The sequence below is a fragment of the Quercus robur genome, chromosome 9 (genome assembly GCF_932294415.1).
Source record: "Quercus robur chromosome 9, dhQueRobu3.1, whole genome shotgun sequence".
In the NCBI taxonomy this organism is placed as follows: Eukaryota; Viridiplantae; Streptophyta; class Magnoliopsida; order Fagales; family Fagaceae; genus Quercus; species Quercus robur.
The window spans coordinates 30,139,274-30,211,362 of NC_065542.1; the positions used below are offsets into that span (position 1 = coordinate 30,139,274).

At 37.7% G+C, this 72,089-nt stretch overlaps 3 protein-coding genes and 1 long non-coding RNA gene across 4 annotated transcripts in view; 2 read left to right on the plus strand and 2 right to left on the minus strand.

The window, feature by feature from the left end:
* LOC126699559 (2-oxoglutarate-dependent dioxygenase 19-like) overlaps positions 1-2,819 on the minus strand; it is a 6,657-nt gene extending 3,838 nt beyond the window's left edge. The window contains exons 1-2 of the mRNA XM_050397458.1: positions 2,551-2,819; positions 1,873-2,093 (exon numbers count right to left, since the gene is read on the minus strand). Of these exons, the coding sequence (XP_050253415.1) occupies positions 1,873-2,093; positions 2,551-2,775 (446 nt within the window). The 5' untranslated portion in view covers positions 2,776-2,819. The remainder of the gene's footprint in view (positions 1-1,872; positions 2,094-2,550) is intronic.
* A 6,409-nt stretch (positions 2,820-9,228) lies between these two features.
* On the plus strand, positions 9,229-18,570 carry LOC126700950 (uncharacterized). Its single transcript, XM_050399112.1, has 4 exons — positions 9,229-10,121; positions 10,180-10,234; positions 10,516-11,363; positions 18,450-18,570. Exons 1-4 carry the CDS (start codon positions 9,229-9,231, stop codon positions 18,568-18,570), a joined length of 1,917 nt encoding a protein of 638 aa, XP_050255069.1.
* Positions 18,571-27,349: 8,779 nt separating this feature from the next.
* On the plus strand, positions 27,350-35,595 carry LOC126700501 (TOM1-like protein 4). The gene is made up of 10 exons (XM_050398676.1): positions 27,350-27,530; positions 28,114-28,256; positions 29,584-29,662; positions 30,006-30,104; positions 30,241-30,348; positions 32,476-32,621; positions 33,693-33,774; positions 34,225-34,310; positions 34,388-34,579; positions 34,700-35,595. The coding sequence occupies exons 2-10, from the start codon at positions 28,144-28,146 to the stop codon at positions 35,340-35,342; spliced, it is 1,548 nt and encodes a 515-aa protein (XP_050254633.1). The 5' UTR covers positions 27,350-27,530; positions 28,114-28,143; the 3' UTR covers positions 35,343-35,595.
* A 30,317-nt stretch (positions 35,596-65,912) lies between these two features.
* On the minus strand, positions 65,913-67,050 carry LOC126700503 (uncharacterized). Its single transcript, XR_007647199.1, has 2 exons — positions 66,802-67,050; positions 65,913-66,153 (listed from the first exon to the last, which is right to left on the minus strand). It is a non-coding gene; the product is annotated as an uncharacterized LOC126700503 (long non-coding RNA).
* Between the last annotated feature and the right edge of the window lie 5,039 nt (positions 67,051-72,089).

A 72,089-nucleotide genomic window follows, 5' to 3' on the forward strand; every position in this document is an offset into this window, starting at 1 on the left:
AGAAACACAACAAAATATCACAACATTTTCACAATATCTTTTTTTTCCAGCTGTGGTAGGTCTCGGTCTGGTATTTTATTTTTTTACGTCCACAATATTTTCAAAACAAATCTTAAATGATAAATTGCTATTGGTTTTAAATTGGAACCACCACTTTAAATTGTGTATTAAAAACAAAAATAAAAAGACAGCACAAGAAAATTATGCATGAAATAATGAATTTTGACTCGCCCAATTTAACTAAAATAAAAAAGAATTCTAGGAACACAAAAAAAAAAAATCATAATATTTGATATTTTATTATTTTATTTTAGAAAAATGTTACCTCCATAACATTTTTACAACAATTTTTTGTTGAAAAAATGTTACTAGTTTTAAACTGTGCCCATTACTGATATCATTTTTTTATCAATCAATAATATCTTGCCACTTAGGAATTATTGTAAAAATGTTGTGAACTTTGTATTTCTTTTTATTTTATTTTATTTTGATCTATAAGGAACTGAATTCTCAGCAATTATGAAAATATTGTGACAACAACAAGATATTATAACATTTTCACAATACATATATTTTCAATTGTAGTTGGTCCCAATCTCTTGTTTTATTATTTTATTGTAAAAATATTGTATTAGTGAGAAAATATTGTAAGAATATTTTGAGTCAATACAAAAATATTGTGTTGGCACATATAAATATTTAAGAGAAAAAAAAAAAAAAAAACAAAAAGAGCATAAACCATAAGACTGGCATACTGTTGAAAAAAAAAATTAAAAAATAACCAACTCAAGCAAAACAGTCAGTTTTACCTCACTAAGTTGAATAAACCAAAGACTACTATAGATGGAGTCATTGGCTTTTTTTATATAGTTAGTAGATATATATTGAATCTTTTTACATTATATATATGGTTATAAATTATAATTTAAAGTTAAGTTTTCAAAATTTAAATCTAATTCCTTCTAAAAAATTAAGTTGGTCTTAAGTGATTAAAAAAAATGAAAGTAGGCAACTCACCCCATCTATAGCCGCTTCTTTTAAAATAAATAAATAAATACTTCAACTCAAGTTATGCTACCAAATTGAATGAATCAAACACCTCAAAAAGTATGGCCAACTTGCGCTCAATCCACCAGTACCTCAATGTTACCATTGCTACCTACAGTATCAATTGGGACAAAGTCTCTCTCTCTCTCTCAAAAAGGAAAAATACTGATCTTATTAAAATTCTGAGACTATAAAATACTTTGGGATTAGAATGTTAAAAGTGTTCTTTTTTTTCCCCCAGTTAAATTACTAATTTAAGTTTTTTTTTTTTTTTTTTTTTTTTTTTTTTTTTTTTTTGTGATAGGAGATATACTAATTTAAGTTATAAAAATATAATGTTAAAAGTAAATAAAATATAGGCTAATTATATCTATATGTTTGCTTGCTTATACAACTAAGATAATGGAGAACAAATCTGATAAATCATCTCTTTCTCTCTAATACTGAGTAATTTCAATAAAGTTGAATTGAAATTTGAAAGTGCTATTTTTTGTCAAAACTTTTGGTTTTTATATGTTCTTAGAAATTTATTTATCATTGCTAGCTACCATCATCAATTCTTCAAAAAACATTTCTCAAACCTTTTTATTTATTTATGGCAATATTATTTTGTTTGTGTAGAAGAATATAGGGTAGACTCTAAACTCTGAAGTCAAGGTAAATTACTCTGCAATCATCTTCACTCCTTGCTAAACGAAACACTGAACTAGTGTTTTTAGCTGAATATTGCTTAATGCTTTCTGTCTCTTTTTTTCTTTTTTCGAAGTAAAGACAAAGAAAGAGAAATATGGAAGAGGAAAGCGGGGTGTGGTTTAAGAAGATTACGTTAAACCCGTAGGTTTGGTAGGGCAATGAAAGGTAGGATGTACGGCCATCTTGATGAACTCTGAGCTGACTAAGTCATTGTCCCGTTTGCCCCAGCGGATCCTATCCATTGGATCATTTGACTCATACTCTTTCTTCTCCTCCTCATTCAGATCAAAGAATTTGGCTAATGCTTCGTACACTCTACTTATCAAGCTATCCGACATTCCATGATTAATCACCTGCCCAAATATCAAGTTGACTAGTCATGCTCATGCAAAAAAAGAACGTGAAGTAATAATATTGGAGCTTTGTCGATCCCATCTATAAAGATAATATAATAAACTGTTATGAAGTCTAGAATTACAAGAAGTTAACCTACACAACATTCATCACATAAGGTTGACATATTACAGAAAAAGGTAATACAAATTTATGTGACAATAAATGTAATTAGTATTACTTCAATTAGATGATAACTTTGTGTTTTGATTTTTTTTCTTTTTTTGTAATCGGTGATATATTAGTTTATAAGATTTAAGTAATAGAATTTGTAATATTCTTAATATCACTTAAATAGAAATGATGTTACTCTAATGATAAACTTAAATGAACTTTAATCATGTTTGTCCAACAACAATTATTAAAAAAATTATGAAAAATATTGTATCTCTAATCTTACACGTTTATTTTTCATACCATAAAAGAACCGTACTCTAGGCACGCATTTTGGAGGTCTTGCACGGTTTTAGACCGTTGATTATGGTCATCAGATGTGAGCATTGAGTAGTCTATGATGGGAATGGGATCATCTACTCCTGAGAATGAGCCATCAGCGTTTATGGAGGAGCCATTTGAGTCAACCTGTGGTGTGTAATATGGATGAATTTTTGTCTGATTGACTGCTGCATTTGTTTCGGCCATTGAGAGAGTGAGAGTTGGCGCAAATAGGCTTTAAAAGTATAGAACTAGGTGAGATAGTGTAAAAATAGAGCCGTATGAGACACAATTTATAGGCACTTATCATGCTCAGCAGCTTTGTAATTCATGAATTTTGAGTTCAAAACTTCTTATCCACATTTTGGGGCAGATTCATCACCGATTTTAGCAATAGTACTTTGTCTTAAAATATTTTGCATATGTTATAGGTCGTGTTTCACATTCAAATTGTGAAGAAAACTTATAACGTGGAAATCTTTAAAGTTTTCTTGTGTGAAGAAAACGTATAATTATACGTTTTATAGCTAGAAACTAAAATTCAAAAGCTCCCACGTGAAGAAAATGTATAATTAGACGTTTTCTTCACGTGGGAGCTTTTGAATTTTAGTAAGGAAAGAGTTTCTTTCCTGGACGTTTCTCCTTCCATGCTTTCAATATTTTCTACTGGTAGGTTATGGGGTTTAAGGCATTGTCCTTCTTTTGTCTCCTTTGTGTAGTATAGGTTTGTCCTTTATGTTTTCTTTTTTTTGATACAGTCCTTTATGTTTTCTATATTCCAACAATTACTGTTTGAAAGTTTAGAGGGAGATGAGAGTAGAGGAGAATGGTTATCTTCCACTTTATTTGGATGTTTTTAAAATTAGTAAGGGAGAAGGGAATAATTAGCCCATTCCTCTTGTTTGGATGTTTTAAAAATTAGGAGGGAGAAGAGAGGAAATAATTTAAATAGACAAATTTATCCTTATTTGAAAATGGACTTACAACATTGGTCTATGATTAATTTGTTAGATTAAATAATTATAATTATAGCATGCAATATATTTTTTTGATAATTTTTTTTTTCTAATGTGAATTAAATAATCAACATTGGTCTATGAAATATTTTTTCTGCTTTTTCATTATACTAAAAAAAACCATCATAATTGATAATAATTAAAATAAGAAAAAAATGTTTGGTTTGTTTGTTTACTAAAAAAATCGACAAAATATTGAATTTTGAGTGTTTCTTTCATTTATTATTATTATTTTTAATATTTTTTATTTCGCTTAGTACGTGAATTTAATTTTTTGAGGATTCAGAGAAGAATTGAGACCAAAAAAGTTAGGGAGAGTGATTCTATAAATTAACTCAAAAAATAAGATCCTACTATGTAATTTAAATTTAAGTGTTTGCCCACTTACTATTCAGAAAAGAAAGTAACTCAAAATTTTCAAGAGAATATCCCTACTAAATACTGAGCAATAGCACACAAATTTCAACCAAAACAAATGACAATAATTTCTCAAAAAAAAGCAGAATTTCACACATTGAAACATTTTTTTTCATGACCATATTTATCCATTTAGGAACCAATGCCACTTTGAATCATGACATGAGATACTGGAATATGCCAAACATAGAGCCCATTGAGAAAGCCTTGTCCATCTAATTAATAAAGCAATTTTTTTTTTTTTTTTAAATAGAACAGGGTCTAAAACTTTCAATAAAAAATATCAAAATTCAAGTGGTCCAACAACTAAGGCAAGTCCAGACCATGCCAAAAAAGAGAGCCTAAGCATTTACAAACAAGATTAAACCAGGGGCTGAAATTCCTGCACAATAACTAGACAATTTAAACTAGCACCTATACCAATAAATAGTATTTAGATTCCCACTGTCACAGTGAATGAAGTTTATTAAAATTATACTAAAAAAACTGGAATTGCTATGTTAGTGCTGCTCTAACACAATATAGAGGAATGATTCATTTTGCATACTAAAGAGGAAAGTCTCACACAAACCTCACAAGAAGAAACACATTCTCAAGTCACAATCAAAACTCATTCAATAGTTTATCCCAAGCAAATTAAATGTATCATATACAAAAAGATAAATCCATAAAAAGAAAATTAAATAATAAAACAATTCTAATGAGAATCAGCCCATTAAAACAAAGACATAGTTCTAAATCCACTAGAAGCATTTGTCTACAATTATTAAATTTAGAATAACATCAAGTTGGGTTGGATGTATAATCCCTCCACATATCAATTGCTATTGAGTTTCTTAAAATCTCTCCTTGGGTAGCATCATCATTATTTCTCTCTCTTTGCGCACCAAGTTGTTCATGGGGTTTAGGATTGTTTAAAATTTCTCCGTCCACCTCATGAAAAATTCTATCATCTGAATCTGCACTAATCAAGTAATTGTGCAAAATGCAACATGCTAAAATTATTTTTTTTTCTGGGTTAGAACTTTATAAGACGGCTCATTTGAGCTTGCTGTCAGATTGTGACCACATTATGAGTAACTCTTTAAAACTTTAAAATTCTAATCCACATGACTTGGAGAAGAAAGAATCTCATGGAAATTAATGTATATTTGGAAATAAAACCTAAGCTAGGAATGGAAGTTTTAACACTGAGGTTGTTCAGAATTTGAAACATTTCCTAGACATTTGAGATGTTTCAAACTACAAAACGAAACAGCAACAGGAAACAATGCAATGAAAGGATACTTAGAAATTTTAAACATTTTGAAAAGTAAATAACAAAAATTGGTAGTAATGTAGTCTTAAACATTTCCTGGAAGCTGAAGACATTTTGGACCACAAAACAAAACAAAAAGAAAAGTGATTGAATGGAACCATATACAGAGTATTGGCAGTTACCTTAATGCCCTTACGGCAGTGACCCAGCTACCCTCACTTGTTGGAATGAGACCATGAAAAACATGATCAGCAACACCCTGCATGCAGAAAATCAAAAGGAGTCAATCAGAGCAGTCCATCTTCTTGTACATTAATGCATGTTTTCATGATAAACTTTTCATTTTGGACTAGTGTAAAATATCAGCCACTGCAACACATGCTTTCGCAAAAATAGGACAATAAAACAGCAGCCTAGGATATCAAACTACAAAGTAGACCCATAAAGCAGTGCACAAGTACTACCACTCTTAAGTTGCATCGACATTTTCAAAAGCAAAATGTACACATCCCAAAAAATCGATTAAACCTATTCATATCAACCCAATTGGAATCACAACTTTAGTTACCACCAACATAGCATGACCAAAATTATAGGATCTCCATACCATTACAAACAGAACCACCCTATACTCCAATACACGCTATCACAGCACATCGAAACATATAAACCTTAAACCATTGTCTTCTGGGTAAAAAGAAGACAATCATCTATAATACTACTGTTCAAACAGGATTGAGCTATTTTCTTTTAATATTACTTCAGCAATTAAAAATTCCAACAAAATATAAACAACCCAGAAAATCTTTAATAGATTCAAAGCCTCTTAGCTACTTAAACCAACTTTTTCAATTGGTTTACTTAAGCTGATTTCAAATCAAATATTTTCAAAAAAACGATATAATAATATCCAAACAGGAAAAAATCATCAGATTCAAGCTAAACCAGCATATGGGTAAGCATAATAACATCATATAAACAAAAAGCAAACAAAAAAAATTCTCCTTTATCATTTTCTCAGCAACCAAACAAGGAAAAATGAAAGCAAACACGATTTCAAGCTAAAAGCTAACAGTTTTCTCAAAACCTAAATGCCAAAAACATAAATCAGATCCATTTTCCAGTTCAAACTTGAACATCACAAAGCTGAGAGAGTACATTTTGGTTGGGGCTTAGGAGGAGCCAAATCAAAAACCCATTCACAAAAAAACAAGAAATTACCCAAATCAAAAACCCATTCACAAAAAACAAGAAATTACCTAATAAAAATAAACAAGAAACACAGATCCGTATATAGCTATAATATACAAATTTATGCAAGTTTACAACCTAGACTCACTTAAGCACTTTATCAAACATGTTATGAGCAATACTTTGAAACTTTAAAATTTAAGGGAAAAAAAAAAAAGCAATCAGATCCAAAACTCACCCACAAATAACATGTTATTACCCCATAAAATCACAATTAATAAGAAATTACCAAATAAAATCACAATTTTAAGAACATGGTTATTTGATCCAACTCAAAAGAAACCTATGAAACAAAAAGAAAAACAAAGTTTACCTTTAAAAGAAAAACTCTGAAAGAAAAACCCAGGCGTGAGAGACAATTAATTGTGAAGAAGTTGTGTGAGAGAGAGACAACATGAAGTGTGGAAGAAATCGTGTAAGAGAGAGGCAGAGGAGTCTTCAAGGCTGAAAGAGTTGAGAGAAATTTGAGACTAAAGAGAGAAATAACATGAATAATAACGTGAATTTATTTTATATAATCAGTTTGTAATTTTGTTAATTTGGAAATGATAAATTGGGGAATTCATTTGGTCAATAATTTATCTACTCTACTCTCCCTCCAAATCTCTCCAATTTGAGAGAATTAAAAATGAGGGGTTAGAGGTAGTTGAAACCCCTCCAAATCCCTCCAAACCCCTCTCCCTCCTTCCTTAAAAAACTTCCAAATAAGGTAATTAAACTACTCTCCCTCCCTCTACTCTACTCCTCCTCCTTTTTTAAACATCCAAACAGGCCATAAAAGTAGCAAAAAGAGTAGATTTCTCTAGTTTTTGGTTATTTGTGTGGAAGATCTTTTGGTGTATTTAGATTTTGAGTTTTTGAGTGAGTATTATTTGGGAAAATTAAAGGGAACAATGGAAGAAGAAGAATCAGAGAAGACTTAAGAGGCATAATGAATCTTTTTTTTTTATATACGTGATATTTTCTCCAGCTCAAAGAATTTGATGAAGGGTAACAAGCAAATTGCCCCTAAGATACAATCAAATATAGATTCTGTAGATAGCAATTTTAGAACTCTATTTTTTCTTCCTTTAAATGAGTGCAATATTTTATAATCTTTTTCTTTAAATATCGTAAAATCCTGAATATAAATTTAACAAAATATGTTTTTTTTTTTTTTTGTCTCAATACAAAATTTGATAATTATGATAATTATTAATTGACATTTAATATGATTTTTTTGTGGGGGGGGGGGGGGGGGGGTGGGGAGAAAGGCATAGATTATATTAAGAAAGAATTGCAGGTGAGTTTGTTCCCATCTTTGCTAGAGCGTCCGCACAGCGACTAGCTTCTCTATAGCAGTGCTATATTTTCTACTAGGGTTTGAACCTCAGCAACTCCTTGCAAACATCAAATCAAAGATGGACAGGTCACCGTTGGTGGTGTTATCTCATAAGATTAACCACTAGAGAATTAGCGTCAACCTCTATCTCCACAACTAAGGACTAAGACCCATAGGTTTTTTTTTTAATGTGAAAATTCTTCGTTAAACTGAAATTAGAGTACAACAAAGATTGAAAGCAAATACACAGAGACTAGGTACAATCAAGATGGAGCAGGTGTTGGACCATCGGAGGAGCACACCCCTTCCAAGTTGGAGGAGGTGTTGGGCCATTACTTCTGGCATAATGAGCAAGTTCATGCTAAGGCCCATAATTTAGCTATAAGACTTTGATGGGCCAATTGACCCATGGAAAAGCCATTGATCCAGTCCCCAGTCCAATCCCTTATAACTCCACCACTCCCCGCAGCTTAGTGTTGAGATTCTCTATTTTTACTACTTAAAAAAAATATATGAAATGGCAAGATTTTAATAGAATGATTAAATATAAAATAGAATTTAAAATCAATTGAAAAATATTTATTAACTGTTAATGTATATTATATTATATTATGGGCTTTAGGCCCAATTACCTTTCTTGTATAGCACACTTGTACTTGTACTACACTTTACTTGTACCGCACACTTACGCCTCCTATATAAGGCTCTGATGTATATTCTCTCATTATGAAATACAATACAATCTTCCAGTATTTCTAACATGGTATCAGAGCCACTGCTCTGACCTTTTCTTAGCAGTCTTGTCTTCATTAGTGTGGCTTCCATTTAACAACGCTTCCGCCATCACACTGCCGCCGCAGCCTCTCGCCGTTGAACTTCCGACGTCATCCAGCCATCGTCCTTGGGTTCCGGACCTGCAGCCGCCGTCGTTAAGGAGTTTCACACTGCACAGACCACTGCTCCGCTGCAATTATTGCTCCGATTACGATTTTGAAGGTACCACTGAGATCGTCCAGCGCCGATCTACACATTCGTGGAAGCCTCGTCGCCATCGGAGACTGCACGCGCCCCCACGCGCCGTTCAAAGTTGTTGTTCCGCCGATCACGCGCCACACGCGCCACCACGCGCCATAGCTTCTTTTCACGCGCCTCCACAGCCTCGCTGACGTTATCGTTGGCGTTAGCCCTAACAGCTTGCTGACGTCACTGCTTGCGTCATCCGCTAACGTCACCTTCTGAATCTGGATTTGACCGTTGACTTCAGGTTGACCGTTGACTTTGACTGGCCGTTGACCGTTGACTTTTCCAAGGTTGACTTTTTCAGTCCAGGTTCTCCTTACCCAGTTTTTCGCGTAGATTTCATTTCTGCTGTCTGTTTTTGCATATTGTGTCTCTAAATGGATAAAAAGGATAATTTTGTTCCTCGCCCCATCAATACTGTATTGGAGGGGAATAAAAATTACTTATCTTGGTCTCAAGCTATGCGCAGTTTTCTTAAGGGTCGCATGCTCTGGCATTATTGTACTGGTGCAATGACTATTCCTGTCAAGGGAGCAAGTGAAGAAGATGCTGTTTTTCTTGGTCGCATGATTGAATGGGATAGTCATAACCACATAATCCTCACATGGATTCGGAACACTTCCATTCCCTCTATTTCCAATCTGTTGGGCAGCTTTGATGATGCAAAATCTGCATGGGATATGTTGGCCAAAAGGTACTCCACTACTCATGGATCCATGAAATATCAGTTAGTGGTTGAATTGCATCAACTCAGGCAAGAACCAGGGCAATCCATCAATGACTATTATGATCAGCTTCGCTACATTTGGGACCAAATTGACCTTTCTGATCCAACTTGGGCATGCTCAAAGGATGCTCAGCAATATGCTTCCATCAGAGATGAATTTCGCCTCTATGAATTCCTGATGTCACTTCACAAGGACTTTGAGCCCATTCGAGGTCAGCTTATAAATCGCAGTCCTGCTCCCTTTCTTGATACTGCTGTGAATGAGTTAGTTAGAGAAGAAGCTCGTCTTGCAACCCTTCAAGCCCAGAATAAGCTCAATGTTTTGGCTATTACTCCATCTACTCCACTCATAGAGCAACCTCAGCAATCAAGTGATTCCTCTGGCTCTCACAATCGTCGCAAGCAGTCCAACAAAAAAGTCTGCAACTATTGCAAGCATTCTGGCCACACCATTGAGACTTGTTTCCGTCGCAACAAATCTACTGCTGCTGTTGCTAATACTAAGCTTACTCCGCCAATGGCTTCCACCTCAGCTGAGTCCCAGTCTTCTGGATCCACTATCAACCTCTCCCCCACTGAACTACAGGAGATCATAGATCAGGCTGTTCGTATGGCTGGTAATGCATCTCTTTCCACTGCCCTATCTGTTCTACCCGGTAAGTCTCAAACTTGGCTTTTTGATTCTGCCTGCTGCAATCACATGACACCTCACTCATCCTTATTCTCCAAACTTGACCCTGCACCACATCCTCTAAATATTCATATAGCTGATGGTTCCACCATGCATGGAAATAGTTTAGGTTTTGTTTCAACCTCTAACCTTTCTGTTCCTGGAGTCTTCCATGTACCTGACCTATCCTATAATTTGTGCTCTGTGGGACAATTAGCTGAATTAGGTTATCGCCTTATTTTTTACTATTCTGGGTGTATTGTGCAGGATCCGAGGACGGGACAAGAGCTTGGGACCGGCCCTAGAGTTGGGCGTATGTTTCCCGTGGACAATCTTCATCTTCCACCTGTTGCTCCTGTTTCTGTTGCTGCTGCAGCTGCTGCAGTTTCTTCCTTACCATCTCTTGCACTTTGGCATTCTCGTCTTGGTCATGCATCATCTTCTCGGGTACAACAGTTAGCTTCTAGGGGTCTGTTGGGTTCTGTGTCCAAAGACAATTTTGATTGTACTTCATGTCAGTTAGGAAAACAACCAGCTTTGCCTTTTAATAACAGTGAATCCATTTTTAATAGTATTTTTGAGTTAATTCATTCTGATGTTTGGGGACCTTCTTCTGTTGCTAGTATTGGTGGATCTCGATATTTTGTTGTCTTTATTGATGATTATTCTCGTTATAGTTGGATATTTCCTATGAAATCTCGTTCTGAAATTTTACCAATATACAGCAACTTTGCCAAAATGGTTGAAACCCAATTCTCCAAACGTATCAAAACTTTTCGTTCTGATAATGCTCTTGAATATACTCAATATGCTTTTCAAGCTTTGTTACATTCCTATGGCACTGTGCATCATCTAACTTGTCCAGGTACCTCTCAGCAAAATGGTCGAGCCGAAAGAAAACTTCGTCATATTCTTGACACTGTTCGTGCTCTTCTTCTTTCTGCCCAAGTTCCTGCCCCATTTTGGGGTGAAGCTGCTCTTAATGCTGTTCATGCGATTAATCGCATTCCAAGTGCTGTCATCCATAATCAGACTCCGTATGAGCGTCTCTTTGGGTCACCTCCTGATTATCATCACCTTCGATCCTTTGGATCTGCTTGTTTCATTCTTCTTCAGCATCATGAGCACAACAAACTTGAGCCTCGATCTAGACTTTGTTGTTTCCTTGGTTATGGCGAAACTCAAAAGGGGTATAGGTGTTATGATCCTGTCTCTCATCGTCTTCGTGTTTCTCGTAATGTTGTCTTTTGGGAACACCGATTGTTTGTTGAGCTCTCTCACTTTCGTTCTTCCTTGACTAACTCCTCTGTTTTAGAAATCTTTCCAGACGAGTCTCTTGTTCCTTCTACAAATACTTTTGATCCTTCTTTGGACTTCTCTCCAGATATTTTTGATGCTTCTCCTAGACAGGTTAAAGATGAACAGGTTGATGACGAGCTACCCCACCTTGAGCCTGGGTCCCCTGCTCCTGCTCCGCCTGAAGATCCTCCACAAGACATTCCACATCGCCACTCAACCCGGGTAAGATCCATTCCTACACATTTACTTGACTATCATTGTTACACTGCCCTTGCTACACTTCACGAGCCTCAAACCTATCGTGAGGCCTCCACTGACCCTTTATGGCAGATTGCAATGAAAGAGAAACTTGATGCATTAACCAAAAACCATACCTGGGATCTGGTCACTCTCCCTCCTAGACAGTCTGTGGTTGGTTGTAAGTGGATCTATAAGATCAAGACTCGCTCTGATGGGTCCATTGAGCGCTACAAGGCTCGTCTTGTTGCAAAAGGTTTTACACAGGAGTATGGGATTGATTATGAAGAGACTTTTGCTCCAGTTGCTCGTATCTCATCTGTTCGTGCCCTCTTAGCTGTTGCTGCTGCTAGTAAATGGGATCTTTTTCAGATGGATGTTAAAAATGCTTTCCTTAATGGGGATTTGAGTGAAGCAGTCTATATGCAACCTCCTCCTGGTCTCTCTGTTGACTCAAACAAGGTTTGTCATCTTCGACGTGCACTTTATGGTCTTAAACAAGCTCCACGAGCTTGGTTTGCCAAGTTCAGCTCCACTATCTTTCGCTTGGGTTACACTGCCAGTCCGTATGATTCTGCCTTATTTCTTCGTCGTACTGATAAAGGCACCATTTTGCTTCTTCTATATGTGGATGATATGATCATAACTGGTGATGACCTCAGTGGCATTCAAGAACTCAAGGATTTTCTCAGTCAGCAATTTGAGATGAAAGATCTTGGACATCTCAGTTATTTCTTGGGTCTTGAAATTACTCATTCCACAGATGGTCTTTATATTACTCAAGCCAAGTATGCTTCTGACCTTTTATCTCGAGCTGGACTCACTGACAGCAAGACTGTTGACACTCCGGTTGAACTTAATGCGCATTTGACACCCTCGGGGGGGAAACCATTGTCTAATCCTTCTCTTTACAGACGATTGGTTGGCAGCCTAGTTTATCTCATAGTTACTCGTCCAGACATCTCCTATGCTGTTCATCAGGTGAGCCAGTATCTGTCTGCTCCACGATCTACTCACTATGCTGCTGTTCTGCGCATTCTTCGATATCTGAAGGGCACTCTCTTCTATGGCCTTTTCTACTCAGCTCAGTCTCCTCTTGTACTTCGTGCATTTTCTGATGCTGATTGGGCAGGGGATCCCACTGATCGCAGGTCCACTACAGGTTATTGCTTTCTCCTTGGTTCTTCTTTGATTTCTTGGCGAAGTAAGAAACAAACTTTTGTGGCCCGCTCTAGTACTGAAGCAGAATATCGTGCCCTTGCTGATACCACATCTGAGCTCCTTTGGCTACGATGGCTTCTTAAGGATTTGGGTGTGTCCACCTCCTCTGCTACTCCCCTTTATTGTGACAACCAGAGTGCCATTCATATTGCTCACAATGATGTCTTTCATAAACGGACTAAACACATCGAGATTGATTGTCATTTTATCCGTTATCATCTTGTCCATGGTGCTCTTAAGCTCTTCTCCGTCTCCTCCAAAGATCAACTTGCAGATATCTTCACCAAGTCACTTCCTAAGAGACGCACTCGTGATTTAGTTGACAACCTCAAGTTGGTCTCACATCCACCTTGAGTTTGAGGGGGGCTGTTAATGTATATTATATTATATTATGGGTTTTAGGCCCAATTACCTTTCTTGTATAGCACACTTGTACTTGTACTACACTTTACTTGTACCGCACACTTACGCCTCCTATATAAGGCTCTGATGTATATTCTCTCATTATGAAATACAATACAATCTTCCAGTATTTCTAACATTAACTAGTATTATATCCATACGATGCATGGCTTAATAAAAAATTATATATAATTTTTATAAAAAAATTGATAATATAATTAAATTTAATAACAAATAAAATAGTAAAAATATTTTAAAAATTATGGCAAGTTTTAAATTTCTAAAATCACTTGGTAGTAAAATTGTAAGTTTTATATTATGGCAAGTTTTATATATGGCACTTAAAAATCTTTCCATTATACTTGCTAACATGTAGAGTAGTAGAAGTGCCAACCATATATAAATTTCTTGCATATATAACCAAAAACAAATTCCATAAATTACAAAAATATAAGTATTTAGAGTTTCTAAACTGCAATATAAATATAAAAGTTTACCTTTAAGTTATTTTAATGCTACCATAAGTGAGAAAATAATCAGCATAATCAATTTAGAACACCAAATCAAAGATGAATTCATCTCATCTCAAAAAAAGATGAATTACATTATCTAAAATTTTTTATAAAAAAATCATAGAATTTAAGCTATAACTGAACTACGTTAGTATCTAGACCTTCTAGGGTACCACACTCAAATATTGTATTGCAATGTAAATGTAAAAGTTTAAATATGTAAATACATACTTGTAAGGTTGTAGGTAGAAGAAGAGAAGAATAGAGGTTGTAGGCAGAAAAATAGAGAAAAAGAATTGTATTGTAGGTATTCATTACGGATTATTTGAGATATATATACAGTTCACATTGAAGAAGTTGATATAAACAAAAAGTCTAATGTTAGTCTATTGTTAGTTTAATAGAATTTTATAAAAGACCTTTTCCAAGTGTACTATGTTGCTGTTAGGTTGCTGTTTTCTTTTTACATGTAGTATTATATGTTTTTTTTTTAATTTTCTATTTTCTTTTTACGTGTGGTAATATAATTATAGAAGAAGAAGATAAGAAACAAAAATTATACCTATTTAAAAAAAAAAAAAAAAAAAAAAATCTAAAACGTGTAGTTGTGTACTACTTCTCAAAAAAAAAAAACATGTTTTAAAAATCTGTTAGATTTTTAATATATAAGAATATATATACTAATATATTAATCATTAATTATCATTCGAAATCTATTAAAATTTCTGCAATTGTAACTATTTTTTAAATAATCTAAATCTAAAACTTGTAAGATAAACGTGTAAGATTTTTTTGTTGCTGTTTTTTTTTTCATTAATTTTTTTTCAACTTATATATTATAATTAGAAAAGGATTAAATGAAGAATTTGGATTGTAATAAAATTGAGATTTTTATCAACTTAGAAATTATAAGAAGAAAAATTTTAAATATTTTTTAAATCTAAAAATCTAAAAAAAATTCTACAATTTAGTGAAGCCACTTGGCACTACCACTGTTGGGAAATTTAGACTCCGGTTGATAAAATTAACAAGTTTTAAACCTAAGTTGTTAATTAGATTTATTATGAATAAAACTTGTTAAAACAAACAAATATCAATATCATGTCAAAATCATGCAGCGGAAAAATAAATAAGACAATATATGATAACCTAGGAAAACCAATGAAACAAACTAGTTTCACAGTAAAAAAACCTTGGGAGAAACCTTCCCGAAAAGCAATCCACCATAGAAAAGAGAAGTTTCAGATCTAATACAAAGCTTTTGTCCCTAGACTCTACAATCCTCGTAGATGAACTCACAATAGAAACCTTCTACCAATTCAGAACTTCTAAACTCTTCAATATATGAACGCCACCTTTTTTGTTGCACGGATCCCAGTACGTGACTAACACACCAACTTGAAGAAGATGTTGGCTGCAAAGTTCTTCACTTCATCAACAATGAAGATCAAGAAGCACTTGGTTACAAAACACTAAGGTACAAAAACACAGTAGCTTCTTTCAGAGAGAATAAGGCATAGGTTACCTTTTGCATATGTTCTCCTTATATTCTCTTATGTGACGGCCTCTAAAATAAGCCTTATATAGGTCTAGGATTATGAGAAAAGAAACCCTACACAAATACAAAAACAAGGGCCAAAAATCAAATCTGAAAATCTGAATTCTCGTAACCTTGATCGATTGTGAGGTGTCGAGGAGGTGTCGAGAAGGTGTCAAGCTTTAAACTTTGACAGATACAGCTATCGAGGAGCTATCGAGGAGACAGGAGCTTTCTCAATCGATCCACCTAGCTATCAAAAGGTGTCGAGATTGCGATATCTCTCAACTGAAGAGCTCGATAGATAGTCTAGCTATTAAGAGGTGTCGAGAAGCCGTCGACCTATCTGTCCGTAGGTGTCGAGATATCTGTCCAGCTTTAGTGAACAACTTTTCTTTACTTGTTTCTTGGTCCAATTTTCATGACTTTAATACTAAACTTGAACAATATGTTTCTTGAAGTATTAAACACATCCTAGATCTACCCAATTACAAGTAAAGTGTGTTTTGTCAAAGGATTAGCCAACTACGTAAATATTGACATATGTTCCTAACATGAATCACATATGTCCTAACAATCTCTCCTTTTGGCAATTCGTGACAAAACCACAACAAACAAATGAACATATGAGAGAAGTCATAAATCACTCAACTCATATTCACTTGTTGAATACAATAAAATCTATCCTAATACAAACTCTTGAAAAACTTTGCAAGAAAAGAGTTTATGGCAAGTAGACTTTGACAACCTGTATTTCTGAAATACTTTAAACAAAATTCATCAAGACATCTTAGTGTGAAATAGAAATAATAGATTGCATACAAGTAATATGAAACATGTGTATAAAAAAAGAAAAGAAACAACACATGTAGAGATAAGCGAAGAAGACATACATCATCAAGTAAAGAAGATAAGTACAATGTATGTCAATAATAGTCACAAGACCCAAGGTACAAGAAGAAAAAGCTAAAAGAAGCTCTTACAACAACAAGGAGGAAAACACTCCCCCTAACAAGATGAAACACAACTCCCCCTTACATAGGCATGTATTTCTCCCCCTAACATGTAGAATCTTAAAAAGGAATCACATATTCTCCACAATTTCTCCCCCTTTTTGTCATAATTGACAAAGGGTACAAGAAGTTAGAAAGTTTTACCCGAGAGACATAAAGATGATCAAGGATGATCAAGGAGGCACAAAGAATTCATAAAAATGTATGAATGCAATGAAATAAGATGCTATGAATAACAAGATAATAGAAAGATGCAAAACACACACACACTAAACAAGTCTAACTAATTTTATATTTCAAAAATAAGTCAAGACAGTTTAGTGAGCATACATTAACACATGTAAACCTTGTGATGGACAAATCACATTGTACCTACACATGTATCAAGAGTAGCAAAGAATATTGCGTGTTGTATGTGAAAAACATCGCAAGATTGTATAAGTGTATACGTGTTATGACGATTTGAGATATGAGAAAATCACTTTAACTCACACACAATCATAATTATTTGATGGGGACTATCACCTTTGAGATACATCCTATAACTCACACATCTCCTATAATACACGCTTATAATCATATTTAAAGCATTTTTGATCTTTTTGCTTTTTATTTTCTTTGCATATTTTTATTTAAGCAAATCATGTATGGGCATATAAGAGAGAGAAAAGAAATACCCAATGATGGTAAACATTTGATATTCTAATTTTGCTATGCCGAAGCACACAAATATCATTGACACTACACTTTTGCTATGCCGAAGCATACAGGTGTCATATTATGATTGGCGGACAACAGTGGTGAGATAGTTATTTATACATTTCTCTTAAGATTTTCTAGTCCTACCCGTCAAAAAGAGTAATACGAGTGTTAAGTACAAGAAATAACTTAATCTTACTCATCACAAACAAGAGCCACAAAGCTCACTTACTTAGTTGTGCATAGAGATACTCATCTAAGTTACAAAAGATACAAAATTTAGAAAACTTTGTTTCAATGGCCATCTAAGGTACACAAGTACCAATGTACACAAAACACACACTGTTTTTGTATTTTTCTGATTTTTTTCTTTTTAATTTTATTTTGAAAACAAGACAAAATAAAAACTAAATAACCAAACAAAAACAGACAAACAACATGAAAGCATGAAAGAAAGATGTATATGCATAAAGGCATGATAGAAAGGTGCAGATGCATGAAAGTATGATTCCAAAAGCAAATAAGAAATCAAGCAAAAAGAGTCCTACTTTAGATTGAAAGAATTAAAGCAAAGGATAAACAAAAAAGATAATTAAGTTTTAGGCTCCTTTCGATAATTAAGTCTTAGGCTCCTTTCTCAACCATACAACACGAGTCTTTGGCCGTGAAGATGAAAAGGCATGTGTCCTAGTATGTCTACTAAATGACATAGAAGAATTAGAATTCTCTTGAAATTGAGTTAAAAAGCTCAAAATTTTTAATAACGCTCCAAACAAAGGTGTAGGTCCTTGAAACGAAACCTGTAACTGTTTGGACAATTGCTTATGAGGATACAACTTAAAGCAATTAGGACAAATGTGTCCAGAAACACCACAATGGTGACAAACATGAGATCTAATAAAGGATTTAGAATTAGCCAAAACAGTTTTGGATTTCATACCTTTATCACCTATCTCAAATTGAGGCACAAAGACAGTCCTTGATCCAGAAGTCGTGGAAGAGGAGGGACCGGAGGAACAACATATCCTAAGCTAGTCTTGTCATAACTAGGCTTTTGAGCACTCAAGACCTTATCAAGCTTTGCACTAGACATCCTCTCTATTTGAGTTTTAGCTTGACTAAGCTCAACCTTAAGATTCTTGACCTTCTCTTCTAATGAGGTGTTCTCCACAACAAGAGTCTCAACTAACCTTGTAGTCTCATCTAGTTTGACTAACAGATCAGCCTTTTCAGTTTTTACCTCATTAAGCTCTTTTCTACAAAGATGAAAAATCTTTTCAGATTTTATGAATTCAGTGCACAGCTTATCATAGGCTTCTTGAAAGGTCAACTTCTGGGGTACTTTATCATTAGAAGAACCCTCACTGTCACTAGCACTCTCTACAATCACTTTATCGGTTGAGGCAGCAAAGGCTATAACGTGACTACATTCACCCATATACTCATCAAAAGAGTCATTCTCAGTATCACTCTAGATAGCAACCAACCCTTTATCTTTTAACTCCTTGGTCTTTTCTTTCATAAGGTAATTTGAGCACTCTATCCTCATATGACCAAAACCTTTGTACTCATGGCATTGGATGATGGGTTTTTCATTCTTGCCCTTCCTTAAGGATTTAGATTTCCTAGGAGGTTTGCCCTTATCATTTTTCCTAAATTGAAGAAGCTTGATAATCTCATCAGTTATGAAAGTTAGATCCTCATCTTCATCTTCATCTTAATCTTCACTTTCATCTTCACTTTCATCTTCATTTTTAGAGTCCTCAATCTCTTCCTCTATACCTTTAAGAGCCAAACTTTTACTCTTTCCACCTTTTTCCCATTAAGCCTAATCTCATCTCATAGGTTTAAAGGTTCCCTACAAGCTCAGTCAAAGAAAGTTGATCAATGTCCTTGACTTCTTCAATGGTAGTGATCTTGGCATGGAATCTTTCAGGAAGGAACCTAAGGATTTTCGTAACAATTTTGGATTCCGCAATAGATTCTCCAAGATTGAAGGCAGAATTCACAATATCCATGAGTTTAGCATAGAACTCATCAAATGTCTCATCCTCCTCCATCCTTATTTCTTCAAAACTACTAGTGAGTCTTTGAAACTACACAATCTTTACTGCCTTGGTACCTTCATAGGTGGTCTCAAGAATGGTCCATGCTTGTTTGACAACTTCCGTGGATGATATTCTCTTGAATTCTTCATTGGTCACCCCACAAAACAAGGCATTCAAGGCCCTACTGTTGAAATTTTCCGCTATGATTGTTGCATCATCCCAATCCATCGGTGCTTCCTTTGGCTTAATCCAGCCATCTTCAACAGCTTGCCATACCTATTCACCTAGAACCTGCAAAAAAACTTTCATACAAACTTTCTAGTACGCATAATTAATTCCATCAAATAAAGGAGGAATCAAAAGATATTGTCCACGATCCATGACAACAGGGGTTAAGGATCACACTTAGGAAATTAATCCAATCAGAGTGTACCTGCTCTGATACCACTTGTTGGAAAATTTAGATCTCGGTTGATAGAATTAACAAGTTTTAAACCTAAGTTGTTAATTAGATTTATTATGAATAAAACTTGTTAGAACAAACAAATATCAATATCATGTCAAAATCATGTAGCGGAAAAATAAATAAGACAAAATATGATAACTCAGGAAAACCAATGAAACAAACTAGTTTCATAGTAAAAAACCTGAGGGGAAACCTTCCCGAAAAGCAATCCATTATAGAAAAGAGAAGCTTCAGATCTAGTACAAAACCTTTGTCCCTAAACTCTACAATCTCCATAGATGAACTCACAGCAGAAATTTTCTACCGCTTCAGAACCTCTGAACTCTTCAATATATGAACGCCACCCTTTTTGTTGCACGGATCCCAATACATGACTAACACACCAACTTGAAGAAGATGTTGGCTGCAAAGTTCTTCACTTCATCAACAATGAAGATCAAGAAGCACTTGGTTACAAAACCTTAAGGTACAAAAACGCAGTAGCTTCTTTCATAGAGAATAAGGCATAGGTCACCTTTTGCATATGTTCTCCTTATATTCTCTTATGTGACGACCTCTAAAATAAGCCTTATATAGGTCTAGGTTGTGAGAAAAGAAACCCTACACAAATACAAAAACATGGGTCAAAAATCAGATCTGAAAATCTGAATTCTCGTAACCTTGATCGATCGGGAGGTGTCGAAGAAGTGTCGAGCTTTAAACTTCGACAGATACAGCTATCGAGGAGCTGTCGAGGAGACAGAAGCTTTCTCGATCGATCCACCAAGCTATCGAGAGGTGTTGAGATTGCGATATATCTCAACTGAAGAGCTCGATAGATAGCCTAGCTGTCAAGAGGTGTCGAGAAGCTGTCGAGCTATCTATCTGCAGGTGTCGAGCTATCTGTCCAACTTTAGTGAACAGCTTTTCTTCACTTGTTTCTTGGTCCAATCTTCATGGCTTTAATACTAGACTTGAATAACATGTTTCTTGAAGTATTAAACACATTCTAAATCTACCCAATTACAAGAAAAGTGTGTTTTGTCAAAGGATTAGCTAATTACATAAATATTGACATATGTTCCTAACATGAATCACATATGTCCTAACAACTACGACTTTTATGCCCAACTTTTATTATATAGTATATGATGTATGAAATGTAAGGTCAAAAAGGTTTATGTGACAAAATTTTAACATGTCAATAAAAAATTAAATGTTTTCAAATTTATATGTAGATGAAGGATAACAATGAAAAGTCGACATTGAAAGGTCACTACAAAAGAGATGTGACTCTTAAAAAGTCTATTAAGGGTGTGTTTGGATACCATTTATTTGCTGAAAACTGAAAACTTATTACTAAAAATACTGTAGCAAAATAATTTTTAAATATATGAATAGTGCTACAGGACCCAAATTTATATTGAAATCTGTATTTGAATGACTTTTGTGGGTCCATGAACAATACCCATGAACCCACAAACAAAACGCAGAATGCAAGGATTGGGCAAAACACCTAATCCAAACGCACGCTAAATAGATAGTTCGCTAATATTTTGGCTTTTGTCGTCAATTTGTTAAGAAGATGAGAGCAGTGGAGGCTCTAAGAATTTTGCAAGAAATTCATGGGTAAAACTCACACTTGAAAACTAGCTTGCAAGGAGAGAGTGTTCAAGAGTTTATAAACACATGATTAAGCTTATACTTAATCCATGTGGAACATTAGGATCATAACAATTTTTTTTTTTTTTTTTTCACGGTGGTCATTATGAAACACAAATTATACAAAATCTAATAAAAAGTAAACTCCATATATTGACAAAAAAATACACACCAAAATACATAAAAGTCTTACAATTTTCTTTTCCTAGTATTCTTATTTTGAAATCGTTGTATGATTATCTCATTATCAATGCTTTAAGATACATGTCTTTCAAAATTTTAGTTTAATAAAAATTTTCTTGGATTTTTCCTTTTTGTTTGTAAAGGACTAATATATTGTTAAGAGAACCAAAGTTTAAAGACAAAGTTTGGCTACAAACATCGGCTACAACTCTCACTAAAAAAATTAAAATAACTACATATTTTGAAAATCTAATCGTTTTATTGTATGTTCTTTATGTTTTTAAAATATATGTCAAATTTCATGCCAATTGGATGTTATCTAATACTCGATCCATAAACTTATTTTTTATATATAATTTCAAACTATGAACTCAAATTTAAACACTTGATTGATAGCATAGCTATTGATCTTTGATCTTATTGAAGTTTTGCAAGCATGTACGTTATAAGATGAAAATGTAATCCAATAGTGAATTTGTCAAAATTCACATTCAATGAAAAAATATTAAGTAGAGTTGTAGTTTTAGTCTATAATTAAATTTGTTGCCAAATTTTGTCCAAAGTTTAATTATGTTGGACCTAAAAAAAATTAAGGATGGTCAAAAATTTTTGTTAAAGGTAAAAGTAAAAAAAAAAAAAAAAAAATCATAAAAGTCTTAAAAAATTAGTATGTAATAATTTTTTTTCCAAATCAGTGTGGTCCTATGACCACCCTGGCTTCAACATGGAGTCGTCCCTAGTGAGAGTATGTAGAGGTTTACAGGAATATATGGTCATCCTAAGACAACAAGAAAGGCAAAAAACATGAGACTTGCTATGATTGCTTTCCTCATAGTCAAAGACTCAAAATGGCTGCTCTAGGATATATTTTTAGGGAGGGATCAATAAGATTTATTTTGAGTAAAAAATGAATCTTGTGGATTGCAGTCTAGGTGATTTCCTTATTACAAATTTGCTCATAGTACGTACTAATAAGAGAATAAAAGATAAGAAGTGATACGTCCAAAACATTTTCCCAATACTTTCCCAAAAAATCTTAGGTGATAAGTTGTTGTTAATTCTAATTTAAATCCACAACTGAAATTATTTTTTTTTCCCATCAGTAACGGGCAGTAACAATCTGTTAGTTAGGATTTGTTATGAAAGTGTTATGAATATAGTGTTTCTCATATAAGATAAACTAGAAGTTCATTACATATTGTTTCTTAATAGGATTAAGATTAAATCTTAGAAATCATCTATTGTTTTTAAATACAATAAACATATTAATCATTGTTGTTAAGTGAACTCCAAACAAGATTTAAATACAATAAAGTTTTATGTATTTATTTATTTCAAATTTGCTAAGATCTTTTTTTTTTTTTTTTTAAGATTTAAGATGAACAAATTTGAACTTTTTTTTGTTGGGCTTACTATTATTTTTTCCCTCCATAATTTAGATCAAATTGTTTTGTTGTTGGTTTTATTTATTTATTTAATAAAAAAGACCAAAATATTGTCAAGATGATTATATTCAAGTTTATTTCAGCTGGGCTTAAAAAAAATTTAGATCCAAAGGGTTCGAAATTTTATTTTAAGAGGGTCAAATATAAAAAATTATATATAATTTTTTATTTTTGGGAGCAGCTCAGGGTATTCATTTGAACCCTTGGACTGTACCTAGAGCCGATGTAACATTGAATTTCAAAGAGGTGATATCGTTATCTGAGAAGTAGGGTACCTAGCTTTAAGGGATGAGAGACAGAAGATGAAGTCTAGGGAGGCCTTAAATTATTGCCATTTGCATGATTTGGGATTCATAGGCAATATGTTTGGGACAATCAAAGACAAGGCTCTATATGGATTAGTAAGCATCTAAACTGCATATATGGTGGGAACTGGATAGAAACAAGGGCGACTTATTGCCCAAGTCACTTTATATATATATATATATATATATATATATATGTGTGTGTGTGTGTGAGAGAGAGAGAGAGAGAGAGATAATATAGGTTTATTGTTAATTGTTTATCATCATTATCATGTACTTTGTATTGTTTTGTTTTGTTTTTTTCACAAAATCATTATCATGTATTTATTAGTGTTTCATTATGGTCAAAAGTTTGACAATTTTTTAGTTTGGACAAATTAATTGGCCTATATAAAAAAAAATTGACACAAAACCATCCCTGAATACTACTTGGCCAAATTTCTTGAGAAAATGTTCATTGTCTGTCATTCTCATATTTCCATCCAAAGAAAATTTCACAATTCTTGTTTACTAGATAGTTCTACCAGGCCTTTAATTTCAAAGGTATTTGTAGGCCATTCCCCATTGGTCATTGGTGTTCCTCAGTTTCCACAAGAACTATTATTAAAAAAAAAGTCTTGATTATACACGTGTGTTACAACTTGCAATGGTTTTGGACCAGACTTGGGTCATGGGGGACTTGGACGATGTGTTTCTAATTTCTATGTTATTGTTCCGGTTCGGTCCAGGTCAACCCGGCTGAAAATTCCGGTCCAGGTTTGGGTTCGTTGACTTTCTGAAGCCTGAGCTGAGAAGTCAGAACTCAGAATTCAGCAGAAAAGCTAATACGCGTTCCCATACACACACCTTACTAGTGGGCCCCGGTCGGCATTTGTAAAAGGAAACACGCTTCCGGCTCAGATTATTTCCCCGCCCACCAAGAAAAGTCAAAATGGGAAACACACGTAAGCTATTTTATTTGGAGGAAAAAACAAACAAAGCTTTCGGTTCACAAGCATAAAGGTTACCTTCTTTGTTTCAACAAAATTTAGGTTGTTGGATGGGGATTTTCTTCTATTTATTTTGTGGCTTTTTTTTTCTTTTCTTTTTTGCAAAATACAATTTGGATGGGTTTTCTTGTATTTATTTATTTATTATGTAAAATACTTAAAAAATATATATACTTTTTTAAAAAAATATCATCAAAATAAATACTATTATTATTTTTATTCTACTAATTTAACTAAGTGCTTCATAAATTTATAATATGCATTACAAGTGTAAGGCCCTTGGGCCCTAAGGTTCATTATCTACCCGTATATTGGGCCGTGGCCCAAGTCGAGGACAAGGACCCGCCTGAGGAGGAGAGGCCTTCGTTAGAAAAGACTGTGTTGAAAAATAGAAAGGTGGGATTTGGTCATAATAGCTTCGGAGAGTGTGTCGAGGATGAAAATGTCCTCGGCCAGACTAGGTTGAGGCCCTGGAAGATGGTTTGACAACAAGGATGACAACCCCAGAAATTTAGTTAGGATGGACAAACATTGCAGAGATATCAGATAAAGAGGAGCCCCAAAATATCTGGGGAGAAAGCTGCTACCTCCGCATTAAATGCACCGCAGCTAACTCCTTGGCCGTATTAATGTAAAAGTGATACTTAAATAGTGTATTTTAGCCTTACAACTACTATATAAGGAGTTATGGGAGGTGCTGATGAGACAAGTATCAGCACTAATTATCGAGCATACAGGTGGAAGGTAAAGATGAAAAAAAAAAAGAGTATAAAAGAAGAAGGAGGTAACGAGATTAGGGGATCGAGAAAAAATGAGAAAAGAGAAACAAGAGAGCATTCCAAAATCAAACTTGTAATCAGACTTATGAGTAATATATAAAAACAAACCTCCGAGGACTTTTCCGAGGACGATTTTTATTCAATACAACCCTTTTTCTTTTTATTCTCTTATCATCTGAATCCTTCCCAGTATTCGTTTGATTAACTAAAGCCTAAATTTCCAACCCACTCTCTACAAATTCATTGTTTTTGAGTTTTTTGGGCCTAAGTCCATCCACATAAGGGGTTGGGAACTCAAATCTGATCTTTATAACAAGCAAATGTGTAGGATTCAGGTCAGGTCAAGTCAATCGGATTGTAAGTTAGATCGAGTTTGGAGTTAGAGATGGGACATTTTAAATGAGTTGTGAGTGGGTTAGGCCAATTGAGTTATGGTTTGGATTAGGTGATTTATGAGTTGATTTATACCTTTTCACATGTAGAAATAAATAAATAAATAATTAATAATAATAATAATATGGTCACATTGTCTTTGTTTTCATTTCAATACAAATAAGAGAACATATGATTCTAAAAAAATATAAATAGCAAATAACAAAATACTTTAAAAATAAAATTTAAATAATGATATCATCACTATAAACAAATAGAAATATTAAATGTGGTGAATCATAATTTTTTTTTATCATCACCATAAAATGTTGTGGACCAATGTTAAATTTGTTTTTTTTGTTTGTTTTTTGGAGAAATATGCTTTAAGTACAATATCATCACCATAGAAGCAAATGTTGTCTGCCACTGTTTAATAATAATAATAATAATATGGTCACATTGACTTTGTTTTCATTTCAATACAAATAAGAGAACATATGATTCTAAAAAAATATAAATAACAAATAACAAAATACTTTAAAAATAAAATTAAAATAATGATATCATCACTGTAAACAAATAGAAATATTAAATGTGGTGAATCATAATTTTTTTTATCATCACCATAAAATGTTGTGGACCAATGTTAAATTTGTTTTGTTTTGTTTTTTTTTTGTTTTTTTTTTTTTTTGGAGAAATATGCTTTAAGTATAATATCATCACCATAGAAGCAAATGTTGTCTACCACTGTTTTTTATTTATTTATTTATTATTTTATTTATCAGGTTGTGTACCAATTTTTTTTTCTATTTTTGAGCAATTGTAATTATTATAATGTTTAACAGATTGCGTGCCATTAAAGAGAATTTTAAAAAAGTTGTAATTATTGTTTTACCAAGAGAGAATACCCCAATTGCATATTACCTTCAAATAAATAAAAAAGAAAGCAAAATTTTTAAATACCCCTTCTTTAAATAACATGTTGGGTTGGGTTGGGTACAAGTTGTACTTGGCCTGGCTCAGCATTTCAACTAATTGGGTACAAGTTGACCTGTTTTTCCTGTAGTTTGGGCTATTTTCATTTAGTTGGGTTAGATTAATGGGTTTGAGTTCAATTTTGTCTAGCCTAATCCCTCAATTACTATCAAGAATAAGTTAAACTTATTGGTTAGACATAGACAATTCTTTAGAACCTTCTTTTTTTTTTTTTCTTTTTTTTTTTTAATAATTAGAGAGAGAATTTGAATTCTAAATACAATGATATTATTTACATCTAAAAAAAAATGCTATAATTAAGCTATATACTATAAATAAAAAGAAAAATAAGCTAAAAATAAAAACGAAAATATTTAGCAATAGGATGACAACTTTAAACTTATCCACAAAAACTAATAATCTAAAGCAGCAATTCACACCTCAATCATCAGACTTAGTGTCTGTTTGGTTAGCTTAATTTTTGCTAACTTATTTTATTATTTAGCTTATTTTTGCTACTATTTATGAGTCCCATTGCACTTTTTGGTATTATTCATGAGTCTCATTGTATTATTTCAACTAACATTTACCTTTATTTACAGTACTTTCAGCAAAAAATTTTCAATTTTAACAAAATAAACGAATCCCAAATAGACATTTAATAAAATGGTTTGTCATTATTAACAAATCACAATTCCTAGCTGTCTTGGAAGCTTTGTGCTTTCCCATTCCATTTCTTTATATTTATATTTATATATAATAATATAATCATTTTCTAGATGGATAGTGTGTATATATATATATATATTTTTTTTTTTTTTTAAATTTCTTCTAATAAAAAAAGTAATAACATGGTCTGAAGTAGGAAAGTCCAAGATGGTTCTAAATTTTCTATATAAAAAAATGCTAATTGTTTAAAAACAAAAAAACAAAAGTTGTAGAAGCCGACTCGAAGAAAAATATTTACCACCAACACCAACCAAGTCCAACATCTCAAACCCACACAACAAATAAAAAGCTCAATAAAACCAAACCACTTCTCCTAATCTCTCTCTCTCTCTCACTCTCTCTCTCTCTCTCTCTCTCTGTCTTCTAGACCCATTCTGCATATATACATAACATCACAAACCTTTTCTATTCTATTTGTGGGCTTTGACAGGTAAGCTTTTTTAGGATCCCAAAACGAAAGTCTTTCAGATATGGTTTCTGAATTTTTTTTGTTTGTTTGTCTTTCGATTATTTTTGTCAACTGTGGTGGGGTTTTTTTGTTTGAGGATTTGAATTTGAAATCTGGGTAATCAGATAATTGTACTTTTGTTTCTGGATTCAAATTCTTGTAATTGTTGATGATCTGAGTTTTTTGGGCTCTAATCTATGCGGGTTTTTTTTTTTTTTTTTTTTTTTTTTTAAATTTTTAATTTTTTAAATCATGATGTTGTTGGGTTTTTGTTATTCTGGGACAAAATATATCATGAGGGTGATTCATAATTCACTTGTTTTCACGGTCAAATTGTGTGCTTTGTTGATGTTTTAGCATCAAAATTTGATCTTTTCGAGTTTTTGTTATTGTGGACTTATGGTTAATTGACTTTTGGAGGATTAGAGGGATGACTGAGGAAAGTTCTGATTAGTAATAATCATCTAATTAGTAGTTGTTGACTGAATTGAATTGGTTGAACTACTTAATTTTATGTATTGGTTTGAATTATCTGATTGAACTTGTGGAGGGTTTGTGTTGTTAGGAATTTGGTGGATAAAGGACTTGTCAAGACATGGCTACTGGTAATGCTGCAGCCTGGGCTGAGAAGGCAACAAGTGATATGCTGATTGGTCCGGACTGGGCAATAAACATCGAATTGTGTGATATTATTAACACGGATCCTGGGTATAATTTTTTTTTCCTTTCTAGTTTTGCTTTTGGTTGTTAAATGTTAACTCTTTTTGCAAATTCGGGGTAACATAAATTTCTAGAAAGCATGATTTATGCTATTGTAATTTGAGTGTTTGTTTGAAATGAATGGCCTACTTGACAATGCTATAATTTCATAGAGACTATGAGGCAGATAGATTGATTTTGTACCATAGGTGAAACAATTTAATTAAAGTTTTAGATGATGGAATAATATTTGGTATAGAAATTAACCAAATATCATTTGTCAAAACAGACATCTCTCTCTAATCATTTATTTCAGTATCCTCTTCTTTTCCATAATACTGTATAGAACCATAGATTCTTGTATCAAGTCCTGTGAAACCCATGCAAATAAAACTACGCTGAGATGCCTTTTCTGTAGCATATGCTTCCTAAGTTAATAGAAACTCAGGCGCACAGGATGTAAGACAATGAAACGCAAGCCTTGGTAGTGGTTTTTATTTAACTAAATCAAGTCATCATTATGATCAGATTAGAACACTTCCATCTTTGTATCATCCTAGGAAATGCATCTTTTTCTTTTTCTTTTTCTTTTTTTGTAGGATAGAAATGCAAGAAAATTTATACATGCATTAAAATGCTAAAAACATGAGCATAAAAATATTTACATCTGTGTGGCTTTTCCTTACTTTTCCTTGTAGAAGACATAGGAAATTTTTATATAGATGAAAAAAAAAAAAAAATTCCTTCCATGAAAAATAATGCACAAACTCGTATTTGCATAGTTGAAATGCCCCTAGCCAGTGATTTTCTTTGTCTCTACTTTTGATGAGTATGCATGGTGCCCTTTTCATGACTAGGCAATAGTTTTTTTTATTTTATTTTTTTAATTTATAAAAAATTTGATGACTAGGCAATAGTCATCAATAAACTCTGGCTCAAATGACACTTCCTCCTCCCATTATAATGGGATGGAGGGTGAGGTTGTGGTTCAAGATCCATTGGAAGTGTGTATAACTTACCAATTAAAAAAAGGCTGTATTCAGTTGTTTATTTATTCTAATGCAATGCAAATTGATAACTTAGGAGAAGGCTTTTTATATTTTTTCACTCAAGCTCTTAGGCATCAATTAGTACTGGTTCTGTCAAATGTTTGAATGTTATACTTTTTACCTTTGTGGTGGACCAAATATTTTGTTGTCTTCAAATTTTAATCTCAATTAGGAATGACCTTTAGTCCTTTTCAAAATTTATTTTTTTGCTATACTCTTTTTTTCCAGATCTTAAAGAAAAAATTGCATCTTTAATATTTCTTTTGAATTTGATTGAAAATTTGCAGGCAAACAAAGGATGCCTTGAAGATACTCAAGAAGCGCTTAGGCAGTAAAAATCCAAAAATACAACTTCTGGCTCTCTTTGTTAGTATTTTCCTTTCCTTCAGATGTTTTGGACGCATATTTGTGCATGTTTATTTAAGATAAAATTGCAAATTACAAAATTGTTACTTGGTGGTGTTAGTACTTTTGTGTCTGTTTGTGATAGCTTATTTTGGACAACTTATTTTTAAAAGTGGGGTCTGTTTTAACGCGTGAGGTTTTAATAAACTGTACCTAGAAGTGAGGCTTAAAAAGCTGTACCTAAATAAGCTGGGGAAAATAAGTTTGCATTAAATGTGTACTATGCTTTGTTGTTATGGGCAACGTAACAACGAATCAGCAATCATCTTACTTTGATGTTTTGTGTTGGGATGTTTTGATCTAGGCATTGGAGACTGTCAGCAAAAACTGTGGAGAGAATGTATTTCAGCAGATCAGTGACCGTGATATCTTACATGAAATGGTTAAGATAGTAAAGAAGAAGGTGCATGATGATTCTCCTATTTGCTAATACTTATCTTGTTCCTATTATTCCAATCTGCTGCTGACTTGTTGCCCAAGACCCTGGCCCCCTGTCTATGATTTTTCTTGTTAACTGTATTTCTAATTCAATTTTGCAGCCAGAATTAAACGTGAGGGAAAAGATACTTCTTTTGATAAATGCATGGCAAGAAGCTTTACCAAGGATAAAGTATCCCCAGTACCATGCAGCATATAATGAAATATTGGTAATTGCTTGTATCTTTATTTATTTTTCATTAAGCTTGTGCAGTATATGTCAAGCTTCATCTGTTTTGAAAATTGATACATGTTAAGTTGTCTGTGAATGAGAATGTGTCTCCGTCTGAATTTGTTCAACTTCATGATTTGTGCTCAAATTAACACATGCATTGAGTATATGTTGTTATATGTTCAAAAGGCTGGTATCATGTTATTTCTATCCATCATGATTATTAGATTAATATAGACAGATGTGAAGTTGCTGGTCGTGTGTACCTATAATCAAGGGAATACATATTTATCATTAGATCATGGAAAGCCCAAATGTTTGTTTGTTATTTTTGTTGTTTTTTGTTTAATTTTTTTAAAAGTAAATTTATAATAAAGAGACTAAAATTTATGTTGGTTATCAACGTACTGCAACCTGCCCCCTTTCTTTGGACTTGGGATTGGTTGTGAGCAAAATATACTACACTAAGCACTGACAAAGGCAGAATTAATGTGTTATGTAATGTTATTCTGCTGAATGTTTTTGGAGCGTCCTAATGTATACCCATTTGCACTCTACTTTGTTATTTCCGGTTAAGGTTTTGGTTAACTTTAGTTTAATCCATTTGCAAGACAGAGAACTATAGTGGCTTAATGCAATCATGAGGTGCACTGTCTGCACATAACTTTAGTAGCCACTGCAGCTTTTGCTAATCATCAATCAACAATGCTACAAACACAACTTTTTCACAACATTTGAGGTGGCAGATTGTGAATAGTGAACAACTCTTTCACATGAGACCACCATTAACATCACTTTTATTTTACACTAATAAGAACCTGCCACCTTACCAGTTGTGGAAAAATTGTCAAATTTATTTTTTATCTAGACTTATTGAATTGGTATCTATTTTAGTTAACCTAATGTTGGCCTTTCACTATGGAACTCAAATTTCTGTTAAACCTGATAAATATTTATGTATGTTGGATCATTTTGCTTGGTGAATAGTTTAGAAGTTATTAGGCATTGGTACTCACTAATTTAGTTTTGCCTTGTGTAGCTATAAATACTCTCTCCTTGACTGCTTTTCCTAGAATGTCCAATTTTATTGTTCTAATTATGGAAGTGGCATGCTGTATCATGGTATCCAACTAGCATTACTGATTGTTTCCTGTTGTACCTTAGTGGTTGATTGCACTTGCTTGTGGCTGGTGCCAGAAACCTTTCTTCAGAATCATTACTGGCTTTATCTAATGTGTCTGCTGGTGCCCCTTGACTTATTAGGATGATTGGATGGTGAAATGATACATATTATTATTATTATTATTATTGGATGGTGAAAATGATGTGTTGTCTTGAATTATAGAGATTTTATTACTAAAATGTGACAATATAATACACATGAAGTGTACAAGAACTAAATATTAATTTGTAGGATCAGGTTCTATTTGCTCCTTATAAGTTAAAAAAAAAAAAAAAATAGCAATGAAAAAGCTAAGTATTTCTTCTTTTTGTTTTTCTGAATTATAACATTTAGAACTGGCTACTATTAAGCCAACCATATGCATTGCTACAAAACGGGCACTTTATCAATTGGCCTTGCTGAGCTTGCAAAATTTCTTTAAAGAAATGTTGCAGACTCCAGAATCCAGATGTATGGCTTACATATCCAAGTGACAATAAATTGTGTATTTTATGATCTAGTCGAAAAGGCACCTGGCCTCCCCATAAAGATGGGATAGAGGGTGGAGGTCATGGGTTCAAGACCTACTAGGTGGATGTGTTTAACCGGCCAATAAAAGAAAAGAGAGAATTGAATGAAATTATATTTCTGATCTTTTTTTTTTTTAAAAGTGTGTTCCTGAGCATTAAATGCAGAATATATCTAGTCTAATATAGAGGCTACGGTTGTGACTTGCTCCATGAGTTTTGGCCTTCCTCCAGTTATGGAAGTGAGGTTCTAAGATGTGGTTGACAAATACCATCAGTTTTGGCTATTTGCTATATTTTTTAATTTATCTTTCTTGTTGTAACATACTTCACAGGGTTGCTTCTTTGATATTAGCAAACCAGTTTTTCAATCATTTCTGCATACCCTTTAATTTGTATTCCTTCATTAATTTTTCTTCAATCTGGTAATTGGCAGTCTGCTGGAATTGACTTTCCACCACGAGATGTGAACAGTGTTCCGTTATTTACTCCACCGCAGACCCAGCCTGTAGTTCCTCCTGAGTTAGCATATGATGATGCTGCTATACAGGCCTCTCTACAGTCTGATGCTTCTGACCTCAGGTATTGTTTGAAAAATATCCTGTGTCCCATATTTTTAGCTTCTTTGTTTATTCATTGTTCACAAATATTGTTGATACTTAAATTGAACTTAGGTTTTTTTTTTTTTTTTTTTTTTGGGGGGGGGGTTGTGTCAAGCATACCTATGATCTCTGACAGGCATTCCCAACAAATGAAAGAGTTGAAGAACATTCCTAGTTCACTGATTATAGGATAGGATAAGTTCTTATCTTTTTCACACGTTTTTGATAATAAGTAATTTTTGTATCTATTAAAAAAATAGTGATTCTTATCAATCAAACTTACTACTGCTATGCGAATTCCTCTACATAATCAATCCTTGAGATGCTGTTGTTTATGAGTGCCTCCAAATATTGTTAACAACTTTGCACCTGCTGCTGCTTTGAATTACTTTATATGTGTATATGAGGGTCATATGTTGTTCTATTGTCTCTTATAGCTTGATGTTCTAAAATTTTTGCATATAAGCCATTCACAGGTTGCTAACCTGAAAGAAATTAATGGTCACTAGTTTGAATCTCCGCTTCCCCCTCCCCTTGGGACAAAACTTATCAAAAATTATTTTAACTTGACTCAGAAGGCATTGTTATGTTTGACAAAAATGCTTTTGGATCAATTCTGAAGTGAATTGATACAAATCAGGTAGAAACTGGTTTCTTTAGCCATTTGTCCTTTATATTGTCTAATCATGATTGAATGACCTAAATTGTGCAAGTAGAAGTACTGGTTTGAAAAGGCAAAATAATCAGGACAAAATGTAAATATAAAACTGTTGATAATGAACTTGTCCTTTATCTTATATGAATATAATAAGTCATCAATTTTTATCTTTATATATGCTAATTATGAGCCTATCTGCTGTCCGAAAATAGTTCTCAGCATATATTTGTATCTTTGTCAACGTTCTCCCCTTACATTATTCAAGCAAGTGATATGTAATTTGTATAACAGATGCATTTTACTTTTTGGGGTATTTTAGGGACACACTAGCCCAGTTAAATATTTGTTAATCCTTGCTAGATTATGATCAATCTGAACTATGTTTATCACCAGCTTGTCAGAGATTCAAAATGCTCGGGGAATATCTGATGTATTAAATGATATGCTGGGTGCCTTGGATCGTCATAATCCTGAGGTAAAATATTATTATTATTATTTTTTTTAACCTTTGCTACAGGCTTATAAGTGATTCTTCTCTAGTCATTTCTCTTTGGAATAATTAATCAGTTGCTTGTTTATAAATCACTTGAAAAGATTTGTTTTCCACAGCAGTGGTTCCCTTCATGCGTTACATTTATACACTTTTGCTCCAAAAAAAAAAAAATATATATATATATATATATATATATATATACTGTGAAAGCTATTTGGCAGGAAAGACGTTTTGTTCAAATAAAAAGTTAACAAGAAAGCAATTTACTCTGTTTTTGGGTGATTAACCAAAAAAATGAGTGCGCGTGTGTGTGAGAGAGAGAGACTAATAAATATTCCAAACATCTTAATTGTTGTTGGCACTAAAAATACATGTTGCATGCTGATTTGTGAATAATCTTTGAGATCTCATGATTCTGCATAATATGGGCAGGGTGTGAAGCAAGAAGTGATTGTTGACCTTGCTGACCAGTGCCGTTCTTACCAAAAGCGTGTCAGGCTTCTTGTGAATCATACTGTGTAAGAATTTGATAAAAAATTTGTATTTCTTTTTCATTTTGAACTGCTCAATTGACAAGCAGTGTTTTCCTTCACAGAGATGAGGACCTTCTTTGTCAGGGATTGGCATTGAATGATAATTTGCAGCGTGTGCTTCGCCGACATGATGACATTGCGAATGGAACCCTAACAGTAGGAGTAAGAGAAACTGACACACCAGTTGTGTCTCTTGTGAGTGTGAACCATGAGGATGATGAATCAGAGGATGATTTCGCCCAGCTAGCTCATAGGTGAAGGATCTCTTTTTATTTATCCACATACTTTCTCCTCTTTCATTGAGCTCGTACTTACCTGGGGCATAACTAGGGCTATTCTCACTTTATGCAAGTAACTTTGAATTCACTATGCAGAAAACCGGCCTACACAAAGACTGAACCGGTGCGCGTCAGTCCAGTTCTTCCTCCTCCACCCTCATCAAAGAAACCAGTTGCCACAGATTCAGGCACGATTGATTATCTCAGTGGTGATGTCTACAAGTCTGAAGGATCCTTTGAAACATCAAAACCAACATCATTTGCAGTTCCAATTCATTCTGACAGAAATTCCACCAAACCATTGACTCCAACACGCTCTTCCTCTGCCCCTCCTGAAGACATTAATCCCACTGCATCTATGCCTATGTTCACTGAACAGCCTGTGTATGATGAACAAGCTCGCATAAGCAAATCTGCAGACCAGATGCCTCCAGCTCCTTGGGATACTCAATCTGTTAACCTTCCACCCCCACCTTCCAAGCATAATCAGAGACAACAATTTTTCGAGCAAGTTTATTCAGGTGGTGCATCTTATTCAAGTAGCGGATCTGGTTCCAGTTCCTCTTACGACAGCTTAGTGGGACAGACTCAGAATCTCAATATTAATGCATCTACCCCACCCAAAGAAGCAAAACCAGAAGATGCCCTGTTCAAAGATCTGGTAGATTTTGCTAAATCCAAATCTTCATTATCATCTTCTTCTTCTTCTTCTTCTCCCAAACCCAATCGGTCATTTTGATTGATTGAGCATTGGACTACACATGATGGTACAGCTTATGAATGTTGTTAGTTTATCGCATCATATCATGAGATTACTCCTTGTTAAATAATTGTTGTTAGGAGCTTTGTAATTTCTTTTGGTTTGTCTATTCTGTTCAGCTGGTTTATTTTGAGGTGGACAGCATACTACTACATATGTAATATATATATTCTGACTGAGTATACTGATGTACCATATTTTGTTCTTTATTCGTTAGTACCTCATTTTTTAAGTCTTAGTCTTCTTTTCCCTTTTTAACATGTGGCCCCATATTTACTACTTGGGATGAGCAGTCGTTCCCTTTTTTTTCCCCTTTATTTATTTTATTTTTGAGTGGGAACATATAGAGAATCTTTGAGTGGACGTATGAATCAAAAGCAAGTATTACAGTTTGCTTGCCACGCAGAAAGCTAAACTTTGGAGGTCCTGGCATGGTCCTGTATAATGAATTTAGCCCCAAAAAACTTTTTTTTTTTTTTTTTTACACATTATATTAAATTATCTATTTTACATTACATTTTATTATTTATCAATTTTTTTTAATTGTATCTATTTACTTCACATACAACAATCACTATTCAATTTTTTTTTTCTTTATTCTCAGATGTGTAAAGAGAGAATAAAAAACAAAATGCAAAATGAATATTGTTAGTGTAATTACTGTAATAACAAAACTTTGAGCTTAATTGACTAAAGTGTGATACTTTTTCTTTTAATACAGACACTGAATATGTGATAGCCTGTACTACCTCATGCAAGAGGTTTTGATGGTTATTTTTTATTTCTTTGAAATTTGATGGTGAAAATTTTCATAATCCCTTGTCAACACCTCCATGAAACAAAGGGTCTATTTGCCTCGACGGCTTGACAGCAACGGTTATGCCACCAAAACGACACAAAATAATATGAAATATTTCTATTTATATATTGGGGTTGTGGATGTCATAAATTTTTTTTTTTTTTTTTTTTTTTTTTTTTTTTTTTTTTTTTTTTTTTTTTTTACTCAATGGCCCTTGGGTTTTAATAATTTCCCCTTCCCTGTAATGTAATTTTTAATGAAAAATAATTTTTTTTTTTATAAATTTACAAATAGCCCCACCTAGAATTTTAAATATAAGTGGTAATAATGATTACTTCGTTATTGTTTCCTTTTATCACTCCTTTACCATACAATTTCATTTAGTAATTTTTAGGTATTCCCCGAGTACGGAAAATAGTGCTTCCTCCTTTCACATTCATGGTGGGGTCTACTCATTAAATTCATGGTGGGGTCCACCATGAATGTGAGAGGAGGGAGCATCATTTCACTATACTCTGAGACTACCTAAGAATTTTCCCAATTTCATCAAATCAAAGTGTTATCAAGTTATATTTTTCTAAAATTATGAGTTTATATAAAAATTTAATGCATCATTTTATCCTCTTAATATTAATATTAATATTAGTAATAATAATAATAATAATATTATTATTATTATTATTATTATTATTATTATTATTATACCATACACAGTTCAATAAACCAAAGCATATTCAAGAATCAAGATATATGTTTTTAGAAATAGATAATTAAATCTCTTTCATAAAGAAAGTATTTAATTTCTAAAAGCAATTTTTTTAAATGTATTTAAAAAATAGACATATTGAAACTATGATTTATTATTATTATTCGTAAAAGAAATGGAAATTGAAAATTTCATTGTTAGGAGTTAAAAATCCTTATTCCATTGTTCATGTGTATATATAAAAAATAATTTAAAAAAGGTTTATCTTTAGTTTTTATTATTGTATCTTTTTTATATATTGACTTATATATGTTTAGGCACTTAAAAGGACATTTGTTATTTAAAAAATTTATTAAATATTTTATGTTATAATTTTAATATTATTAGTATTAAAATATTTTATTAAATATTCATTGTAGTTGCACAATTTTCCTGGCCCAAACCCTATTGATCAGGCCCTGGCCCAAGGCGCAACACACAATAAATACTTGTAGAGGATGGGTCAAATAACTTAGCCTCAGTGAGCTTAGTCGGCCTGAGGTATGGAAAATGTTGTTGCAGGGATAAAAGCACCAGAATGGATACTCCACAGAAGATTCTATTCCCTGAGTGATGAATACAGTTTTTTTTCCGTCCCCTTCTTTGAGAGACTCTCTTACATTATATAGCTCTCTCATTCTTATCTGAACCTTACACTTGTTGATCATCTAAGCCCCCACTTGAGCACCTGTCCTATCAGACACCTTTATCACTCCCTTGTGAGTTGCAGTGGCCAAGGTAGTACTGTTCAGGAGTCTTTTCCTCATTAATGTGGCTAAGAGGGTGGTTGTGACACATTTAATGTGGTGGTAGCAGCTTTCCATGAGATATTTTGGGTTTTATTCTTTTTTATATGCTTGGAGGATGAGCTGCAGTGGTTTGGGCGAGCTTTTTGATCTGGACTTCGTGGTGTCCGAGGAGGTGTTACTCCTCGGACAGGTTTCTTTTACCGCAGTTGGGCTTGAATAATGTTTTGGCTATGACTTCTTCTCGGACACGATGCTTCTCGGATGAGCCTGTATTTAACTAGCTCATTATTTTGGGCCGGGCTCCACAATAGCCCCTCAAAACTCTGGTTTTTATCTCCTTCCGAGGAGAAAAGCAGGGTTTTGATGTCAGTGAGAGGATGGAAGTAAGGAAGGCTTGGGGCGCGCGTGCGGGCAGTTACTTTTGGACGCGCTTCAATTTACGAGGCGCGGCCATTTACTTCCGGAGGTTTCTTGTCCCCTTCATCCAACGGTGAGACGTGGATCGAACGGCCATCGTTAATTCTCGACTTTTTAGGCGAGGTCGATCTTTTCTCTTTCCTCCCGGCTATAAAAGACGTCAAACAGGCTCCCTTTTTCTTTTTTCTTTTTTATCCGCACATCAGAATAGAGACCTCCAGAGAACTTCAGCGCCCAGAAATCCTTGAGCACATCCTTTCTTCAGATCTTCATAGTCATTCCTGCGAAGCACCCTCCATAGAAGAGCTTTCCGATCATCTCATCGGTCATTTGAGAAGACGCCTGTAAGTTCCGTTCGCTTTGTCGCTCCGATTTCTTCCTCGGACTTTGTTTTTCCTCTCGGTCTTTGTTGAGGTCTAAAAAATCACAGTAAAATAAGCCCAAGAAAGAATAAGCTAAGCCCAAGAAAGAGTGAGTTAAGCCCAGAAGAAAAAAGACCAAGTCCAAAGGGATTATACAAAAGGCCCTGAGGATCCCGAAGCCCAGAAAAAGGAAAAGCAACCAAAGAAGAAAAAGAAAGAACATCACAGCAAAGTATAAGACGCAAGGATCCTCGGGCACCATCAATGAGCGCGAAGAAAAAAGAAGACCAGGACAGATCGATAGAAAGAAAAACAAGAAAAAAACAAAAGGACGCAAGCGACCCTTCATGGCACAGACAGAAAAAGCGTCGGGGAACCAAAACAAGGAAGAAGAATGTTAACAAAAACGATTTCAAAAGAGCAGAACAGGATTCCGCCCAAATAGGAAAGAAACGGAGAAGTAAAAGACACCAGAAGTGAGGATGCCGAGAAGGGCATACCTCAGCACATCCCAAAGAGGATGGCCAACCAGAAGCTTTCGAAGGAATCAGAACCAAGAGAAGGAAAGAATGAGAGAAAACGGAAAAGGGGACTTACCGAGATGATGAGGACAGAACATACTCTGTTTGCAAAAGACCCAAACAGGGGAACCAACGGTTCCCCAAGACACCCAGAAAACTCCACTATAAAAGGAGAGGATGGGTTGTGAAGAAGGCAGCGAGAAAAAAAGAAAGAAACACAATAGAAGGAAGAGATTCTCTAGAACAATTATCAGAAAGTTTAGGCAGAAAGAAAATACCAAGGGAAAAACAAATACTGCTTCCCGATATCCTGTAAAAGCAACTATGGCACATACTCGGATCCAACGAGAATCAAACTTCGCAAGTTTTGAAGGCTGAAATAGCCATTCAAGGCTGCAATTTTTGAGCTTGATTGGACCTTGTATCACGTCCTAGTAAGCTTGCTGTAATCAAATAGATAATGCTTTAATGAAATATTGTTCCCAGGATCCCCACAGTACTTTTTTTATTGTCTTGCTAATCCTGCTTAATCTTTCCTTCTGAACTTGTGTTGTTAATCTTGGCACTCCTCGATATCCTTGTTTGTCATCTTTTTTGTATGATGTCAGGAACATTCTCTGCATTCACTTGATTCTTAAACAGCCATTTAGCTGTGGTGAGTCAAGGCCCAGTCCACCAAATCCCCTTTTTCTTTTTCATTCAGGCTCGGGATCCTCGGGCCTGAGTATCCCGAAAAAGACCCCCCTCACATTTTGGCGACTCCACTGGGGACTGGGCAAAGAAGAAGGAAGAGACAACCCCTTCGCAGAGAATGCCTCCAAGACAAAGAAACAGCAAAGGAACTAACGTGCCACCTACGGCCTCCGAGCCTGTAGGAGAAAACGAGGAAGTCTCCAGACAAGGAGGTGGGATACCCTTGGTGGAACAGGAGGTTGTGTCAGAACAAAGACACGCAAGACAAGAGCCAGACCTGATGGCCAGGATGACAGCAATGTTAAAGGATTTGGAGCAAGAAGTTCGTCTTCTCAAAGAAGGCAGGACACAGGAAGTCAGAGACAACATTCCCCCTACTGGCCACCAAGATGGGACCCAGCCAGAAGGAGGGTCAGCAGTAGGAGGAAGAGCCAACCCTCAGTATTTGACACTGGCAGACGTCAATGCCCTCTTGGAGCAAGAAAGGGAAAAACTCTCAGGGATCCCCAAGCAATTCTCTCGGGATCCCCCGTTCCCTCCAGAACTTCTTGGCAAACCATATCCTAAGGGATACGAACCCCCAAAGTTCCATCCTTTCGATGGGAGGAATGGAAGTGCCGTGGAACATGTGAGCAGGTTTGTCCACACTATGGGCCCCTATGCAGGAGACAAAGAATTATGTCTGAGGGAATTTGTCAAATCCTTAGTGGATAGGGCATACACTTGGTACACCACGCTGAGACCCGGGTCCATCAAGACCTGGGATGAAATGATGGAAAAATTCTGCGCCAAATATTACCCTGGTGAAAACAAAATCACTTTCCAGAATCTGCAAATGGTGAGGCAGAGACCTGGAGAAGATCCTGTTCAATTCATTAAAAGATTCAAAGATGTGTCCCTAGATTGCTATGGAGACCACGAAGAAAAGGAGCTCGTGGAAACCTGCATAGCCAACATGCTTTTTGACTACAGGCTCAACCTTGAAAATTTATGTATCACACAGTTTGCTGATCTGCTGCAAAGAACCAGAAGGACGGCGCAAACCATGAGAACCAAAAGGCTGCCCGCATCCCAAGCTATGACAGCATCAACAGGAGAAAAAAGGAAAAGACCAAACGGAAAGGTGTTTGAAGAACCACCAGTGATCCCATGCACAACTGAGGAGTTAAGCCATGTCCTAGACAAATGGATTGGAGATGGGGTTGTTAGGCCATTCACTGTGTCCAGGCCACCAACCGAAGAAGAAAGGAAGAATCCTTTATTTTGCAGAATCCATAACTATGTGAAGCACTCCACTAAGGACTGCTGGACCCTTCGCAGATTATTCCACAAAAAGTTGAGAGAAGGAACCCTGGAGCTCACCCAGAAGGAACCGGAAGTGCAGAGGAACCCCTTACCTAACCACAAAGGAAAAGGGGTGGTAGCAGTAGTAATACATGGGAACCCAGCAGAGGCAGGAGAATCTGAAGGATCCTTCCACCCGAGTACAGTCAAGACCCTCCAAAAGAATCCTAAGTTCAGGTCACTATTCAATCAATTAGGATTCGGACCAGAAGCAAAAAGAGTGGCCACAGAGTCTCTCATGAGTATAGCAGCAGATTCAGGGATGGAATGTTTTACAGCTGAGTCACATGCTAGTCGAGCTTTCCTGGAGACAACCAATGCAATAACTTTCACTGATGAGGACATGGAGATTGAGCACCCAGACCACCGTAGACCCCTTTATTTAATGGCCACCATAAACGGCGTTCAAGTCAGGAGAGCACTGGTGGATACAGGGGCATCACTCAACCTCATAGCCTTGAGTACCTTGGAAGCTGTTGGCTTAGCTGACAGAAGGATCCTGGGGACCCCCATGGAGATAACAGGATTTGGAGGATCGGTGGAAGCAACAGAAGGATACGTACAGCTAGCCTTAAGGGTAGGGCCAATAGTAGCTTTGACAAGGTTTCATGTGATTAATGCAGAAGTTTCTTATCACGTGCTGCTGGGACGCCCGTGGCTTCACAAACATCGCCTTATTCCATCCACGTTCCATCAATGCATTAAAGGGAGACTGAATGGGAGGTCCATAAGGATCCCTGCCAATCATAATCCTTTCAGCCAGGGAGAAGTAAACTTTGCAGAAACGATGTTTTATGATGAGTTGGAGCCAGATGATGAGAACCCCACCCCAGGGACCCCGGGGGCACCTATCCTAGAAGAAGAAGAAGGAGGAAGGGGCACCCGTGACCTGAGAAACCTTTTAGAAAGAAAAAGACAAAAGAGGGAGCCCAGCTCTTCAGGATCCCGAGAATGTGTGGTGGTGCGGGAACCTGGGGGAAGGCTAATTTATCGTTTGTGAAGGTGCGCGGGACCCGAATGCATTGTGCAGGAAGGTCCCGGACCACCAAGCTGCATGATGGCCCAAGAAGAGATCCCAGAAGAACCAGTTAAGGAGGCCCAGATTCAGCCCGAGGAAGAACTGAAGGAAGTAGACCTGGGAACAGAACTAGGATCCCGGAAACCTGTTTTCATTAGCAGTCAATTGGTGGCTCAAGAAAGAGAACAACTGGTAGCCTTACTTCAAAAATACAGAGATGTGTTTGCATGGACTTATGATGAGATGCCTGGTCTAGACCCGGAGTTAGTAGTCCATTCTCTTAATGTGGAACCAGGGGTGAGGCCAGTAGTCCAACCAGCCAGGGTCTTCCACACTGAGGTAGAAGCTCAAATAGTCCAAGAAGTTAAGAAATTACTAACAGCTGGTTTTATCAAACCCATCCAACACCCAAAATGGCTGTCCAACATTGTACCTGTAAAGAAGAAGAATGGTCAAATCCGCTGCTGTGTAGACTTTCGCAACTTGAACAAGGCATGTCCTAAAGATGAGTTCCCCTTGCCCAATATCGACCTCCTTGTAGATTCAGCTGCAGGAAACTCAATGTTCTCGTTTATGGATGGATACAGCGGATACAACCAAATCCGCATGGCAGCCAAAGATGCAGAGAAGACAGCATTCAGAACTCCGATTGGAAACTTTTACTATACTGTAATGCCCTTCGGCCTCAAAAATGCGGGGGCTACGTATCAGCGGACCATGACAGCCATTTTTCATGACATGATGCATGAGGAGATGGAGGATTATGTAGATGATATTGTGGTCAAGTCAAAAACCAGAACAGGACATTTCCAAGTACTTGAGCAAGTCTTTGAAAGATGCAGGAAATACAAGTTACGTATGAACCCCATGAAGTGCGCCTTTGGAGTGTCTGCTGGAAAGTTCCTTGGGTTCCTGGTACATCACAAAGGCATAAGCGTGGATCCAGCCAAGGCCACAGCTATTGCCACGATGAGAAGACCAACTACTGTTAGAGAACTCAAAAGCTTCCTGGGAAGGGTCTCCTATATCAGGAGGTTTGTGCCTGGTTTAGCCTCAGCTACGGCAGGCTTATCAAAATTACTGAAAAAGGGAAATGAATTCACCTGGGGAACAGAGCAGCAGGAAGCTTTTCAAAGAATTCAGAGCATTATGAACCATCTGCCCACCCTCCAGGCACCAGTACGTGGGCGACCTCTGTTGCTATACTTAGCATCGAACTCTCAGGCAATAGGAGCCTTGCTGGCACAAGAAGATGACCAAGGAAATGAGCAGCCCATATACTATGTAAGCAGAACACTCAAGAATACCGAAACTAGGTACCCCAGAATAGAGAAAGCCTGCCTAGTAATCGTTTATGCATCCCAAAGATTGAAGAGGTACTTCTCAGCTCACCAAATCCTCTTGGTAACCAAGTTACACCCCATAAAAGCACTACTGCACCAGCCCCTCCTCACGGGAAGGATGGCACAATGGCTAGTATTGCTCTCACAATATGACATAGGCACAAGAACTCCCAAGGCTGTAAAGAGCCAGGCCATAGCAGATTTGCTAGCTCAATTCCCAGGGAAGGAAGAAAGCCCACTGAGCGAAGAAATCCCTGGTGAGGTAGCAGTGATGGAGATCCCAGGAAAGAAATGGACCATGAGGTTCGACGGATCGGCTACAACAACTTCAAATGGGGTAGGAATTGTGCTAAGCTGTGAAAATGGGGATGTCATGCCCCTATCTTTTAAGCTTGGTTTCTCGTGTTTTAATAATGCAGCTGAGTATGAGGCATACTTGACTGGGTTGGCTATAGCACTCAGCATAGGAGTAAAACACATGAGAGTGCTGGGGGATTCTAATCTTGTAGTCTCCCAAGTGAAAGGTGACTTTGCATTACGGGAACAAAGCTTAGCAGCCTACAGAACTTGGGCACAAAGACTGGAAATGGAGTTTCAAACCTTCAGCATAGAATACACTCAAAGAAGCGAAAACAAGTTCGCAGATGCTCTCGCCACCCTGGGATCCCAAATACCATTTGATGGGAGAGATACACTGATAAAAATAGGAAGGCAGGAACATTCTATTGTGAGGATCCTCCAAGGAATGTACCCAGGGAAATCCAAACAGTGGGACTGGAGGGACGAAGTCAAAGAAAGGATGAAAGAAGTAAATCCTAGAGGGAACATCAAAGAGCTAATGGATTACACTCAGATAGAAGGAGAATTGTACAGAAGACTGCCAGGAGGAATACTGTCCAGATGTATCACCGAGAAGGAGGGAAAGTTGAAATTAGAAGAATTACACGCCCAAACATGTGGAGTTGCAGAAAGAGTCAGCCTATACAGGAGGATGTAACGCATGGGGTATTACTGGCCAGACATGGACAAGGAAGCAGCAGTCATACAGGGGAAATGTAAAGAATGTCGTTTGGCAATTGATAAAGAAGAAAGCTACGCTGTGTTTGTTACAGAAGATTGGCGGGTTCCTTTCATAGGATACCTGGCTCAGGGTATCCTGCCAACCGACAAGGAGCTGACCCATAAGCTCAAGAAACTAGCATGCAGGTATTTCTTGCAGAATGATATTTTGTTCAAAAAAGGATACCACGGGGATCCCCTCAGGTGCCTGGGACCAAAGGAAGCCAGAGAAGTAGTCAGAGAGGTGCACTCTGGAGATTGCGGAAGTCACCCAGGAAAGAGAAGGCTGCACAAGCAGTTACTGTTGTTGGGGTATTACTGGCCAACGATGAAAAGAGACTCTGAGGAGCTGGTCAGAACATGTCATGCTTGCCAAGTCCTAGGGGATGCGATTCACACTCACCCAAATGTCCTACAGGATATGACGACACCATGGCCTTTTCATACTTGGGGGCTCGATCTCATAGGGCCCATAAACCCTCCATCCAATGGTTATATATGGATCCTAGCAGCCACGGAGTACTTTACAAAATGGGTAGAGGCCATCCCTTTGAAAAAAGCTACTGGAGCAACTGTAGCAAATTTCATTCGAGACCACATCATCACAAGGTTCGGGATCCCCAGAAGACTTATCAGCGACAATGGAACCCCATTCATAAACAAAGATGTGAAGGGATTAGCTGAAGCATACCACATCAAGCATAGAAGATCTACCCCATACTACCCACAAGGAAACGGCCAAGCTGAAGCTACTAACAGGGTAATATTAAAAATCCTTAAGAAAATGAAGCATGAGTATGGAGGAAAATGGAGTGACCATCTGGCAGATGTGCTTTGGGCATGTAGGAGCTCTGTAAAGACAGCCACAGGATTCTCCCCATTCTCCCTGGTTTATGGAACAGAGGCCATCAGCCCTGTGGAGTTAATCATTCCTACACCAAGGGTAGTTCTTGAGGAAAATCAGGGAGAAAGTGAAGATGCAAGCAACGAAAAGAGATTAGTAGATCTGGAAGGAGTAGAAGAAGAAAGGGATCTGGCCAAGAAAAGGAGCCAAAGATACCAGCAAAGAATGACCAGAGCATATGCACAAGCAGTACGCCCAAGAGTGTTCACCAAAGGGCAGTTAGTGCTAAGGATGGCGGAGCACGTGAGGAGGAACCTGCCAGGGCCTTCCAAGTTCACCCCAAAATGGGAAGGACCCTACATCATCAACACAGCTCATGAAAGTGGATATTATTACCTTGCCAAAGAAGATGGAACAGTCCTGACAGAACCCATAAATGGGAAGTGGCTGAAGCAATATTATGCATGAGGACAAGGGGATCCCCAGTACCTCAGGGTCCTTTCACCAACTTCACTATCTGCTAAGTTCCTTTTATTTTGTCTTTTTATTTTTTAGCCTTTATCAAAAATTCTAGCCTAAGATAATTTTGTTCAGGAACATGTGATAGATTGACACTTTGTGGTCAATGCTGCACCAAAAGACTTTTGCTTTGTTCCAAAAAAAAATGATTATGTTTTAACGAAATTCCTGTTTCTTCAAAGTTTGAGTTTTCTTATTGCAAAGACCAAATTTGGATAAATTTAAGGAAGGATACCTGAGTAAAAAAAAAAAAGAGGAGAATATGTAATACCCCTTTTTACATATGGCCCAGGATCCACCACACAAATAATTTCGGATATCCCACAAACAGTCCCAAGTGCATAGGTCTAGGATCACAGAATAAAAGAAAATATCTAGGATACCTAGCCTAGCACTTGGCAAAAGGGGAACCTGTCAAAGTTCATGAACTGGGACCGTATCTCAAAAAAAAAACATACATAGAAAAGGATACTAGTGTACTCAGCTCAGTACTTGCACAATAAGTCACCAAGTACCTGGACCAGAACTTACAGTGAAACCTGTGAAAACCATGGTCCAGGACTCAGGAAAGAAAAGAATCACAAGAAAGTAAAGACAATATATATACACCCAAGGAAAAAGGCAGATTCACATACCAAGAAATAAGAAGCAGTTTTGAAGCACAAAAGAGAAAGAGCAGAGCAATGTTTAAAAAAAAAATTATACAACCCCAAATTGTTCATATGAATAAAAAAAAAAAGGCTAAGGAATGAGGCCGGCCAACAGAGAAGCATCTGGAGAAATAGCAGGAACAGCCAAAGAAGAAAGGATCCTCTGCCGCTTGACTTTCAAATCTTGTAGAACTTTGTGAGCATGAGCCAAAGCTTCCTCAGCAACAGCTATCTCAGTGTCTATACTCTTGAATGATTGCCTTTGAAACAACATATGAGCCAGCAGACGCAAGTGATCCAGCAGGAAAGACAAATTAAACTTGGCCTCTAGAAGGTCCTGCACCACACCTCTCCATTCCAGAAGCTTTTCTTCAGACAACGAATCAACAGAGGAATTCTTTAGAGAAATCAACACAGCACACAGCAACTCCATCAGAATATTGCCTAGAAAAATGCCTCCCCTGAAGCCACTGGTAAAATCCCCGTGACTCTTGAGCAGGCTCTCTAGCAGCGGCAAGCCCTCCACAGGAACAGAGAAGCGCAGGAAGCTGCCATAAGAAGACCCAAAGACATGAAAGTGGCTGGCAGGAAGACTGTTGAATTCCAAAAGATCGAAGCGAGCCAAGAAAGAGGAAAGCCTTGAATCAAGATCTGAGGCAGCCACCTTCGAGGCATCCCCCATCACCGCGTCACCATTTGCAGAAACCTGAGGACTTGCAGCCTTTTGCTCTGGATGAGGGTCAGTAACTTCAACAGGTCTCACAATTCCTTCAGGGATAACAGGCTCAGAGCCTGCAAAGCCTGTATCAATATTCAAAAAAAAAAGAAAAATAAAAGGAAGAACAGATTTAGAAGAAACAAACCGGTTCCAGTTTCTTGAGGCAGAACCTCTTCTTCCTGATCTCCTGACGTCCCCGAAGATTCTGGGAAGGAACATAAGGCAAGTTGAAGAAAAGGTGAAGGACCAATGGCAAATTGGCTAAAGGAAGGGATAGATGCAGGGGGCTTCGCCATATAAAAAAAAAAAGAAGAAAGGGGGGAAAGAAAAAGGAAAACGCGATGGAGCAGCTTGCACTCACCTTCTGAGCTCTCTGATTCTAGAGAAGAGGCAACACTGGGAGCGGGTTTCTCACTGGTTTGACCTAAAAGGAAAAGAAGGAACTCAAGAGAAACTGGGAAAGAGAGTGAAACATAACGTTATTTCAAAAGAAACAAGGTTTACCTGTTTGTTTGGATAAAGGAGTGTCTCCCAAAGCACCTTTATCTGACAAGGACTGAGGAAACACAGTCTTGATAGGACTGGGAGTGCGTTCGAGATGGGGACTTTGAGATGATGGGATCCTAGAAGCTTTGGGATCCTGAGAGTCCTGGGAACCTTGCATCGGCTGCCCAATTTCCTCAGCAGGGTCATCAGTAGGGGGCTCCTCCCCCATAACAGGAAAAATGACAGAAAGAACTGTGATAGTTTCCTCCCCCAGAGCCTTGCCAGTCACAGGAGGGGATACCTCCACCTAAAGAAAGGAGAAGTAGAGAAGGCAATACTAAGTGAAAAAAAAAAAAAAAAAAAAAACAGCAAGAATACTAGCAACACAGAAAGAATAGAAGAAGGGGGAACACACGTACCACGTCGTCTCCAGAAGATTGACTCTTACCCTTCTTATAATCAGACTTGCGCTTGGACTGCAAAGAAAATCACCACTCGTCAGCAAAGATAGAAAAATGAATGCAACAAAAAAAGAGAGAAGAAGGAAAGAAGTCTTGCCCTTCTCTCTCTCTCTACAGATTCTCTGGAAGTCTTTTGCTTACTACGAGTATGCCCAGAGGGTCCTAAAGGAGGCTAGGATACCAAACCAGAGGATCCTAAAGAACCATAGACTGAAGCAGTCACAGGAACCTGGGGAAAAGAAGACTCTACCTTGGTCTTCTTCCGGGTCCTTGAAACTAAAGGTTCCTTGACATCCTTGCCTTCGTGAGATGCCAAGTGTGCTTGAGATTTCCCCGTTTTCCTTCTTTTTGCTTCAGAGCCTATCTCCACACCCCCTGCACTTTCGCCAACATCAGCAGCTTTCATTTTCTTCAACTTAACATCCTTACCTTTAGCAGTAGCAGCACTAATTGTCTCTGTTGCACCCTTTTTGATGGGCACCCCAGAGGAGGTACCAATGATAAGACTATCACCCAGCCAGGCCTCAGGAAGATCCTGTCCATAAGTCACCCAACCTCCCCTGGAGGAATGCCACTCTGCGAACCCAGTCTTGCTGCTTGCAGCAGCAGAAACAATCCCAGCAGTAGGAAGGGATAAACGTCTATTAGCTGTCGGAGCAGAAACAATGCTAGAGTTCGGGACTTCCCGAATTGTACCAGTGCCAACATAGTCAACAAAAGATTTCTGTACTCTTCTCCAATAACCAGTATAGCCACTGGAAGCAAAGACTCCTCTCTGGGAGTTAGGCACCACGAACTGGGGGCTCCTCCGAGACCAATAAGAAAAGGCCTGCAGCCTCAAGAAAGGATCCAAGGAAGGAAGGGATGGCACCACATCCTTGAAAACTGGCGGGATATCTTGATCAAAACCAAATTGTCGAAGCACCCGGTGTGCTGAATAATGAGTGTACTTTGGGCCACTTGAAGAAGGCACGGGAAGCCAGGAGGGGCTAATGCAGGCAAGATAAGCCAGACTGCCCTCATCACCACGGCGCAAGTCGAAGGTATTACCTGTTAAAGATAAAAAAGAAGACAACACAGAATCACACGCGAAGCCAGGACCAAACTCACGAGGGGATCTCCAACATAAGCTCCCTGCTTGGTCAAACAACTCCACAAGATTGAGGCCACCACCTTTTAAGCTAATCCAACGAAAAATAATGGGAAAGGCATCAGTAGAATTGCCACAAAGACCCTTCACTATGTCGGGGGATCCTTGGAACTTGTCCTTCACAAACTTCAAATTTCTACACTTAGCCAAAGTGGCTGCAGAACGGTCCCACATAAAAATCTGAAGAATGGCACAATGAAGAGATGAAGTAATCACATAGCAAGAGTCACCCTCAGCCTCATCTCCATGAAGCTGGTCTAGTTGAGAATAAACGTGACCCAAAAACAGAGGGGCCAAAGGATATTGGGTACCTCGAGCCAACTTGATAGCCAACGGAAAAAGCGAAGACTTAACTCCGTACCCAGGGAACTCACTAAACAAAAATTTACTAAGCCAGAAGGCCAGGAAACCGGCCCACCTTACTTCCTTATCCTTTTCACGAGAGAGGGTCATCACCCATCTCCCCATCCTAGCCGGCTTACCACCAGGAGAGGCGGAGCGACCACCAAAATGACCAAATAATTTCTCTTCTACCACAAGATCCTCACCAGAAAGATCAATATCAAAGGGATTCTCTTCACCAAACACCGGGAGGAGGAAGTTATTAACCACATCCTCCAAGGTGATTGTCAATTCACCAGTAGAAAAGAAAAAAGTATGAAGGGAAGGACACCAACGACGTACCAGATGCCTGAGCCCTTTGGCGTCTCTGAAACCCTCAAGGTTTCTGGAAATAGCCACTGCCTTTAGGATGCCGGGGCGCTCCAAACGACCCACAAACTCAGCATCAGACAGTTCCTTGTCTACCCATATGGGCCAACCCTGAATCTTCCCCGCCACAAAATCAAAGAAAATAGGAACCGCCTCTCGGATTCCTTGTCTGATCTGGAGATCGAAAACCTCTCTAGGGTCAGGAACCTGGGCGGAACCAGCGAAACCCGCTTGGCCAGAAAATAGCCAAACGTGAGGGGATGGAGGAGCCTCACCATGAGAAATATGAGGAAAAAATAAACTGGGAGAATACCAAGGATCCCGTAGAGGGAAAGCTGGACGCTCAACAACCTCATGAGAATCGCTCGGAGCAGAACCAGAAGAACCTTCACCCTCAAAAGGACCAGGAGTACGCTCTCTCCTCTTTCGAGAAGAAGAAGAAGCCATGGAAACACACACTATGGAGAAGAAAAGAGATTGAAGGTGCGAAAAAGGAAGACCAGAGTAACAGAGAAGAAGAGGAAAAGAAAGAGAAACACAGAGAGCGAAATAACCCAGAGAAGCAAAGTGATAAGATGAAACGGCTACAATAAAGGCGCAAATAGCAGTTGGGGAAAACAGTTTATGAAAAGACGCGCCAGTTGCCAAAGAATTTAATTTGAAGTAGGGGTTACAGCAGTTATTAATGAGAAATAACGGGAAACGAGGAAAGTGGGTAGAGGAGTTTCACCTCAAATATCCAACTGCCACGTCCCGTATAAAGAGGAAGCTGCGAAAGAATAAGGGAATACAACACGCAAAAAAAAGAGGTGACTAGAAGCAGCAGAAAAAGAGCCGGGATCCCAAGTAAATAGGAAGGGAACTCAGTAAAAGTTGAAAAGGGGGGATACCACAAAAACCTAAGGAAACCTAAATCACTCACGCGTGGGCTTCAGGCAACCCACGAGCTCGGGGGGCTAAATGTTGAGGTCTAAAAAATCACAGTAAAATAAGCCCAAGAAAGAATAAGCTAAGCCCAAGAAAGAGTGAGTTAAGCCCAGAAGAAAAAAGACCAAGTCCAAAGGGATTATACAAAAGGCCCTGAGGATCCCGAAGCCCAGAAAAAGGAAAAGCAACCAAAGAAGAAAAAGAAAGAACATCACAGCAAAGTATAAGACGCAAGGATCCTCGGGCACCATCAATGAGCGCGAAGAAAAAAGAAGACCAGGACAGATCGATAGAAATAAAAACAAGAAAAAAACAAAAGGACGCAAGCGACCCTTCATGGCACAGACAGAAAAGGCGTCGGGGAACCAAAACAAGGAAGAAGAATGTTAACAAAAACGATTTCAAAAGAGCAGAACAGGATTCCGCCCAAATAGGAAAGAAACGGAGAAGTAAAAGACACCAGAAGTGAGGATGCCGAGAAGGGCATACCTCAGCACATCCCAAAGAGGATGGCCAACCAGAAGCTTTCGAAGGAATCAGAACCAAGAGAAGGAAAGAATGAGAGAAAACGGAAAAGGGGACTTACCGAGATGATGAGGACAGAACATACTCTGTTTGCAAAAGACCCAAACAGGGGAACCAACGGTTCCCCAAGACACCCAGAAAACTCCACTATAAAAGGAGAGGATGGGTTGTGAAGAAGGCAGCGAGAAAAAAAGAAAGAAACACAATAGAAGGAAGAGATTCTCTAGAACAATTATCAGAAAGTTTAGGCAGAAAGAAAATACCAAGGGAAAAACAAATACTGCTTCCCGATATCCTGTAAAAGCAACTATGGCACATACTCGGATCCAACGAGAATCAAACTTCGCAAGTTTTGAAGGCTGAAATAGCCATTCAAGGCTGCAATTTTTGAGCTTGATTGGACCTTGTATCACGTCCTAGTAAGCTTGCTGTAATCAAATAGATAATGCTTTAATGAAATATTGTTCCCAGGATCCCCACAGTACTTTTTTTATTGTCTTGCTAATCCTGCTTAATCTTTCCTTCTGAACTTGTGTTGTTAATCTTGGCACTCCTCGATATCCTTGTTTGTCATCTTTTTTGTATGATGTCAGGAACATTCTCTGCATTCACTTGATTCTTAAACAGCCATTTAGCTGCGGTGAGTCAAGGCCCAGTCCACCAAATCCCCTTTTTCTTTTTCATTCAGGCTCGGGATCCTCGGGCCTGAGTATCCCGAAAAAGACCCCCCTCACAGTCTTTATTTTCATTCTTTCAGTACAGCTCAGATGGATAGATTCGAAAAATTAGTAAATACTCCGGCCGCTATGGAGGCCTTTAGGGCAAAATACCACATTCCCCCGGGGGTGGGGCTTCAGTACTGTCCTCTTGAAGGAGTATTGACAGATAGAGGCGAGGGAGAGGTTGTTATCCCCATGATTGCTTTCATAGAGGGAGGGATGACACTTCCCATGCGTAGGATTACAAGGGAGTACCTGTTCAACCATAGGTTGACGCCGCATCAGTGTGCCCCAAATATGTTCAAGATACTAGGCTGTGTAGATGTTTTAGACGAGCGGATGAATCTAGGCCTTACTTGGCACGACGTGGCTTATCTGTATGAGTGTCACTGCCTCGAGAGTGGAGGGTATTATCTTAAATCCCGATCCGAGGTTGTTAGATTGATCTCTTGTCTTCCAGTATCCAATAAGACCGTGAAGAATGATTTTCTTATTGCTTCGGGGGAGTGGTTCGATGGTATTCATTGTCCGACCCGGGCAGGAATCCCAGGTGCGGCGTCTTTAGGGCCAATCCTTTTGGGGAAAGGGTTTAGCATTGGGGGGTTATTTTTCTTACTTTACTTACACTTGGAGAATTTCATGTACTAATCCCACTTTTCTTGGATGTTTGCAGATAAAGTTCACGTCGCTCCTCGACTAAACTTCGTGAATGTGCCGGCGCTGAACTACCTTCTGAGGTCGGAAATTTACGTTGCTGAGGACGGACAGCTACGTGCGGCTCATCTGGTTCTAGGCTATCAACCTCTAGGCCGCTCTTTCCAAGTTATTGGTCACGCCATAAGGGCTAGCAGTCCGAGGTTGGCTAGGATTGACGTGTCCAAGACCGGGTTCCTAGCTCAACGTGATCTTCCACCAGTCGTACTACCCGGCGTTCGGCATCCCTATATAGCAGAGCAACTACCTCCGCCAGAAGAGCCTGGTGTTACTGTTCCAGTTGAGGGGCAAACCGAATCATCTCGTCTTTCCCTTGAGGAAGAAATAGACGAGTTTTATTTTGAGGAGGAAGTTCAGCAAGACCCCGTGGTTAAGCTTTCTGATCCTGAAGGAAAGCAGGACCGCAACTCCGTGGCTGGTGGTCCAATCATAATAACCTGCTTGGACGACTCCTCGGACGGAGAAGGAGGTGATATGGGAAAGTCTCTACGAGAGTTGATGTCCAGCCGAGGCAAGGGTCAGTCCTCGAAGGCGCCTGCCAAAGCACAAACCCAGGACCCACCTCCAATCGCCCCTCAGGTCCCTATTGATCCTGGCCTCAAGGCTATCCCCGACTTGAAAAAGAAGAGGCAGGCTGACATCCCTGAGGAGGGTGAGCTGGTTACCCGACCTGCTAAGCAGTAAAAGGCTACAAAGGGACAGAGGAGTAAGAGGGCAAACTCCTCTGAGAGCAGGGACGAGGAGAACCGTGCTGAGGTGCGCACTACCCCTCGTACATGGAGCCCTAAGTTGGAGTTAGATGGGGTTGCTATCCCCTACAACTCGTCGATCCGAGAGTACAACCGGGGCCGAGCAGGGTACGTGGCTAATGCCTTAGAGCAACCCCTACTGCTTCCTCGGGATATGGAGGCCTATAGGCGGTTCTCTCAGCCTGAGATTTTCCTATCCCTTAAAAGGGATCTTGCGATGGTAAGTAATCCTTTTACTGTTTTATTAATTTATTTAACCCTGTTAAATTCTGAACCGATTTTGTTTCGTTTGTAGATTACTCAGCAGGTATTTGTGGCTGAAGAATTTTGTCGTGATAATCGAAGTCGGGCTGAGGCTGAGGCTCAGTCTCGGAAGAAAATGGAGAAAGCCTTGGGGTCCCTCAAGCACGATCACCTTGAACTTATTGAGAAGTTCAAGGAGTCGGAGAAACAGCGCAAAAGTGCTGAGGCTGGTCTGAAGAGTGCCGAGACCCAGGCGGAGGACCAGCGCAAAGAGCTATATTCGACCTAGATCAACCTCACCACCGAGAAGCAGGCAGTGCTGGATCTCAAGACTGCTTTGCAAAAAGTCGAGGGTGAGCTGCGGCGGGTCAAAGAGGAGGCTCAGCTGATCCGAGAGGCTACGGAGGCTGAAAAGAATGCTGCTTGCCAACTTGGGGTCCAAGAAACGGAGGCCAGGCTATCCGAGGAGATCCACGAGGTGTGTAGGGACTACTGCAGCATCTCATGGGCTTAGGCCCTTGATGCTGCAGGAGTTCCTGCAGACTCGGTGTTAAGACTGCCTGAGAACGTCTTCTACCCTCAGGAGATCCGAGAGAATCCTGACGGTGTCCAAGCAGCTTCTGAGCAGGATTTGACGGTGCCAGATGCCATCCCCATGCCTGACAACTCGAAGGATTCGGCTGCGGACCCTACCATCGAGGCTCTTCCTCCTCAGCCAGAGCAGAAAGAAGACCCTCCTGCCAAGGCTTAGCTTTTAGGCTTTTTAACTTTTATATTTCCTTCCTCTCTTTATTACTATTATTTTTTTGTTTTGAACGAGAGTCGTCCTGCTTTTGCGCTCTTTTGTAAGGACCTTTCTTTTTGTATTGATCTCGGAATATTAATATAGAATGTTTCCTTCATTTTCATGGATTTATGTTAGCACTATCCCTTTATTTAACGCTGATAACGATATAAACGGTCAAGGTGAAGAGGATGTCTTGTAGCGAATTTGAATGAGGGTTGCAACGGTGCTAGACTGCGCGCACGCCTTAAAATGATTTCCCTTAAGTAATAGTTTCCCAAATTGTCATGAGTAATAATTTCCCCCAAGTCTGTGGTCCGAGGATCCATGCAGGACTTAGGTTCTGTTTAAAACTTGTATAAATTGTCATGAGTAATAATTTCCCCTAAGTCTGTGGTCCGAGGAGCCATGCAGGACTTAGGTTCTGTTTAAAACTATGAATAGTCGCCATAAGTAATAATTTCCCCTAAGTAATAATTTCCCCTAAGTCTGTGGTCCGAGGATCCATGCAGGACTTAGGTTCTGTTTAAAACTTGTATAAATTGTCATGAGTAATAATTTCCCCTAAGTCTGTGGTCCGAGGAGCCATGCAGGACTTAGGTTCTGTTTAAAACTATGAATAGTCGCCATAAGTAATAATTTCCCCTAAGTCTGTGGTCCGAGGATCCATGCAGGACTTAGGTTCTATTTAAAACTTGTATAAATTGTCATGAGTAATAATTTCCCCTAAGTCTGTGGTCCGAGGAGCCATGCAAGACTTAGGTTCTGTTTAAAACTATGAATAGTCGCCATAAGTAATAATTTCCCCTAAGTCTGTGGTCCGAGAATCCATGCAGGACTTAGGTTCTGTTTAAAACTTGTATAAATTATCATGAGTAATAATTTCCCCTAAGTCTGTAGTCCGAGGAGCCATGCAGGACTTAGGTTCTGTTTAAAACTATGAATAGTCGTCATAAGTAATAATTTCCCCTAAGTCTGTGGTCCGAGGATCCATGCAGGACTTAGATTCTGTTTAAAACTTGTATAAATTGTCATGAGTAATAATTTCCCCTAAGTCTGTGGTCCGAGGAGTCATGCAGGACTTAGGTTCTGTTTAAAACTATGAATAGTAGTAGATAGATTAGCAGGCAAAGGATAATCACGAAACAAAACATGGGCAAAGCCATTTTCATTAATAACAATATCTTCTAAGGTTATTTATATTCCATGGTCGAGGTACGGTTTTTTCATCCAGATCTTCTAGGTAGTAAGCGCCTATCCCGGCCACGGATGTGACACGGTATGGTCCTTCCCAATTGGGCCCCAACTTGCCCCAAGAGGGGTTTTTCGCGCTGTCGAGAATCTTTCTCATCACGAGATCACCTGGACCTAGAGGTCGCAGCTTAACATTGGCATCATACCCTTGTCTCAGCTTCTGGTGATAATAGGCCATATGAATCGTGGCTTTTTCCCTTCTTTCCTTGGCTAGGTCTAGACTTCTTCCCAATAACTCGTCGTTACCGCTTGGGGTAAACGAGCTAGACCTCAGTGTGGGGAAGTTGTTCTCGATTGGGAGCACGGCCTCAGCCCCATAAGTCATCGAAAAGGGGGTCTCACCGGTTGAACGTCGCGGCGCTGTCCGATAGGTCCATAAGACGTGCGGGAGCTCTTCTACCCATCTTCCCTTTGCCTCATCCAGTCTTTTCTTCAGTACGTTCACTATGACCTTGTTCACGGCCTCGACTTGCCCATTTCCTTGGGGGTATACGGGGGTGGAATATCGATTAATGATCCCAAACTCGCGGCAATACTCCCTAAAGCTCTTACTATCGAACTGAAGACCATTGTCGGAAATGAGTGTACGTGGAGTTCCGAAGTGGGTGATAATGTTCTTCTAGATGAATTTCTGGGCATCCACGTCCCTAATGTTGGCCAAAGGTTCAGCTTCCACCCATTTAGTGAAGTAATCGGTTCCGACTATTATGTACCGCTTGTTCCCCGCAGTTTTGGGGAAAGGTCCGACAATATCAAGACCCCATTGTGCGAACGGCCATGGGCTAGAGAGTGGGTTGAGAACCCCTCCGGGTTGGTGGATATTCAGGGCAAATCTTTGGCACTGATCGCACTTTTTAGCGTATTCTTGAGCCTCTCTTTGCATGTTCAGCCACCAGTATCCTTGGGTGAGTGCCCTATGCGCCAGTGACCTTCCTCCGGTGTGACTTCCGCAAATTCCCTCGTGTAACTCCTCGAGTAGAGACTCGGATTCTTCTGGATGTACGCAGAATAGGTACGGTCCAGAGTAGGAGCGCCGATATAGTTTGTGTCGTTTGATAACCAGAACCGAGGGGCATTTCTACGTACCTTCTCAGCCTCTAGTTTTTCTTCCGGTAAGATATTGTCTTGGAGGAAGTTCTTTATGGGGTCCATCCAGCTGGGACTCTGTCTGATCTGATGGACTTGGGCCGGGTTCCTACTGATGGGACTCGCCCTGACTAGAACTTCTACAAGGATCATTCGTGGCAGATTATGCGCCGAGGACGTGGCAAGAGTGGCCAGCGAGTCTGTATGAGTGTTTACGCTTCTGGAAATGTGCATCAGATTGAATGACTCAAAACTCGTCTGCAGGCGTTTGACTTGTCCTAGATACTCTTGCATCCTAGCATCTCTGGCTTCCAGCTCACCCATCACTTGTCCGACGACCAACCTGGAGTCCGAGAATGCTTCTATTACTCTTCCGCCCAATCTTTGAACCATTGTCATCCCTTGAAGTAAGGCCTCGTATTTGGCTTCATTGTTCGTAGCCGGAAATCTGAGCCTCAGTGATTTTTCAATGGCGGCACCGTCTGGTGATATTAAAACTATCCCAACTCCAAATCCTCTCTAGTTGGCCGTGCCATCCACGTAAACCTTCCAATGCAAGGTCCCCCCTGCTGAAATTACGCCAACCGATTTTCCATCCATGTCTTTCTTCTCGATTATTGTTTCTATAGAGGGTTCAGCAAACTCCGCTACCAGGTCTGCGAGGACCTGACCTTTGATGGAGGATCTGGGCATATATTTAATGTCAAAGGCTCCCAAAAGCGCACTCCACAAGGCGATCCTTCCTGTGTAGTCAGCGCTTCGAAGCACTGCTCGAAGGGGAAGCTGAGTTAGAACGATAACCGTATGCGCCTGAAAGTAATGAGGGAGCTTCCGGGTGGCATGTACTACCGCTAGAATTGCCTTTTCTAGAGGTAGGTATCACACCTCGGCCTCATGTAATGATTTGCTCACATAGTACACTGGTCGCTGCACCCCATTATCATCCCGTATCAGTACCAGGCTTACGGCATGGGGAGCTACAGCGATGTACGCAAACAACACCTCGTCTGCCTCAGGGCTAGACATGATGGGGGGTCGTGACAGATATTCCTTAAGCTGCTGGAAAGCCCGAACACAATCCTCCGACCATTCAAACCCTTTCCACTTATTTATCAGGAGGTAAAAAGGTCGGCATCTATCCGCTGACCGCGATATGAACCGGTTTAATGCTGCAATCATACCAGTGAACTTCTGCACTTCCTTCGGGTTCCGAGGAGCCTGTAGGCTGTTTATTGCTTTGATTTGATCAGGGCTCACTTCTATTCCCCTATGGGTTACCATGTACCCTAGAAATCTCCCCGACCCAACCCCGAATGAACATTTGGAAGCGTTCAACCGCAACCGGTGTTCCCTTAAGATAGCGAAGATTTCTTCGAGGTCTTTCACGTGCTCGGACACCCTTTTACTCTTTACAACCATATCGTCTATGTAAACCTCGATGATCTTGCCCAGCTGTGGTTCGAACATCCGGGTCATCATCCTTTGGTAGGTCGAGCCTGCGTTCTTTAGCCCAAACGGCATCACCTTATAGTGATAATTTCCGATGGGCGTCATGAAAGCCGTCTTCTCCTGGTCTTCTAGCGCAAGGGGGATCTGATGATAGCCCTGGAAGGTGTCCAGGAAGCTCATCCGAGGATGACCCACAGTTGCATCCACCAACCTGTCGATTCGGGGTAGGGGGAATGGGTCCTTTGGGCACGCCTTGTTCAGGTCCGTGAAGTCCACGCAGACCCTCCACTTCCCTGTCTTCTTCCTTACCACCACCGTATTTGCCAACCATTCGGGGTAAAAGACCTTTTTAATAGCCCCTGCTTTTTTCAGTTTTTCCATTTCGTCTCTCACGGCACTAGCGTGTTCTTTTGAAGGGCGTCGGGGTGGCTGCTTCTTTGGAGTGGAAGACGGGTTGACGTTCAGGTGGTGACAAATAAGGCTAGGATCAACTCCCGGGGCGTCGTAGGCGTCCCATGTAAACACGTCAACATTTCCTCTGAGAAATCTGACCAGTTCCTCTTTTTCTTGAGAAGGCAACTCAGAGCCGACCTGAAAAAACTTGTCCGGGTTGTTGTTGACAGCGATCTTATCTAAACTTTCACACCTGATCTCGTCGGCTAGCCCATCCCCTTGCCCGGCCGAAGAGGCTGGTTGCTATAAGCTCTGTAGGGCCGAGGACTCGGCAACGGGTCGATGTAAGATGGCGGCAACCATACACTTCCTGGCTACGGCCTGATCTCCTCGGATTTCTTCTACTTGTCCTCTGGATGGGTATTTTACTTTTTGGTGGAGTGTGGAGGATACAGCTTCTAGGGCGTGGATCCACGGCCTGGCAACTATTGCGGTGTAAGGGGAGTAAGTGTCGACCATGATAAAATTTACCTCCACCACCTCCGACCCAGTCTGCACGGGTAGCTGGATCTGCCCTTTCGGTGTAACAATCCTCCCTTCGAAGCTGAGAAGGGGGGAATCATAAGCTGCCAAATCTTCCGGCTTCAGGTTCAGCCCCTTGTATAGATCAGGGTACATTATTTCTACCGCACTTTCTGAGTCTACTAACACCCTTCTCACATCGAAGCCACCAATTCTTAACGTAACCACCAAGGCGTCGTCGTGAGGTTGAATAGTTCCCCTCTTATCCTCGTCCGAGAATCCCAGTATCAAAGAGCTTCGCTTTTTTGATCTTTTGGGTTCTCTATGCCTGTCCTCGGAGTAGAGCCAATCTACAGCCAGTACCCTGGGGATGGGTGGCCCAGTTCTTCCTGGTGCAGCGAGGATGACATGTATCGTTCCAGTAGGGGGTCTTAAGGACACATCCTTTCGAGACTCTGGTATTGCTTGACCGGGATGTCCGCTCAAGGGGTGCAGAAGGTGACGTAATTTCCCTTCTCGGACCAACTGATCTAGGTGATTCCATAGATTCCTGCAATCCTCAGTGGTATGCCCATGGTCCTGATGGTAGTGACAGTATAGGTCCTGGTTACGTTTGGAAGGGTCTCCGACCATCTTTCCTGGCCATCTAAAATAGGACTCGTTCCTTACTTTCTCCAGCACCTGTTGTACTGGCTCCCTGAACACGGCATTCACTGTTTGTGGGTGGCTCTGTCCAGCCTGTCGCGAGAAATCTCTCCTCGGCTGGCTAGGGTTATACCGTTCTGACCTAAAGTCATTTGCTTTGGGGGGAATGACCTTCTCCTTTCCCCTTCCTTGCAACTGATCTTCCTCCACCCTTTTGTACTTGTCGATCCTATCCATCAGCTGATGAACGTCGGCAACTAGTTTACCAGTGAGGGATTTCCTCAAGCCATGCTCGGTGGGGAGGCCGCTTTTGAACGTGCTGATAGCAACATCATCATGGTTGTCATCTAAGTCGTTATACACCTCCCAATATCTATCCGAGTATGCTTTCAGGGTTTCTCCTTCGTGCATGGATAAGGACAATAATGAACTAAGGGGTCGAAGGACTCTGGTGTTTGTGATAAAACGGGAGCAGAAAGCCTGAATGAGCTGCTTGTAGGAGCCTATGGAATTTGTCTTCAAGCTGTTAAACCATCTCATCGCCATTGATCCCAAGCTGGATGGGAAGATTTTGCACATTAGGGCTTCATTTTGGGAGTAGATTGTCATTTTCTGGTTAAACTGGCTCACATGCTCTACCGGGTCTGTTCGGCCATTATAGATGGCGAACGCCGGTTGGTTGAAGCGTCGAGGCAGTTTAGCCCCTTCAATTCTATACGTGAAGGGTGATCTCGAAACTTGATCCAGTGCCTTCTTCATAACATCGTTCCCTGAACCCTTGCTGGATGGGTTCTCATATTTCCGTATAGGGCGTGGTTCCCTTTCGTAGGAAAAGGTTTCATTTGGGGGGGTCCTTGACCTCCGTCGGTAACTCGCATCCTCCGCATTAGAAGACTCGTCTGAGTCAGAGGGGGATCGTTTTCGCCGCACACGTCGTAACTCCCTTTTCAGGTCATCTATTTCCCGCTGCATGGCCTGATGACTATTTCGCCTCTGGGACACGTGACTACCTGTCTGAGTGTGACTCTGGCTTGTCCGGATAGTATGCACACTTCCCTCACAATTCCCCCTGCCGCTTGGGTTAGTGGGGTTATTTTGCCTCTAGGACTCAACGGGTTGTGTTTGTTGGGAGTTTGCCTGGTGAGGATTCTCTTGGTGTGGGCCTAGTTCTGCCATACTTGACCGTTGTGCTATCTGATGCTTTAGTTCTTCCCACAGACGGCACCAATTGTAGTTGCACAATTTTCCTGGCCCAAACCCTATTGATCAGGCCCTGACCCAAGGCGCAACACACAATAAATACTTGTAGAGGATGGGTCAAAGAACTTAGCCTCAGTGAGCTTAGTCGGCCTGATGTATGGAAAATGTTGTTGCAGGGATAAAAGCACCAGAATGGATACTCCACAGAAGATTCTATTCCTTGAGTGATGAATACAGTTTTTTTTTCCGTCCCCTTCTTTGAGGGACTCTCTTACATTATATAGCTCTCTCATTCTTATCTGAACCTTACACTTATTGATCATCTAAGCCCCCACTTGAGCACCTGTCCTATCAGACACCTTTATCACTCCCTTGTGAGTTGCAGTGGCCAAGGTAGTACTGTTCAGGGGTCTTTTCCTCATTAATGCGGCCAAGAGGGTGGTTGTGACACATTTAATGTGGTGGTAGCAGCTTTCCATGAGATATTTTGGGTTTTATTCTTTTTTATATGCTTGGAGGATGAGCTGCAGTGGTTTGGGCGAGCTTTTTGATATGGACTTCGTGATGTCCGAGGAGGTGTTACTCCTCGGACAGGTTTCTTTTACCGCAGTTGGGCTTGAATAATGTTTTGGCTATGACTTCTCCTGGGACACGATGCTTCTCGGATGGGCCTGTATTTAACTAGCCCATTATTTTGGGCCGAGCCCCACATTCATCTAAAACAAAATATCTAAATAATTTAAAATGTGATCTATATGACTTAAAAAAAAAAATTAAGAATCGTGATAAGTATGACTTAAAAAATAGTTTACATTTTTCAAACTAATTAATTTGATAAAAAAAATATTTTGAGTTCAACTAACTTAATATAAATATTTTTTTTTATATACAAGAAAATAATATATTTTAAATAATGTTATCGACTTGGCCAAATATCATATACTTTGTAATAAAAGTTGGGCTTAAATGGTTACGTCAAGTGGCTTCACCAAATTGTAAAAATTTTGTTAGATTTAAAAAAAGAAAAAGAAAAAAAAAATATATATATATATATTGTCCTTATCTTCTTCTCATATAATTTCTAAGTTGATAAAATTTTTAATTTGATTACAATTCAAATTCTTCTTATAATCCTTTTATTATTAATTTATTTATGATTTCTAAAAATGTTAAGAGTGTACGTAGAGTAGTTAAAGTGAAGTAGTTAAAGTGAAAGAATAGTTAAATAAGGACTCTAGAGTCTAGAGTGAAATAAATTTTAAATCTTTTTTTTTTATAATTAAGGATATAACTTCTTAATTTGTTAAAGTTTTAATGAGTTATTGGTTTTTTTTTTTTTTTTTATATTTTTTTGGTTGACAAAAACAATCATTGGTTGGATTATGGATAGACAAAATTTCATCTTGGTATCTAACAAACAAATTTTTTTACATAAATTATATAACTACACATCAAAAAAAGCAACGCTATTAGTATTTTTAGATTTTCAAAAAAAAAAAAAAAAATTATATTAACGTCAAAAACAACAATGTTAGTTCATACTTTTTAGACTTTAAAAAAAAATAGATATAGTATTTTATTCTTATATTTTTCTCTTATAATTCACACCTCCACAAATTAGACTTATATTAGACATTTTTTTTTTCATATCAACTTCTTCAATGTGGAGTGTATATATATCAAATAATTCATAATAAATATCCACCATATGTTTTTTTTTCCTCTATTCTTCTCTTCTTCTACACCTTGGAGGTATGTATTGTTTTGTCTTTTGTTTAACCTAATTTTATTAATTTTTTATCCAATTTATACGGTGTTGAGCTCCAAAATAACACAAGTGTTGAAATCTAAGGCTAAAGGGGCCCTCGAAGATAGGCAAGGCCCAATCCACCAACCAAGGTCCACTTAAAATGAGTAAGAGGAAGCCCAAACCCATGAATGAGCAAGCTTCAGGCCTTAGAAAAAAAAAAAAAAAAAAAAAAAGGAAATTCAGCCCAGCCTTTGTGAGAGTCCCATGGGGAGCCCAGAAAGGGAATGGACCAAGATATCTTGAGACTGCTAGAACTAGGAGGATCCTCGGGAAATGCAAGAAGGAGCCAGCTGAGATTTGGACAGTTTAAGAAAAGCATGTCTATGGATACAAGGAACGAAGGTAGGCATGTCCCATTAGCCACTTGTGACTCAGAAAAAAGCTGATGACTTAGGAATCAACACTTTATAAAAAGAAGCTTGGTACCTCGAGGAGCCCAGGAAAGTGAACCATGAAGGAAAATGATTGAGAATCTTTCAGCTTGACAAAAGGGAATCTACCCATTTAGCGGAAAAGATAAAAGATGAAGTAGCCAAAAGGTGGGGTCTGAAAAAGGTCCATTTAGAAGTTTTGGAAAGAGAAAATTGAAAGTCAGCCCTAAGGACCCCCCAAAAGAGGAAGGTTAGCTAGAGACTTTCTGGGGGGAAAACCTCAAAAGAAGGATGTAATGAGAAAATTAGGAAATGACTAGCCACCAATGTTGCTGACACAACATTGGTTCTTATACTCAAGGTAACAAATGGAGGGAATCAATGGTACATCAAAAAAACCTAGGAAGGTACTGTAAAGGAAGATCAAGCCATCATGAAAATTCATTCAGCAATAAGGAATCAGAGCACAAAGACCATCTGAAAAACTCCTTTAAATATCAGAAAAATAGAAAAAGGGAAAAACATTATGAGAGATCTTGAGACAGGCACTAGAGAATCCACTTGGATTCAAGGGAGTTCAAATCTCACAAATCTTGGAAGCCTATAGAGAGCTATCTAAACCTGTGACTTTTGAACTTATTTGAACCTTGTGACACATCCGAGTGGAAGGAAGGATCCAATGTACTAAAATTCAATATAATGAAATGTCACTCTATTTTCTAAGGACCCCTAACGTCTTTACTTGCTTTTTCTTTATCTCTTTATTGTTCCTCAACTATTTACTTTACAATACGTATATATTTGTATGTATGAATATGTATGTGTTGTAGAATCCATGTTTGTGCACAACTTGATTCGTAATCAACCCAATATAGCTGCGGTGAACCAAGTCTAGTCCACCAAACGACAAGTATAAAACTCTTTTGGGTCCTAGGATCCTTGATTCCACTTGAGCCTAGGTACTGTCCAAAATAAGAACCCACATATGGTTATGGTTTAAGAATCAATCATTAAATATGCTTAGATATGATTTTTTTTTTTTTTTTTTTATTATGGCTTGAGAATCAATAATTAAATATGCTAGACATGATTTTTTATTATTTTGTATATCATATATGAATTAAAAATTTATGACATGGGTTCCAATGGTGATATGTTGTTACACATTCATGTTTAATATGGTTAGACATGATTTTCTATTTTTTTTTTTTTTATATCATATATGAATTATACGTTTATGACATGAGTTCCAATGGTGATATATTGCTTCCATCCCACAATTTTGATTTAGAGAACAATCTTATTTTTAGCTTATTATTAAGCATGTCTTGATATAATTTGGTGATAAATTGTTCTATCTATTTTATTATTTAATTTTACTTAAATTAGAAAATGTTACAATATTTTCTTTAGTTTACACATGATTCTTGATTAAGCCATGCATCGCACGGGCATAATACTAGTTATACTTATATTTTGATAAATTTAGTTTTCCTCCCATTCTATGTAAACTCCTTAATTAAGTTCCCGAGTTATTTCAAATTATTGAATGGAGATTTAGAATCTAGATTCTGACAATAACAGAAGATGAACATAACAAGTTCCCTGTATTTAGAATTTTGCTATATCAGGGGGATCAAATTGATTAGGATAAACGTATTCAAATTCATTCAACCACTGAATCCCATAAAAAGCCACAGAGAAGTTTTAATTTTAATGGTTTTTGTTTTAGAGAGAGGTGTATGCATGGTATATTTGGAAACTTGGGAGAGTTTTTGGAGCAAGTATATGTATATGTTGCACTTGCTCCCATTTTTATCGTGGAGATTGTACTGCTTGCTAGCTTCGAATTATTCACGTGTGCCATTAATGCATGCCTCATGTATGATTATGAATCAATCATATATTTGTTGAATTGATATATATTTGATAAACTAGCATCCTGTCTTGTTGTAATAGCTGCCGTGTGTTTTTCACCCCCCTTTTTTTTTGGTTGTATTGTATGCAATCAATGTACAGTTTTTACCTTATGCGCCCATGCAGTATACATGAACGTGCAGTGCGACTAAAGAGTTTTCTCCTTCAACCAAATAGGGAAGAATCTCATTTTCACCGAGTCGAGACAAGGATAATAAATATTATTTTTGCGTAACTGTGTATATATATTATCTGCTTGTTTAATTATTTTCTCTTTTAGGTTATTCATTTTTTTTAGGTTATATATATTCATTTGCTATTATGTTTAATTTGTTTTGTTTTTAGTTTTTATTTTTTTTATTCCTTTACCCTTTGGGGAGAATTGTACGTACACAAGTTGCCAATATAGCTAGCCCATTCTAAAGAATTAAAAAGAATTAATTCCCTACAATTCTTGTGTGCCATCAGAAAATTAAAGAACCCTAGATTATTGTGCGAATTTAGATTAAATATCTTATGAGTTAGAAGATAAGCAATAACATCTATATATCAATTATTTTTGCATTAAATATTGAACCAAGAAACGAAAAGAAGAAGACTTAGCTTGAGCATTGCTGGTACAAGCTTTAAGGATGATATGGGGTTGGGTATGTAGGTCAATAGTTCAAATTTTATTGAAGTAAAATGAAAAAGAAGCCCCTAAAGATGGGAGAAGTATAAGATCTCTTCTTTATTAGTGTTCTTACATTATTGTGCATAGGCTATATATATATCACTGCCAGTAAGATTTGTGTTCTTCCCAATTATTGATGCTCTTTCTTCAAGCTTTGGTCCAGTACTTCTTCTCGTTAATCTGCTGATAAAGCATGATACTGATAACTAGAACGTTACCCCTGAGGCAAAAGATATAACTTAGACCAGCAAATGACCATATATATACATATAAAGATAACCATGAAAATAAAATAAATGGATGCCAGTGTTCATGGTCGTGGCTTGATCATATATGATATATTTTTATATATTTTTTGCTTCTTCCCATGATCTCATCTAACTACTATATATTTTTCTTTGTAAGTTACCTTTAAATTGAGAAAAGTCTGAATATTCAATAGAAAAGAGAGAGGCATAAATTAAGAAATTTAAAAATAAAATACTAAAAAATATTTCTTTATCAAAATTTGGTTATATACTATTTATCAAGAATATATGCAAGCTAATTATCTAATAAAAGTATTAAAAAAAAGTATGGGCCCCAAGCTTTGAGAAGGAAATGAAGACTACGGCCTTCCCCTTGAGAACAAATCTTCTAAGTCATTCCTAAATCATTTCATTTTGTATATGATCTAATGTGGCCAATCAAGTTTAGGATATTCTTTCACGAAATAAAAAATTAAAAGAAAGAAAGATGAAGTGCATGAATGAGTATTAATTAATATGTAAATGCAGAAAAAGACGGTGCTTCATAATAACATTTAGTGGCTAATTACAACCTAAAGTATGTATTTCTGTAGATGAAAAGAGGAGCTAGGATAGTTAACTGTAGTTGGGGTTGTTGTTGCTAAGCAGGTAACGAACGGCATGTAGGCTTGTGAGCTTCAGTTTCTTATACAAGAGGGCGAAAATCTTGCGCTTGATTCTTCCTCTAACAGGAAGAACCACCAGGCACCTCTTCTTGTTGCTTCTTGCCATTGCCCTTCGTGGCACCAAGTCCAACTTTTTAGCCTCCATCATTGTCTTCCTGTCCATTAGAGAGAGAGAGATAGAGAGAAAGAGAGTTGCATGAGAAGTAGTGGTTAACTGGATATATATATATATATATATATATATATATATATGAAAGATATATATCTCTATTTGCTATATGGGAATTATTGTTGAGGGAAGAGAGGAGGAACCTTCGTGCCACCTTCATGCACTTTGCTACAAGTAAGTAGTTCACAATGGTGCCAAAGATGCCAACTTTTTACGTCTATGTCCATGTCCGAGCAAGTAATTCCGTACCTTCTTGTGGAGGAGGTGAGGGTTTTTCCGCAAGAGACCATTATCTTATGTGATTCTCAAACCGGAATATGTCGTCAATCTCTCACTACAGCTCCATATGTAATGGTCACTGAATTTCACATGCATCTGACATTAGAATAGGACACACTGTTTCTCAAAAAAATAAAGAATAGGACACGCTATTATTTTATTGTTAATTTTTAGGGGTAAAACTCTTTTTCATCCCTACAATTTTACACGATTTTCACTTTGGTTCCTAACTTTTTTTTTCACAATTTTTAGTCCCTATCTTGAAAAAAGCGTCTCGTTTTAGTCCCTGACGTTACATTAGAGACGAAAATTGCACAGCTAGCAAACGGAAAAAATTAAAAATATTAAAATAATGCACCCTGTGTCCACGTGACTTTCCACATCAGCCTCTAAATTAAAAAAAAAATTTAATTTATTAATTTTAACTAAATAAAAAAATTAAAAATAGAAATAAAAACCAAACCCAGCAAGAACAACAAATTTAAAACCCAAAAAATTAAATTCAAACCCATATTTCGAAAATCTGGATTTGATTTTTGTGTTTGATGTTTTGTGTAAATTTTAACTAAATGAAAAAAAAAAAGGAAAAAACTGAAATAAAAATAAAAATAAAAACCCAGAAAAGTAAGAAAATTCAAAACCCTAGAAAATTCAAAACCCAGAAGGAGAAGGAGAACAAGAACAAACCCAGAAAATTCATTCCACTGTCACTACCAAACCACCATACCCAAACCACTGAGATTTATACCCAAACCCACTACCGAGCCACAAACAACTACTAAGGTCTATACCCTTCAGTTTTTAGAGACCCACGCAAGACCCAAGATCCATACCCTTCAGTTCTACCAAGCCACAAACCCATCAGCTAAACCAACCCAACAACCACCGAAGCCAACCTAGCCACCATCGAATCCAACCCAACCAACCCATCAAATCCAATTGACCCACAGCGAGCCAAGACCACCCATGGTGAGCCACGACCACCCCACCCATGGCGAGCCATGACGAGCCATGACCACCTCACCGACGGCGAGCCATGACTACCCATGAGATTCATACCCAAACCCACTGAGATTCATACCCAAACCCACTACCAAGCCACAAACAACCACTAAGATCCATACCCTTCAATTTTCAGAGACCCGCAAGACCCAAGATCCATACCCTTTAGTTCTACCAAGCCACAAACCCACCAGCTAAACCAACCCAACAACCACCGAAGCCAACCCAGCCACCATCGAATCCAACCCAGCCAACCCATCAAATCCAACCGACCCACAGCGAGCCATGACCACCCATGGCGAGCCACGACCACACCACCCATGGCGAGCCACGACCACCTCACCCACGGCGAGCCACGACTACCCATGAGCAGACACTGGACCACGACGATCTGAATCCCACCTACCCAAAGCCTCCACGCCAATCTGTGCCACGCCGATCTGAGGAAGAGAGGAGAGAGCGTGGGAGAAAGAGAGAAACTCTAAAAGTGAGAGGAAGAGAGAGAGTGAGTTTAAAAAATAATTTTCTAGGTTTGTTCTTGTTCTTGTTCTCCTTCTGGGTTTTGAATTTTTTGGGTTTTTGAATTTTCTTACTTTTCTAGGTTTTTATTTTTATTTCAGTTTTTTCCTTTTTTTTTTCATTTAGTTAAAATTTACAAATTAATTTTTTGTTTTTAAAAAATGATGTGGCATTTGTGGGTATTATTTTAATATTTTAAATTTTTTCCGTTTGCCAACTGTGTAATTTCCGTCTCTAATGTAACGTTAGGGACTAAAACGAGATGCGTTTTTTAGGATAGGGACTAAAAGCGGTAAAAAAAAAAGTTAGAGATCAAAGTGAGAATCATGTGAAAATGTAGGGATAAAAAAGGGTTTTATCCCTAATTTTTATAGATATTCCTATGCTTTGCATAACATCTTATAGTTTGGGCTAATGCAAATCAGGTCTAAAATTTTTATAACTAACCAGCTTACTTTTTAATCACGCTATGAGAGAGATGAGAAAATGACTAACAGTTTAGGGTCCAAATTGAGTTTAGGAATTAAGTTTGTTATTTTTAAAAAATTTTAAACTTAATTGTCATTAGTTCAAACCTCAAGAATGTTAACTGTATTTTATCTTATTTGAAAACAATAAATCTGAAACACCTCATAAATGGGTTATATATATATATATATATATATGTGTGTATATATAACAAATGGTGCGCATTTAAACATTGGGTTTTGTTTAATTCATGGCTATCTAATTAAAATTACTTTTTCGTGGATCTTTTTGAAACATGCGGAAACACTATCAAATAAAAATATTTATTTGATTCAACAATCATTATACCGTAGAACTATGGAGTCTAAATAGAATAAAAATGTATACCACTCTTAGCAACCCAAGTGTGTTGCCTCGATCTCAAGGTATTCATGTCCCTCCCCATTTTGTTTTAGAATTTTGTTGAGTATCACACAATAGTTCTAAAGACCAACCACTAACATGATATGTATTATTTATAAGACTTTAGTAAACACTAGAGAGAAATTAGATGTAGGATCCTTAGAGATTTTAATCTTTAATCGTAGGATTGGTCAATACCTTTAAAAGACTATTTAATTGACTTGAAACTCTTTCAAATATTATTCTTTAAATTTCTCAATCATATCAAGAGAATATTTTGGACCATTACAAATTGCAATAATATCCATCAAAACATTACAAATTGACCCTTGAATATTAAAGAATTATATACGAGGTCACTTTACTTACAATTTTATATATTTGTCCTTTCACCACACTAGAATTGGATTAATATCATTGTCAAGTCCTTAACTTATACATTTGAAGACCAGTTGGTGATACTACAAAAACGCGGGCCTTAGGTCGCGTTTTTTTAAGCCGCGTTTGCAAAAATGCAGCTACAGACGGTCTAAAACCGCAGGTCCTTAACTTGTAGCTTTAGCTTCTTCCTGAAGAAGCTAAAGCTATGGTACTTACCACATACTTGTTGCAGTGAAGAAAACCTTGAAGCAGTTCTTAGAGTTGGTTGGAGGCTCTAGTCGTGAACATAGGTGCATCATTCATGGAAGCAATTCATATGATTGCAGAGTCTAGACATGTTGGTGTAGTGAAAGGCTTTCTTTGTGTCTATGAGTTGGTAGAATTTAGGAAAATGTTTTTCTTTAAATGTAAAACCTCTCTTATCATAGTTAATTTGTTTCTTTAGGGAAGGTTCTCCCCAAGTGGTTTTTACTTTGGAAAAATTGTTCCGATGATTTTCCCTAGGCACCATAATTTTTATTATCTTTCCGCTGCTATTTATTTTGGCTGCACAATATATATTGGTTTATTCTCTTTGACCAAAGACTAATCATAATTAATATAAGTAATCACTTGGTAATAATATAATTGGTTAATTGGTATTTGTGGTGTCTAATTAAATTTCCTAGGCTTGGCAAAGTTGACTCCAGAAACTTTGTTTCCTTCTGTATGGAAGTTTGTAGTGATAACATTCTATACTGTCAATAGCTAACCGTTTGCTTATTCTGAGAATATCCATCCGCATGTATATTGTATATATGCCTAGTTTAGACTTTAATTAAACAAAAGCAAAAAAGGACACATGCATCTTCATGTTTTCACACCCATCCCTTACAGGGGATGATTATATTACAATCTATATAAAGTAATTTACAATTAAAATATAAAATTAATTTGGTTCTAATTAATACGAAGAAAATTTTTCCTTTTTATAAGGAAGAATATACTTTATAGTCATGACATTCCATAATATCAATAGCTAACCAGTTTCCTATATAAAAAAATAAAAATAAAAAAAATAAAGAGGCTAACCATTTGTAAGATGGTATGACTACACTTTAGACTTTAATTAAACAAAATAAAAAAGGGATACACATGCCTGCTCATGTTTACACACCCACCCCTCACCGGGGATGACTATATTACAATGGATTGAGATATATATATAAACAGTATTTGTGGGAATCAGCTGATTGCTGTGGCGAAAGTTAGGGTTCTTCCTGGTTGAAGACAAGCATACGAGCAATCCTTTGGGCTGTGATTTTAAGCCAATCGAAGATTCCATTGAAAATCTTGCGCTTTATGCTTCCTCTAGCAGGAGCAGCCATGCATTTGTTGTGCTTCACATCCTGCGCTTTTGATCCAAACCCTTTGCACTCTGTCATTTTCTTCTCCATCTTCAGGTTTATCTGGAATTTACAGGGAGGGTGATAAGAAAACTAAAGTTTTGGAGTTTGAGTGAAACTTTGTTTCTATATATAGAAAGAAAGGAAGCAGCATATATAGGAAGAGAGTAAATATGTTTTTGTACGTAAATACCTTTGTTAAACCATATGGAGTGGAAGGTCCTTATGATGTAATTATGATAGTTATTTCTAATTATTCCCAGATTATTCCTACTTTATTCCAATCAAAATAATAATATAAAAAGAGTCTTGTTTAACACTTTTTTTTTTCGACATTAACATTTTTTTGGAAAATAAACATTTTTTAGAAATCTAACTCATTTTCTTATGTTTGGTAGTGACTTTAAAAAGAATTGAAAAATCATATCTTGACTTTACTTATTTAGCTTTGCTTAAGATAGAATTGTTTCCTCATTTAACTTCGCATGAGATAGAATCGTTTTTCAAAAAATTTTAGCAGAAAATAACTTTATCTTATGTCAAGCTAAATAAGGGAAATTAAGAGATAGTTTTCTTTTGAATTATTATTTTATACTACCGAACATAGGAAAATGTGGAAAACTATCTTCAAATAAAAA

What these genes read in the sequence shown, in the direction of transcription:
- LOC126700950 (XM_050399112.1), top strand. Translation starts at nt 9,229, where the DNA reads ATGGATAAAAAGGATAATTTTGTTCCTCGCCCCATCAATACTGTATTG. An exon ending in TGCCCTATCTGTTCTACCCG is followed by an intron (nt 10,235 to 10,515) that starts GTAAGTCTCAAA and finishes TGTATTGTGCAG; the next exon opens with GATCCGAGGACGGGACAAGA. An exon ending in GCTTGTTTCATTCTTCTTCA is followed by an intron (nt 11,364 to 18,449) that starts GCATCATGAGCA and finishes AAATCTTTTCAG; the next exon opens with ATTTTATGAATTCAGTGCAC.
- LOC126700501 (XM_050398676.1), top strand. Translation starts at nt 28,144, where the DNA reads ATGGCTACTGGTAATGCTGCAGCCTGGGCTGAGAAGGCAACAAGTGAT. An exon ending in TCTGATGCTTCTGACCTCAG is followed by an intron (nt 32,622 to 33,692) that starts GTATTGTTTGAA and finishes GTTTATCACCAG; the next exon opens with CTTGTCAGAGATTCAAAATG. An exon ending in TGGATCGTCATAATCCTGAG is followed by an intron (nt 33,775 to 34,224) that starts GTAAAATATTAT and finishes TAATATGGGCAG; the next exon opens with GGTGTGAAGCAAGAAGTGAT.